General features: G+C 43.4%; 3 protein-coding genes and 1 long non-coding RNA gene across 9 annotated transcripts; 1 reads left to right on the top strand and 3 right to left on the bottom strand.

Moving 5' to 3' along the window:
• Nucleotides 1–13,807: 13,807 nt before the first annotated feature.
• On the bottom strand, nucleotides 13,808–27,624 carry Vstm1 (V-set and transmembrane domain containing 1). Its single transcript, NM_001447315.1, has 7 exons — nucleotides 27,467–27,624; nucleotides 23,345–23,380; nucleotides 21,571–21,855; nucleotides 16,142–16,270; nucleotides 15,774–15,801; nucleotides 15,497–15,558; nucleotides 13,808–14,723 (listed from the first exon to the last, which is right to left on the bottom strand). Exons 1-7 carry the CDS (start codon nucleotides 27,498–27,500, stop codon nucleotides 14,668–14,670), a joined length of 630 nt encoding a protein of 209 aa, NP_001434244.1. The 5' UTR covers nucleotides 27,501–27,624; the 3' UTR covers nucleotides 13,808–14,667.
• A 2,574-nt stretch (nucleotides 27,625–30,198) lies between these two features.
• Nucleotides 30,199–48,229, bottom strand: Tarm1 (T cell-interacting, activating receptor on myeloid cells 1). Of its 3 annotated transcripts, none has more exons than XM_087581250.1 (7): nucleotides 48,037–48,229; nucleotides 43,093–43,128; nucleotides 41,816–42,115; nucleotides 41,075–41,371; nucleotides 40,319–40,384; nucleotides 35,375–35,513; nucleotides 30,199–34,184 (listed from the first exon to the last, which is right to left on the bottom strand). In XM_087581250.1, the coding sequence occupies exons 1-7, from the start codon at nucleotides 48,068–48,070 to the stop codon at nucleotides 34,142–34,144; spliced, it is 915 nt and encodes a 304-aa protein (XP_087437376.1). In that variant the 5' UTR covers nucleotides 48,071–48,229; the 3' UTR covers nucleotides 30,199–34,141.
• Nucleotides 48,230–50,238: 2,009 nt separating this feature from the next.
• Nucleotides 50,239–62,750, top strand: LOC148007204 (uncharacterized). The gene is made up of 2 exons (XR_015649671.1): nucleotides 50,239–50,379; nucleotides 62,158–62,750. It is a non-coding gene; the product is annotated as an uncharacterized LOC148007204 (long non-coding RNA).
• Tarm1l1 (T cell-interacting, activating receptor on myeloid cells 1 like 1) lies at nucleotides 52,553–69,171 on the bottom strand. Of its 4 annotated transcripts, XM_087606406.1 has the most exons (10): nucleotides 68,969–69,118; nucleotides 65,722–65,757; nucleotides 65,467–65,586; nucleotides 65,266–65,364; nucleotides 63,411–63,707; nucleotides 58,603–58,638; nucleotides 58,196–58,486; nucleotides 57,130–57,426; nucleotides 54,548–54,686; nucleotides 52,553–53,003 (listed from the first exon to the last, which is right to left on the bottom strand). In XM_087606406.1, the coding sequence occupies exons 1-10, from the start codon at nucleotides 69,036–69,038 to the stop codon at nucleotides 52,976–52,978; spliced, it is 1,413 nt and encodes a 470-aa protein (XP_087462532.1). In that variant the 5' UTR covers nucleotides 69,039–69,118; the 3' UTR covers nucleotides 52,553–52,975. The 4 variants fall into 4 exon arrangements, with proteins under 4 accessions (XP_087462532.1, XP_087462538.1, XP_087462530.1 ...); XM_087606412.1 differs by lacking the exon at nucleotides 65,266–65,364 and having other exon boundaries at nucleotides 68,969–69,171; XM_087606404.1 differs by having other exon boundaries at nucleotides 65,266–65,586; nucleotides 68,969–69,137.
• Nucleotides 69,172–71,135: the final 1,964 nt, after the last annotated feature.

Below are 71,135 nucleotides of genomic sequence, written 5' to 3'. Positions count from 1 at the left end.
GGTCCAGGTGGGGAATAAAGAAATAGCTGAGTGTTCTAACGCTGCAGCTGCAGGAAACCTGCCAAAGCATTTCAATTACTGAGCTGACACTATTTTTTTCTCTCTCTCTTACGTCTGACTAATATAAAACAGTGACTGGGAGTCTTCATGACCTAAGATGCCTACAAAGGTCGTTAGCCAAACCGTCTATGTCGCACTAAGTCACAGGCAAAGATTTAGATCAAAGTTGCTGGGCATGGTGGTCCATGCTTTTAATCTCAGCATTTGGAAGGACAGACCTTTGTGAGTTTGAGGCCAGCCTGTTCTACATAGAGTTCCAGAACATCTAGAACTACACACAGCATCAAAAGCAACCAAACAAAAAGATTTGTACCTAAGGGAGTGGACCATGGGGAAATTAATAGAATGATTTCACCCATGTCTTTATTAACTTAAAAAGGTATGTAGTGTGTGTGCGTGCATGCGTGTGTGCGTGTGTGTGTGTGTGTGTGTGTGTGTGTGTGTGTGTGTGTGTGTGTCCACATGCATGCACCTGGGTGTATGAATATGCACAGAGGCCAGGAGAGGTGTCAGATCCCCTGAAACTGGAATTACAGGCCACTGTGAGCCTCTTAATGTTGGTGTTGGAAACCAAGCCCAGGTCTTCTGCAATGACAGGCTAGCAGTGTCAGACATGGGTACCGTCTCATGGAGTGGGCCTTAAATACAATTTTTTTTTTAAAAAGTGGTTGGTTACTCTCATAATACCTGTGTCATGATTGCACCAGTATGTCTTACGGGCAGGTAACAACTATAGGATGAAAGGTTTGTAGCTGCGAGATACTGATGTGAGAGACCTTGGAACGTTCAGGTCTAAATGGGATGTCTTCATCAAATCCCTCAAGGCTCAGGGACCTATTTGGAAGAAGGGGAGAAAGACTACAAAAGCCAAAGGTGCTGTTTAACTCTAACACAAGCCCAGACAGGGAAAAAAAAACCCAAACCCTGGCACACAAATGAATTCCCAGACCTTGACAACATACACAAGACCTGCTGCACAGCCTCAAGCCAGACAAAATCCCAGCACTGGAAGAGGAAAGTGGATGAGGAGCCATGTTTTATTTATTTATTTGTTTAGCTTCAAGACAGGGTCTTACTATGTAGCCCTGGCTGGCCTGGAGCTCCCAATGTAGACCAGGCTGTCCTCAAACTCACAGAGTCCCACCTACCTCTGCCTCCTGGGTACTGAAATTACGGGTGGCAGCACCCAGCCAGCCACTGGTGTTTGGCTGTGTTTATAGTACCAGACATGGATTCCCTCCTGTGAGGAGGGCCTCAGGTCCCATCAGAAAGCAATTACTTACCCAGTGCAGACTTGCCATTACCACGGCACATCATGCCTGGCTGTTCGGTAGTGTTCACACAGGGTCTCTGGCTGAATAATGCGCTGTTGAAGGCGATTCTCCCCACCATTCTGAAGAGCAAGCACTTTTTGGGAAAGACGAGGTCTAACCAGCAGGGAAGAAGCTTCTAGTCCAACCCCATCTTGTAAATAAGGTGTGCGGTATGGGATGGTATCCGTATGATTTCTTTTCCCTCCCTTCCTTCCTTCCTTCCTTCCTTCCTTCCTTTCTTTCTCTCTTTCTTTCTTTCTTTCTTTCTTTCTTTCTTTCTTTCTTTCTTTCTTTCTTTCTTCCTTTCTCTTTCTCTTCTTTTCTTAAAGATAGGGTCCATGCTGCCCCCCCCTTTTTTTGGCTGTGTAACCAAAGATGGCCTTGAACTTCTGGTCCTCTTGCCTCACCTCCTCAGTGCTTGGATTACAGGCGCACACCACTATATCCAGATGTGCTTGGGCCTGGAGCGTGGGTTTCATGAATGATGCCAGCTGTGCTACATACAGCCCAGCCCTCAGCTTGGCATCTTATTTGTGTATATCACTGTGGCTTGTTCACAGTCACCGTCTGCCGTGACTCTTTCTTGTCCTCCCCTCTTTTTTTTTTCTTTTCTTTTTCTTTTTTTTTTTTTTTTTTTTTTTTTTTTTTTTTTTTTTTGAGCTGGGGACCGAAACCAGGGCCTTGCGCTTGCTAGGCAAGCGCTCTACCACTGAGCTAAATCCCCAACCCCCCCTCCCCTCTTTTTAACTTCCATGTATGTGAATCTAGATTCTGCTCATGAGAGAAAGCACACAGTATCTTTCTTTCTGAGTCTGGTCGATCTCCAGCTCCAACCATTATTTTCCCGAAAGGGACATAATTTTTCTTTAAGTCTAAATGAAACTATCTTGCATGTTTATTAAATTTTGAGATAGTATTTTAAAGGGTTTTCTTTTTTTTTTTTTTCATCGTGTGCACAGGAGTATGTCAGATCCCCTGGAGCTGATGTTATGGGTGCTTGTGGACACACCCAACCTCCGTACAGGTTCTGACAACCTAACTCAGGTTCTCTGGAGGACTAGCAAATGTTCTTAAATGCTGAGCTATCCCTCAGCCCTTTAAAATAGTATTTTAATTAATTCCTTGAAAATTTCACAGAATGTATTTTGATCGTATTTACCACCTACCCTCAACTCCTCCCAGATCCACCGCCTTCCCTGCCTACTCGATTTCAATCTTTTTAAATTCATCGCTGCCTAAATACTCAGAGGTAGGACCATCCCTCGGATCGTGATCAACCCACCAGGGGCCACACCCCGGAGCAAAACTGGTTCTCTCCTCTCCCAGAAGCTATCAAGAGCTCTTCAGCCAGGGTGTGGCACTTTGAGCTTGCACAGGTCTTGTGCATCCTGCCATAACTTCTCTGAGTTTATATATGCAGCTAGCTGCCCTGCTGTGTCCACAGAACTGTCTCGTAACCATTCACCACCTCTGACCCCTCAATCTGCCTGCATTCTGTTTTCTTTTTTGAGATGCTATCTCTTTACATAGCCCTGGTTGTCTGTCCTGGAATTTACTGTGTAAACCAGTCTAGCCTTGACCTCATAGAGATCCACTAGCTTCTGCCTCCCAATTAATTACCAGGTTCAAAGGTGTGCACCACTATGCAGGCTCTGCCCTCTCTTTCTCTATTAGCTCCAAGCTCTGTGAGGATGGGATGGGATATAGATCTCCCTCTTAGGGCTAAGTACTACCAAGTCTCTTATTCTCATCTCCTGTGCATTTGTACCGTGTCTTCTTTATTCATTCCTTGGTTGATGAACACCGTTGGTTTCAAATCTTGGCTGTTGTGAACAGTATTGCAACAAGCATGTACCTGCTAGTGTCTCTGTGTTGTATTAACTTAGGGTCCTTTGCGTGTGCCCAGAATACATAGGCTAGTTCTGTCTCCTTTTTACTTTTTGAGGAACCTCTATCCCCGTTTCCATACTGGCTGCATCAGCTTACAGTCCTAGCAGCAATGAATAAAGGTCCATTTCGGCTCCTTTTCTCCAGCATTTTGTCTTTGATTTCCTGGATGACAGCCATGTTGAGTGGGGTGAAATGGAATCTCAATGTAGCCTTGATTTGCATTTCCCTGATGACTAAAGATGTGGAATGCTTTTCGTGTATTTCTTGGCTCTTCGCTTTTTTCTTCTCTTGAGAACTGCGTGTTCCTTCCATTGGCCCATTTACCGACTGGATGATGTATTGTTTGGCCTGCCTACATCTTGACAACCTCTGTGCTCACAGCTAGGGTGACCAACTCTTCTCAACATATGCAATGCATTATGAACAAATTCACCCCCATTAACGTGTGTGTGTGTGTGCATGTGTGTGTATGCATGTGTGTGTGCATGTGTGTGTGTGTGTGTGTGTGTGTGTGTGTGTGTGCAGGCAGCCACAACTGCTATGCGTCATGAGAAATCCTTCCCTACTCTTTTAAGAACACAGATGCCAACATATTGAGAGCCCCTCAGCCCTCACCCCCCATAGAACATTCTTGTGAAGTCAGGGACAGCTGGCCTCACCACTAACAGGAACCTCGTTGGAGATCACAATGAGAAAGGAAATTATCCATCTTCACTCAGCCCAACCTTTTATCCAAAACTGCAAACAAAAGAGTTTTAGTCCCATAATAATTCTCAGCTTCTTCTCCAGTATGTCCCTCGGGGATAGAGCAGATGATAAAACAAAACAGGACAAATTCATTTTTCTCACAGTCTGGAGGCTGAAAGTTGGGGATCAAATGTCACTAGTTCTCCAAGGAAGTTTTTGTTGTTGTTCAAGAGCAATGAAATTACAAAAGCTGCTGTCCTTGGCTGGCAGATGGCAGCCTTCCCACTGTGGCCTCATATGTCTTTCTTTCTTCTCTTAACATTATTTTTTTATATATGTAAGATAGATTTGTGTGTGTGTGTGTGTGTGTGTGTGTGCGTGTGCGTGCATGCCTATTGTATGCATGTGCATGCATACATTTGTGCATGTACTTGTGTGTGGGTGTGTATATATGTGTGTGCAGGTGAACTCACCTATGTGCATGTGCAGAGGTCAGAAGAGGGTATCAGGTGGCTTCCTTTGTCACTTTGGTCCCAATTAGTTTTAACTGTCACCTTAACACAGTCTAGAGCCATCTGAAAAGAATATCTCAATTGAGGGACTGCCTAGACCTTATCGGCCCTTGGGCATTTCCACAAGGACGTGTCTTGTGCTAATCAATGTAGGTTCACCTGGCCCACTCTAGGTGGCACCCTCTCTAGGCAAGATGAGCCTGTGCTGTATGAGAAAGCTGGCTAAGTGAAAACTGGTCGGCTGGTGAGCTGGCAAGAGGAACCATCCATGATTTTTGCTTTACTTCCTTGGCTGCAGAGTGAATTCCTTGATTGCATCAAATCAAACACGCCTGCCTTCAGGTTCCTGCCTTGAACTTTTGTCTTCACTTCCCTCAGTGATGGACTGTGATCCAGAAGTGTAAGCCAAGTTGCTTTTAGCCAGCACATTGTATTACAGCAGCAGAAAGGGAAGTAGACGGATGCTGGGGAGATGGCTCACAGTTAAGAGCACTGGTTGCTCTTAAAGAGGACCCCAGTTCAATTCCCAGCACCCACATGGCAGCTCACAACTGTTTTTAACTCCTGTTCCAGGGATCTGAGATACAGATCAAACACTATGTACATAAAATAAAAATAAATAAATTGTTATGGTTTGCATATGCTTGGCCTAGAGAGTAGCACTATTGGAAGGTGTGGCCTTGTTGGAGTAGGTGTGACACTGGGTGTGGGCTATAAGACCCCCATCCTAGCTGCCCAGAAGCTAGTGTTCTGCTAGCAGCTTTCAGATGAAGATGTAGAACTCTCAGCTCCAACTGCACCATGCCTGCTTAGATGCTGCCATGTTCCCACTTTGATGATAATGGACTGAACCTCTGCACCCGTAAGCAGCCCCAATTAAATGTTGTTCTTATAAGAGTTGTCTTGGTCACGGTGTCTGTTCACAGCAGTAAAACCCGAAGATGGAAGTTGGTGTTGGGATATTGTTGTAATAGGCCTGACCATGCTTTTGTTTGGAAGAAATAAGGATTTTTAGGATTTTGGATTTAGAAAGTAGTAGAATGCTTTAAGTGGGGCTTAATGGGCCATCTTAGTAGGAATAAGGCAGACTTTGTTTCTGGGGGTCATTTGAACTGTGAACTGTTCTAGAGGTTTCAGAGAAGAATAATTTTAGTATGTGGCCGAGAGACTATTCTCTGACAAAAGAAGCCTCAGAGACACCCATCGTAGACTTCGTTCTCTGGTTAAATCTCACGAAGAGCACTTTGAACAAGCATAGCAAGCCAGTAAGCAGCATCCTCCATGGCTTCTGCATCTTCTTCTGCCTCCAAGTTCCTACCATGTGTGAGTTCCTGTCCTGACTTCCTTTGGTGATGAACAGCAATGTGGAAGTGTAAGCTGAATAAACCCTTTCCTCCCCAACTTACTTCTTGATTATGATGTTTTGTGCAGGAATAAAAACCCTGACTAAGACATAAACTGTATATAAAAAAGGAAAGGGAAGTAGAACACCGCTAACTACTTTAAGGCAGGGTCTCCCCTTTACTGAAGGGCTTGCACTTTGTCAGCAAGCTAGAAGCCAGCATACGCCAGTGCCCTCCTTTTCTATCCCTAGTCATCCTCCCTCTAACTCTGTGTCCTCCTCTTACCTCCTGATTCCACATTTGAGAGAAAATAACTGAGACTTGGCTGTGAGAGTCTGTTTAATTTCACTTAACACGGTGATCCCCAGTTCATTTTCCTGAAAGATACAGAATTCTCTTTTGGGTATATACCAGATTTTCTTTATCCATTGTTCATCTAGATGGACAACTAGACTGATTCCATGCTTTGGCCGTTGTGGCTTGTATTACAGTAAACATGGATTTGCAAGGACCTTTCTTTCTCTTTTTGTTTCAGTCAAGAATATAGACTGGGGTGAGCAAGGCAGCTCAATCAGTAACACAAGGAGGGCCTGGCAATTTTTTTTAAGTCTTTATAATTTTTAAAAATACTTTATCGTATGTGTAAGAGTACCTTACCTACATATATGAATGTACACCACATGCACATGTATGCTTAGTGCCCAAGAAGGTCAGAAAGTGTATTGGGGATCCTGATACTGAGAGTACAGACAGTACTTGAACCAACATGTAGGTGCTAAGAATCAAACTGGAGTCTTCAGCAAGAATAACAGATACTCTTTATCACTGGGCCATATTTTCAGCTTCAGGACCTGATTTTTCCCCCAGAATGCAGGAGGAAAAACTAGACATGATGATAACATATCATGTAATACCAGTGTGGTGGTTTGAATATGCTTGGCCCAGGGTGTGGCACTATTTGGAGGTGTGGCCTTGTTGGAGGAAGTGTGTCACTGTGGTTGAGGGCTTTGAGAGCTTCCTCCTAGCTACCTAAGGATGCCAGTCTTCTCTTGGTTCTCTTCAGAACAAGATGTAGGACTTTCAGCTCCATCTCTAGTGCCATGCCTGCCTAGATGCTGCTATGCTCCTGCCTTGATGATAATGGACCTCTGAACCTGTAAGCCAGCCCCAATTAAATGCTGTCCTTATAAGAGTTGCCTTGGTCATGGTGTCTGTTCATTGCAGCAAAACCCTAACACACCCAGTGTTGCAGAAGTGCAGACAGGAAGATGCCTGAGGCTTATTGGTCAACAAGCCTTGCCTAAACAATAAGCTCCAGGCCAAGTGAGAGATGCTGTTTCAAAAAAACAAAGTTGATGACCCCTGAGGGACAACACCCAAGGTTGACTTCTCTACTTGCACAAGCACCCTCACCCACATGTGCACCTAAGCACACACATGCGTGCACACGCAGAGAGAGAGAGACAGAGACAGAGACAGAGACAGACAGAGAGAAACAGAGATATAGAGACAGCGATAAAGAGACAGAGATAAAGAGACAGAGAGATTAATAGACTGAGGGAGCTTCAGAGAACAGAGGGATGCTGAGTTTGGAAGCAATTAGAATCACGAAAACGAAGCTGAAGGCATCACCACTCACCCCCGGTTCCTGGATGTTTTGAATCATCTTTCTTATTTCTTGTTAAAGACCAGCTTCCTCCACATGGCGGGGACAGATGGTTCTGAGGGCTCCCAAGTTTTAAAGAGCATGACTGACTGTAAGGAGAGGACTACGGATGCTCTTCCCTCACCACCTGCTACCCTTGTGGAAACTTGGGCCCTCTGTCACAGGGAGGCTGGTAAGAAGAGAGGCCTGGATGGATGGAAGAGGTTCCTTTAAGAGCCATATTTCTGAAACTCATGCATGGGCCATGAGGGTACTGCATCCCAAATGTATGCGTTTTGTCAGCTTAATGCAGGTTGGAATCACCTGGGAAGGGAAAACTTCAGTAGAGGAATGAATTGTCTCCATCAGACTGGCCTGTGAGCATGTTTGTAGGGCATTTCCTTGACTGATAGTTGATGTGGGATGGTGCCACCCTGCACAGGTAGTCCTGAGGTCTATAAGAAAATATCAGTGTACTCACATGCATAAAGTAAATAAATCTTTAAAAAAAGGTGGTGGGGGGAGCTGGAGAAATGGCTCAGCGGTTAAGAGCACTGAATGCTCGTCCGGAGGTCCTGAGTTCAATTCCCAGCAACCACATGGTGGCTCACAACCATCTGTAGTGGGATCTGATGCCCTCTTCTGGTGTGTCTGAAGACAGCCACAGTGTACTCTCATGCATAAAGTAAATAAATCTTTTTTTAAAAATGAAAGAAAGAAACCGTGCTGAGCAAGAGAGTAAGTAGCATTCCTTAGTGGTCCTTGCATCAACTCCTGCCTCCAGGTTCCTGCTTGGAATCCTGACCTGATTTCCCCCAGTGATGGACTGTAACACAGAGGAATAAGACAAAACAAACCCTTCCCCCCGCGTTGTTTTTAGTCATGGTGTTTTATCACAGCAAATGTAATTCCCAGCATGAGATGGGACCCCTGGGAAGCAATGGGATCAGCACCCTTATCAGAGGCCCCAGAGTCTGGCTACCTCTTTCACATTGCAAGGACACAGGTGTGAAGCCAGGGGTGCTAGCTCGTCTCTGTAGTCTCAGCTTTGGGAAGCTGAGGCAAGAGGATTGTCATGAGTTCCAGATCTCATCTGTGTGTATGTGTGTGTGTGTGTGTGTGTGTGTGTGTGTGTGTGTGTGTGTATCAGCAGGTTCAGTGTCTGCTGCCAAGCCTGACAACCTGTGTTTAATTCCCAAGATCTACAAAGTAGGGAGAGCTGAACAGCTCTCCCTGAGGCTCTCCAGGGAGCTGACTGTTGCCCATAGACATTTTCTTCAATACTGTAGCCTCATAGCATGACTTTATTGGCTTGCCAGCTCCTAGATAATGACATGGATACTTTATTCATTATAAATGCTTAAGTCCTTTGTTTATGCTTGTTCCCAACTAGATCTTATACCTTAAATTGACCCATTTATATTAATCTATGTTCTGGGTACTGGCACCTACTTCTTCCTCTGAGTCTGGCTGATGAATCCTCCAGCACCTGACACTTTCCCAGAATCCTCTCTCTCCCCGAAAGTTCTGACTACCCTCTATTGGCTGTTTAGCTTTTTATTAAACCAATTAGAAGCTGTTGGAGGGAGTGTTTACAAGATGTGGTGCAGCCATATGAACAGTAAGAGTATCCAAGTCCGATCTGCATTCAAAACTCTGTTAGCACAGAAATCAGAAATCTTTGAATACAAAGACAACCTTTACATGGTGCACAATAATGTTATCCCACCATAGCCTCTGGTAAACTGTCCATTCTGTTGTAATTACCTCTCATCCACACTCCTGTAAGTAACCCTAATGACAGTGACTGATTCGTATGCTCTATCCCTTGAAGAAATAATTGAAATGTCCAAATGAATGCCATTTATACTAGCACTTAGAAATAAAAACATCTAAAGTTACTTAGAGATAAAATTGACAAAAAGAATGTACAAGACCTGTACACACACACACACACACACACACACACACACACACACAATTTTGGAAAGATAATTTTTTTTAAGACAGGGTTTCTCTGTGTAGCCTTGGCTGTTCTGGAACTCACTCTGTAGACCAAGCTGCCTTGAACTCAGTCAGAGATCTGCCTGCCTCTGCCTCCAGAGTGTTGGGATTAAAGGAGTGTGCCACCACTGCCCTGTGGACATAGAAATATTTTTGATTATGAATATTTTCTGTTTATGTTTCATGTGTGTGTGTTTGTGCGCGTGCACGCACGTGAGTGTAGGTATGCATGGAGGCCGGAATAGGACATCAGAACTGGAGCTTGAGTTACAGACAGTTATGAGCCCTCAGATGTGGGTGTTAGAAACCAAGTCCTGGTCTTCTGTCTGCAAGAGCAAGTGCTCTTAACCACTGAGCCGTCTCTTCAGTCTCACTGGTTCACTTATATTGTTTTAAAATGACATTTGTTTGCTTGTTTGTTTATTCGTGTGTGCGTGCACATGCATATGAGTGTGTGCCTGTAACTGCACATGTGAAGCTCAGAGGACAAGTTGCGGAAGTAAAAGTTTTCTTCTTTTAACCTGTACTTCCTGAGGATATAACTCATTAGGCTTGGCGGTAAGCACCTTTGACACCTTTTACATTATAAGGCGTCCCATGGGCCCTGCTCCACCCCCATTAAAAAAGTATCAGCACAAAGAAGCCATTTATGAAGCAACTGAGCCCTCAGCAGACAATGGATCTGTCAGACCTCCATTTTGGACTGCAGCCTCCAGAATATGAGCATCTGTTATTTATAAGTCTTGCAGTCTATAGTGCTGTGCTATAGCAATCCGGATGACATGAAATATTCTCTCCTTGTCTTTCATGCCCTAGACTGTAATCAGGTACAGGCATGGAGAGGGGGATGGTCTAGGGCTTACAGCCTAGGCATTCAGACTGAGCTAAAAATCATTACCTCTGATTTCAGAACCCTTGAGTTGGGGAATATAGGCAATAAGGGGTGTGTGTGTGTGTGTGTGTGTGTGTGTACATGTATGTCCTGTGCTTGTGTGACTGTAGTTTTGCTCTATGGTTCTGATATGCGAGTGGCTCTGTATAAGGCCGTAGGCTTGCCCGTGTTGACTGTGTGGAGCAGTTCCTGTGGGTCTGTGCATAGGACAGCACGTTCATTTGGCTTCCATCTCCGCATTTAAAGTGGCAATGACTCAGTCCGCAAAGGGGAAAGCATGAGCAAAACCAAGTTGCAGAGCTTGCTCAGTCTCTTTCCGAAGCATCGTGGGCTTTAGCCTTCTTACGGGACATACCACACCCACCATTAAATAGATGAGCCCCAGTTTATCAAATATGAGAAGGTCCTGAGAAGCCATCCCACCTTGAGGTTCACAAAAGAAGTCTTTCTTTCTTTTTTTTTTTTTTTTTTTTTTTTTGGTTCTTTTTTTTGGAGCTGGGGACCGAACCCAGGGCCTTGCGCTTCCTAGGCAAGCGCTCTACCACTGAGCTAAATCCCCAACCCCAAAAGAAGTCTTTCTTGATATCCTAGGACACATCATTCTGTCTCTCTAATTCTGGTAATCCTTTCAGACTCACACAGTGCATTTGCCTAGAATGAGAGCTGGCAAACTATGGCTCTCTACTCCTTTTGGTATATAAAGCTTTATTTGAATATAGTCACCCGTGCTTGTTTTTATATCCGTTATGGATGCTGAAATATTATAGCCACAAAGCTGAAATTACTCTTGCTTGCTCCTTTTCAGAAAAACGTCTGTCTTCTAAGGCTCTAGGACTTCACAAAGCTGGGATTTAGATCAGAGTCTTCATGATTTTGGAAAGATAATTTTTTTTTTTGAAGACAGGGTTTCTCTGTGTAGCCTTGGCTGTTCTGGAACTCACTCTGTAGACCAAGCTGCCTTGAACTCAGAGATCTGCCTGCCTCTGCCTCCAGAGTGTTGGGATTAAAGGAGTGTGCCACCACTGCCCTGTGGACATAGAAATATTTTTGATTATGAAAACTTTTGGGTCTTTCATTCATCACTGTGAAAGTGAGAATGATGACTACCTCATATTCCTTCCACTTTTCCTCTGGATCTTCCCAAGCCTCAAATCCCACGTTGATGTTTCGGAAAGGTAGACACTGAAACAGGGCATCTGTTATTATTCTTGATGATGTGGGCTTGCTCTAGTCAGAGGTAGGATTTGGACTATGTTCTTTAAAATTTTTTTTTTAATTTTTTTTTAAAGATTTATTTATTTATTATATGTAAGTACACTGTAGCTGTCTTCAGACACACCAGAAGAGGGCATCGGATCTCTTTACAGATGGTTGTGAGCCACCATGTGGTTGCTGGGAATTGAACTCATGACCTCTGGAAGAGCAGTCGGGGGCTCTTAACCACTGAGCCATCTCTCCAGCCCGTGGACTATGTTCTTAAGAATTCATTAATGTAATGTAATCAGATAACAGTTTTTCTTATAACTATTGTTTAGCACTGGTTATAAGCTAAAAAATAAAGCAGGCAATAAATGATTGGTTTTATGCTTTATTTAAAAAGTATTGTTCTGTGTATGCAGGTGTGTTTGTGTGTGCCCATCAGTTAAGTTGTCCAAAGAGACCGGAAGAGGGCATCCTAGCACCTGGAACCGGACCCTACCAATGTAAGTGCTGGGAGTCCAAGTTCTCTGCACTCTTAACTGCAGAGCTACATCTCCAGCCTCTCTCCTTTTGCAGTGCAATGCCATGTGCCCCATGTTGGCTTGGAACTCAGTAAGAAACCAGAGATGACCCTGAACTTGCGGATCCCCCTTTCCCCATGTCCTGAGTGCTGAGATGACAGCTTTGCACAACCACATTCAGTGTATGTGGTATTGGAGATGGAATCCAAGGCTTGGGTATGCTAGGCAAGCACTCTACCAGCTGAATCTCAATGTTTGATTTTTTTTTAAACTCCCATATTCAACACTTCAATGAGTTAGTTTTCTAGCCTCTTCTGAAGGGAGTCAATAATTTTTTTTCCCCTAACAGATCCAGGAAATAAGATCCCCCAACCCCTCCCCTTTCTCCTTGGCTAAAAGTCTGTGAGTCTGTAAGCCTGGAATTGTCATTATCAGTCATAGACTCACAGGAACAGCTGGTCTGAATAATAATAACACAAAAATAGAAATGGAGATGAGAGGCAAAGGAAGGGAAGCTGAAATGGTTTTCATTATGTGGATGTAGGCATCTGAGGATGTTTCTACAGCTCAGTTTTTACTTCAGTTTGCTTACATAACCTACCTTCCTTCCTTTTTTCCTTCCTTCCTTCCTTCAAGGTTTTTTACTTTGATGTTTCCTTTTGTCACTTCTATCCAAAAGGCTAAACTAAGCTAATTGTCAAGGAGGGTACACCTAAAATATAAGTTAACATATAGAAACATCAGAACTCCTACTCAGACCCAAACTCGAATCTACAGCTTAGATTAAAGCAATACCAAGGCTGACCTGGTGGCTACCACTTTAATCCCAGCACTCGGGAGGTAGAGGCAGGGGGATCTCTGAGTTTGAAGGCAGCCTGGTTTACAGAGAGAATTCTACAATAGTCAGACTTACACAGAGCAAACTTTATCTTGAAAACAACAACAGCAAAATCATTTCAGATGGAGCCAGGAAATGGCTCAGTGGATAAAAGTGCTTGCAGACAAGCCTGATTACTAAGTTTTGATCCTTGGAACCCACACGGTGGAAGGAGAGAGCACCAACTTCTACAAGTTATCCTCTGACCTCCACAGGTATGTACCCACTCACACACATGAAATAAGAGTAATAATAATAAATTTAAAAGCGCCTTAAAGTTTCGAATGTACCAAATACTGCAAAGGTTAAAAAAAGTGACTTTGTATGTATTTATGCATGTATTTAATAGCATAAATATTACCATACATTGACTATTTAATAAAATTATGCCTACTTAATAAAAGTATGGAAAAATACACAGGAATGAAGCCAGGCCTATAGTACTAGCACTTGGGAGACGGAGGCAGGAAGATCAGAAGTTCAAGGCTATCTTCAGGCTGGTTTTAGAGTAGCCTGGGCTGCTTGAGACTCTGTCTCAAACAGAAAAAGAAAACAAACAAATATGGGAGAGGTATAGACTGCCTTACACAGTGTTTGCCTATGGGTGCCTGGGAGAGTGAGGAGAAGGAAAATAAATTAAGGGTAGATGTGGAGGGGGGATATATTTCAGTGGGAGAGTGCTTGCCTAACATGTGAAGCCCTGAGTTCAAATCTCAATACTGCAAAAAAAGAAAAAATTTTAAAACTAAAAAGAGTAGAAGAAGGAGGAAGAGAAGGGGAAGAAGAAGGAGGAAAGAAGGAGGAGGAGGAGGAAGAGGAGGAAGAGGAAGAGGAGGAAGCAAAATATCACTGTTTAGACAATGTCAGGCTATGTATTTCAATTTTTATTATTTACTTTTTCATTATGATTGAATTATTTTGAAATTAAAGAATTAAAATAGGGTCAAGCAAAATAGTACATGCCTTTTTAAAAAAATCATAGTAGTTGGCAGGTAGATCTCTGAGAGTTCAAGGCCAGCCTAGTCTACTCGATCAACTCCAGGCCAGCTGGGGCTACATAGTGACACCCTATCTCAAGAAAGGAAAAGGCAACAAAGATAAAAAAAAAAAAAACCCAAACACCAAAAATCATACAAAGAGAAAATTATCCCAAATCTGATCATGAGCTAAGGATATTTATATAGATGATCCAAATGTTCACACTTTCATGCCTTCCTATATTCAAACAATGCCTTGCAAACCCGAGAGCGACAGAACTTTGGGAGCAAAGATTGTGTGTATGTACATGTGTCTCTATGTGTCTGTCTGGGTGTATCAGCATCTCTATGTCTCTCTCTCTTTCTCTCTGTGTGTGTGTGTGTATCAGTGTCTCTGTGTATGCGTCTCTGTGTGCGTATATCAATTATGTGTAAGTGTATGTGTGTGTTTCTGTATATGTCTGTGTATGTATCTGTGTCTCTATATGTCAGCTTGTATCTCGGTATGTATGTATCTATGTATATTATGTATGTGTGTCTCTGTTTCTCTGTGTAGGTGTATGTTTCTGTGTGTGTATACCCGTGACTCTGTCTATGTGTCTGTGTCTCTGTGTATATCTGTGTGTGTGTGTGTTTGTGGTGTGTGTGTGTGTGTGTGTGTTGGATATGCTCTCTTTATGCAGTTCAGGTTGACCTCAAATTCAAATTCAGTCTTCTGCTTCAGCCTGAGTGTTGGATTCCAGATGTCACTCACCACAGCTGGTTTCATGTTCGTGCTTACACGTGTGATCATTCAGTGTCACTGAAACAGAGAAGCCCAGAGAAACCTTACAATGATGCATTTAAACAATCAAATTGTGGCCTCTAGCTAACAGCATACACATAATAAACTCAGAGATAGCTTACCTATCTCATGCTGGCATTAGACAAAGCGACCCCCTCTCCCTCTACTACAGGATAGGAGGCCTATCATTAGAGGAGAAGGAAGGATGAGCGGGAGAGAAGTTTGAAGGAAGAGGAGGAGACTAGGACAGAGAAGAAGAGACAGGACAGAGGAGAGAGAAGCCATGGCAGGTGACGTTAAGATTCTGCTCTGTGTATTTACAGGTTGTTATCAATGTTCCTAAGGGATGGATGGTACTGGGCTTTGTATGTTTAGGTGGGCAATTATATCTTATCAATTGGGTCAAAGATTATTGTGTTGTATGTTCTTTTATGTGAGGGTTGAGTGTAGGAAAGTGCGTGGCTGGGATGTGTTTCTACCACGATATCTAGTAGATACCTTGGGACACTGCCGTGCCAGACCCAGCGAGGTAAAAGACCACAATACTTTTTATTTTTTATATTTTTACAACAACACTCTACCTGTGGGGCTGCAAAGGCTCCAAATATTCAGATTTCAGTGTGTGTGTGTGTGTGTGTGTGTGTAATATTATATATGTTTGTGTGTGTATGTGCCTGAGTGTGTGTATGTAGCAGTCTGTGGAAGCCAGAAGAAATCATCAGATCCCCTGGAACTGAAGTTACAGGCAGCCATCATATCATGTCATGATTCTCTGGTATCTTATCACTTACCTATAACTTCTTTCTCCTCCTCCTCCTCTCCGTCCTCCTCCTCCTCTTCCTCCTTCTCCTGCCTTGGTAAATTAGAATAGTTAGTTTTGAGAGAGGGATGAAGGGAAGGGGAGTGGGAGATAGAAGAAAGATATGAATGGAACATGGAATTATAGGTTAGAAAGGCTTGAGGGAGAGGGTAAAGACTCTGGGGGAAGGGAGGCAGAAACAGGCTATAGGGAGGTAGGGCTGAGGAAATGGGGGTGTGAGGCTTGCCAAGGACTGTGCATTCATCTACCTCTTGGGGGGCTCTTCATGTGATGAACCTATAAAACATACCAGGAAGAAGAATTAGAAGAATGTACATATATTTACATACATATTTATAGGTATACTCGTGTGTGTGTTTGTGTGTGTGTGTGTGTGTGTGTGTGTGTGTGTGTGTGAGAGAGAGAGAGAGAGAGAGAGAGAGAGAGAGAGTGTCACTATGTAGCCTTGGCTGACCAAGAACTTATTGTGTGAACCAGGCTTGCCTTAAACTCAGAGATCCACCTGCCTCTGCCTCCCCAGTGCTGAGATTAAAGGTGGGCACCACCACATCCATATCTTATTCGAATCTTTCTCTTGCCTCTCCCTCCAAGGCACGGATAACTCCTCTTAACTCACCTTGCTGAGTGCATCTGTAGATAAAGAAGATGCAGACAAAGAGAAGAGAGATGCAGAGGCAGCTGAAGGTGGTCAGGAAGATGAGTTTGCTGTCTGATGGTCTGGGGCATCCACCTCCTCCCAGTCCATCTGCATGGTGGAGACAGCAATGGTGGCTGCGTCAAGAGATGACCCTGAGAGCACATGTCAGAAGAGCTGGAAGGCTGAGCAGAGTCTCACACGTGGCAAGTTCCAAGGAAGCATCTCACACCCAGCCATAAACATGATCGTTTATTAAAAACCAGGTCACAGAATCTGTAGCTTCTCCCAAATGCACTGATACAGTTGAACAGAATGGCTAAGAGGCTCCATGTGCAGCGGCACATGTCCAGCATCCCAGCATTCCAGTCACAAGTGGGAGGATTTTGAGTTCACGCCCAGTCTCGCTATATAGTTCCAGGCTAGCCTCGAGTGTGTAGTGAAACCCTGCCTCTAAAAAGAAAAACAAAACAAAAGCCAAGAGCCAGAAAGCCCAGTTACCAAACGGGTGGCACTGCTTTGGAAGCGGTGGGATCTTTTGGACAAGGGGTTTGATCAGCTGAAGCAGGGTCAAGGGGTGGGGCAGTGAGAAAGTTATAATTCATTTGTACTTATGGCCCAACCTCTCCTCTTCTAGGCTTATCACTGAATGTTTTGGTATCAGGTTTTATATCGAGTTTATTTATTTATTTATTTTTTTTTGAGACAGAGTCTTACCATGTACCCCTAGCTGGCCTGAAACTTACAAAGATCCACCTGCCTCTGAATGTTGTGATTAAAGACAGCATCACCATGTTTTTGAGTATCCAATATTCTCCACCCCCTCCCATCCCCCTTCCCTCCCTCCATCTTCCTCATTGCCCTCTTCTTCTCCTTATTTATTATTTAATAAACTCACTCATTCAAGACAGAAAACACAACTATCAGAGATCACTCTCCAGAATGTACAGTACAGAAAGATGGGACATGTTCATTCATAATGCGATCAGTTTGTGGGAGTCTGATGCACAGTATGGGTGTTGAGGGATGCATTCCATTTGTAATAATCATTACACAGTGTGCATCTAGAGTACAATCTTTGTCAATTAAGTAGATTTTAAGTAAAAGAGAAAGCACTCCACTCTCTAAAACACAGTAACTAATATTGTCTTGTGTCCCCTCCAAATCTACTTGCCAAAATCCTGAACCCTTAAGACATATGTTGTAAGACCCCATAGTGGCCTTACCTCAGGAGCACAACCCACAGAGCACAGATTGACAAAGTGACCGCTGCAATAGCATGAGGATACAAGGTTTTTAATCCACATACATGGGGTTGCTCATCCATGAAGGGAGAGGCAACCCTGAACCCAAAAAGGACACAACTTTTATTCGTTGCAGAGGGCAAACTTCAGCAACAGAGTTAGCTGGCCTATTCTCATTGGTGGTACACAGGACAAAGGATCTGGTCAAGTATTGGCTGACTTGCTCAAGGGGCTGTTCTTGGCTCAGTTGGTCACTTTCCTCATCAAGTCCTACACCTGGCCTTGGTGAATCACTGGGAAAGGGCTAAGTTGGCATGTCCCTTAGAGGGAGGGGGTGAACTGGGTGGTCAGGCAGGGTCAGGATGACATCTTGCAGTTGTTCTTGGAATTTACCACAGGGAGGGGTAGGGGGGTCTTTCTGAGAACAGTTGTTTTTCTTTGTTTTGTCTTAATTAGCTTAGTCAGAATCTTGATCACCAAAACTTATTTCATATCACTGGACATCATGACATCAGATGTATCTCTCAGAAAGGTCAAAAGTTTGTCATAGGCATCCTGACCACCAGATGTATTTCTCAAAACCTTGTTTTTATAACTTTGTTTCTCATATCTATGAAACTATGAAACTTTATTTCTTCACATATAAACAAATCACTCCATTTTCATGTTCCAGTGCTACCAGTGGAGTCCTTTTCTGTTGGACAAAGTCCATAGTCAGTTTAAACACCTGTGATGATTAGTTTTAATTGGCATTTGACACCGTGTAGGATAACCTGGGAAGAGAGAAATGAAGGGCTGGCTAGAACAGCAGTTCTCAAACCGTGGGTCCAGACCACTTTGGCAAACATCTACCTTGAAACATATTTACAATACAATTCCTAACAGTAGCAAAATTATGGTTATGAAGTAGCGACAAAAATAATTTTATGGTTGGGAGGTCATCATAACATGAGGGACTGTTTTAAAGGGTCGGTGCACTAGGAAGGTTGAGAACCAATGCTCTAGGCCATGTTGGCCTGTGAGCACGGGGTGGGAGATAGACTTTTATGGTCACTGATATGGGAAGATCAAGCCAGCCTAAAGTGGGTGGTACCATTCCCTACATTTGGGTCCTGAATTGTATAAGAGTAGAGAAAATGAACTGAGCAGTAGCCTTGTGTGCGTTCATTCTCTCTCTGCTCTTGACTGTGGAATTGAGTTCTTGGCTGGGGCTGTGACTAGCTGTCTTAACTTCCTGCCTTGATTTCCTTTAAGGATGGGCTGTAATCTAAAGTTATAAGCCAAGTAAGCTCTTCCCTAAACTGTTGGGTTTTGTTGTTGTTTGCTTGTTTTGTTTTGTTTTGGTCAGGGATTATCACAGCAATAGGAATGAAACTAGGAAAGGGCCTAAGCTCTAGGTCATCTTCCAACATCTTCTATTCTACTCTTTCTCTTTCCTGTCCTCCTTTCTACATCATTTCTCTATTCCAGAACACTCTGTGATAAGTGGCCTTTCCTGTTCTCTCTCCCAAAGGCTCATCTTCAGATGTAATTTTGGTTGAATGTTTCTTGTTCCCCCCAAACTGTGATGGACAGACTCCAAGTAGCCTCAAGAGCCTCAGCTCCTTCTGGTAATCAGCTGTGTACACTCCGTCTTTGAGAGCAGATGGTCAGACCTTGCTTCTTACCAACAAGTACGAAAATACAGCAGAACATTGGAGTGTCATCCCAATGACAGTATGCTATTATTGAAGAACCGTCACCAAATAAGCACCAAAAAGAAGAGTCTATACCAATCCAGCTTCCACATGAAAACTCAGCCCTGAATGAAAACTGGATTGCAGCCTTGTACAACTCAAAGCTGAAATCTCAACTAGACTGCATTTGCCCTCTGGGCCCACACAAACTGTAAGACAAATAAATGGATGTCCATTGGGGCTAAGTATGTTGTTCAGTTGCTGATTAATTGCCTGCTGTGCACCAAGCCCTGGGTTTGATCCCCCAGCACCACTTATCTGGATGAGGTAGTCCATACCTGTGATCTCCGCTCTTGAGAGGTGGAGGCAGAAGGATTAGAAGATCAAGGTTATCCTTGATTATATTAGGAGTTTGAGGCCAGCCTGATCTACCTGAGATCCTGTCTAAAAAAACATAGATGTTTTGAGCTTCCAAATTTGTGATTATTTGCCACACTGCTATGGCCTGCTAATCGTGAACTTTCACCACCTATGATTTCCTTTTTGAGGTTTCACTTCTGACTGTCCTCTTCCTGAGTCCTGTAACCACTGGTGCTCCAATCACGTGCTCATCACCTAGAAATCAGTCACATGTTATAGCCATAATAGATTTTAACTCACGGCCATTAGAACTTCTAGTGTTTGTATTTAGCTCTAAAACTCCAGTGATAAGTTTCTGTTTCTTCTGTGTCCTCTGGCACATCATATATTCCTCTCCTGATCTACTGACCTTACTGTACATCAGATTTTCTAATTCACTTTGCTGAGACATTCATCTATGGTAACAGCATCAAGGCCTGTTTGGAATCATCAGACAGACCCTCATTCTCCACACTCAGCTCCCACTTCTCCAGTCCCTGCTGAGGGGACTTTGCACCTTTATTGCTTCCTGGAGTCTCCAGCCAAGTCCTATTACAGAATATGGAACGTGTCCACAAATGAAACTAAACTGACCATTTGGGAAGAGGGTGTATATTGGGGCAGAGGTAGTAAGGGGCCGATAAAGCCAAACAATTATATACTTGGAGGAAAATGTCATTAACCCTATCACTGTGTAGAAGAAATGTACAATAATAAAAATTTAATTAAAAGAGGGGACAAGGTATTGGGAACATCTATAATCCCAGCAGAAGGCAAAAACAAGAGCATCAGGAGTTCAAGGCCATTCTTGACTACATAGTGGGTTAAAAGACATCCTGGCTAACACCAACTTTGTCGTCGTCGTTGTCGTCTTCTTCTTCTTCTTCTTCTTCTTCTTCTTCTTCTTCTTCTTCTTCTTCTTCTTCTTCTTCTTCTTCTTTTTCAGTTATAAATATAATCAATTATATCTATTTATTAATTATAACAATTCTAATTATAAAACTAAGAATATGAAGATATAAATACGATTAGTTACAAATATATGTTTATATAATAATATAAACATAAAAACATAATTATATTTGTTATTATTATAAAATTCAAGAAGTAAGGCTGGGAGATGACTTAGTGGATAAAGGACTAAGTATTAAGAACCCGAGTTCCACAAAGACTCATCTCATTCAGCCAGAGGGCAGAAACTGCTGGATATCAGGATAAATTCAATCAGGAGGATGGCAGAAGACAGGAGCCTAGCATGGCTATCCCCTGAGAGGCCCTACCAGCACCTGACTGAAACAGATGCAGATTCTCACAGCCAACCATTAGACTGAGTACGGGGACCCCTATGGGAGAATTAGGGGAAGGACTGAAGGAACTAAAGGGGTTTGCAACCCCATAGGAAGACCAACAGTGTCAACTAACCTGGACCACTGGGCACTCCCAGAGACTGAACCACCAACCAAAGAGCATACAGGCGCTGGTCTGTGGCCCACAGCACATATGTAGCAGAGGATTGTGGGAGAGGATGTACCTAATCTTGTAGCAACTTGAAGCCCCAGGAAAGTGGGACGTGGGAGGAACTGGGAGAGGGTGGGGGGGGAGCACTCTCTCAGAGGCAAAAAGGGAGGGGTGAAGAACTCTTGGGGGGTGGCTAGAGAGGGAGTAACATTTGGAATATAAATAAATAAAACAACTAAAAATAAAAGAAATGAGTTTTGTAATCCCAGTACTCCTACTGTGAGGTGGGAGGCGGAGACTGATGAACCCCTGAAGGCTGTCAGTCAGCCTGGAGTACGAGGCAACAACACAAAAGGGAGACCCTGCCTCACACACGGCAGGTGGTGAGGACCAACATCAAAAAGATTTTTAAAACTTCAAGGCTCAATGGGTGAAGGTGTTTGCTGTTAAGTATAACAACCTGAGTTTGATCCCCAGACCCACACAGTGAAGGAGAGAACCAAGTACCACACATTTTCCTCTGACCTCTTCACACATGCTTGTGGCATGCATGTGTACGCACGTACACGCATGATAAGCAGATAACTGTAATTTTAAAACATACAAGGAGCAGGTTTGAGGGTGCTCTGCTCACCTGTGACCACCAACTGTAAGTGCTGACTCTGTCCTGACCACGTGTGGGAGGCTGCTGTTCTGTAAGTACAGAAATAGCCCCCGGCGTCTTCAGGCTGCAGGTTAGTGAGGTGGAACTCAGCTTCCTTTCCCGGTGACTTCTTCTGTTGCTGGTACTGAGAGTTGTGCAACCTCCCCAGAGTGACTGTAACATTCTGGAAATGAGTCCCGCATCGGAGAGTGACGTTACTCCTGCACTTGACCACAGAGCTGGGCCAGGCACTGATGGAAGGCCTGGGAAGTTCCTCTGAAAAGAATTCAGAGTTAATTGACTCTTCATCACAGTAAACCCCTTCTAGAATTGTGAGGGTTAAAAGTGTGATGGTTAATCTCAATTAGAGCTTTAATGAAATCTATAATCAACACGGAGACAGGCTTTTTGCCCGTGGGGGAATATCTTGACTAGTTTAATTGAGTTGGAAAGATCCATCCACTATGGGTGGAAACATTCTCTAGGCTGTGGCCTTCAATTGCATAAAATGAAGAGGGTTAGTAGGAGAGCTCAGCTGATAAAAGTGTTCACGGCGAAGCCTGATAATCTGAGTTTGATCCCCTAAACTCACATTTTGACAGGAGAAAACTGACTCAAAAATCCTCTGACCTCCATATACATGCTGTGACATGTTCACATCTCACAAACCCATGTACATTAATAAATGCAAGAATATTTTGAAGGAGAAAGAGATCTGATCACAAGGATTTATTGCTTTCTCATTCTTAAAATATCCTTAAGGCTGGAGAAATGGCTTTATAGCTAAGAATATTCCAGAGGACCCATGTCAAGTGTCTCTTAATCACCTATAACTCCAGCTCCAGGGCATCTGACACCTCTGGTTTACAAAAGCACCTGCATTTATGCACACAAACACACATGCATATACATGATTAAAATATTTAACTTATTTTGTTCTTCTTGTTGTTGTTGCTGTTGTTTAATATTAGGGATGGAGAGACGGATCAAGTTTGAGAGCATTGACTGCTCTTGGCGAGGACCAAAAATAGCAGTTCCCAACTGCCTGTAGTAACTTCAGTTCCAGGTGACCTAATGCCCTCTACTGGCTTCTTTTGGTACTGCACAAATGTGTACCAAAATACTCATATACATAAAATAAACATTTTAGTGTGTGTGTGTGTGGGGGGGGCGCGTTTGTATGACATGCATGCGTGCTACAATGTGTATATGGATGTCAGAGGACAACTTTTGAGAGTTGATTCTTTCTACTTTGTGGGTTCAAGGTTGTCGGTGAACCATCTCATCTGACCATTCTCTAATACTTGACTGTTGATGGAATGAGATGAGTTTCCTCAAGCTCCTGTGGCTGTGACTTCCCCACCAGGATGGGCTGCAATTTCAAACGGAAAGCCAAAACAAACCCTTTCTCCCTAAAGTTGCTTTGTCTCAGTTCGTCTCAAATTCAGGACTTGAAATCCCACCAATCCCCACCCTGGAAAACTCGGTCCCCCAAGAAACCCTGTATAAAGTCTATTCTACTCAGCTTTCTGATGCTCCTCACCTGAGCAGAGGCAGTCACCCTCTTGTGTCTGTCCCAATAAATCTCTAGTGTGAAGTTTGTTGTGCAGTGTGACCTTGTGGTGTTCCTTGGCTCCCGACTGCCCGGATACCTTTCCCTTCAGAGCAATAACATTTTACAGCTGCTACAGAAGTAGAAGGTCACGGACAGGACAGTGGCGAATGGGAACCGGAACACTTGAAGGTCACGTGGACGGAAACTCACCGTTCTCGTCCTCATCTCCATAACACAGGCACAGCCCTGGAAGAGAAACCTCAGTAAGACACTGCTCAGTACCTGTTTCCCCTGACTTGAAACCCTACCTCCTGGCTTAGAAGCAAGAGAGTATAAAACTGGAGGAGTGAATGGAACTCACAAGGCTCGGGGAGTAAACAAAACCGGCAAGGTTCCAGAAGTTTTCCCAGCTCAGGATATTCACAAGACACCTCCCCAATCCCCACACGGTGGTGGTGGTGGTGGTGGTGGTGGTGGTGGTGGTGGTGGTGGTGGTGGTGGTGGTGGTGGTGGTGATGGTGGTGGTGGTGGTGGTGGTGGTGGTGGTTAGAAAGGCAGTAACCGGGGCTGGAGGGATGGCTCAGTGGTTAAGAGCACTGACTGCTCTTCCAGAGGACCTGAGTTCAATTCCCAACAACCACATAGTGGCTCACAACCATCTGTAATGAGATCTGATGTCTTCTTGTGGCCTGCAGGCATACATGCAGGCAGAACACTGTATACATAAATACATATACATATACATATACATATATAAAAGAAAGGCAGTAACCACTGCTGTGAGAAGAAACTCTCCAGTCTGTAGAATTTGCAGACAGTTCACGAGATGCAGCTTTTTTTTTTCTTTTCTTTTTTTCTTTTTTTCTTTTTTTCTTTTTTTTTTTTTTTGGAGCTGGGGACCAAACCCAGGGCCTTGCGCTTGCTAGGCAAGCGCTCTACCACTGAGCTAAATCCCCAACCCCGAGATGCAGCTTTTAGGAGTTGTGCCTTATGCTGGAGTCATCTTTTTCATGATGTGGCTGACTCTGCTAGCCCAGTTCTTGTAAGTAATCTCTTATCCTCTCAGTAAAACTAACTGGTTTACCAAGATAGAGTTGGGTGGAATTCAGGTAGGAAATTGTAGAGACAGTTGAGCAGCCCAGGATGCCACTGGACTAGAGTAATGTGCACACGGTTTTCCATACAATAAATGTATCAACCTGGGACCTCTGCCATGTACAAACGTACACCTGGCTACAAAACAGCATTAGGTCATCGCCTAACAATTGCTTGGTAACTTTTCTTTTGTGGCCCAAAACATCCTAAAGCTTTTCTTGAAACTAAAGGAAATAGGTCAATCAGGCTGAAGAGGTTTGGGGTGCATATAAAGTAAGTCAAAACATGTCCTTCCCATAAGTGTTTAGGGGGAAATTCCTGTAACTTAGCAATATTAATTGCTAATTAACAATAATAGTAATATTATCCCAATGCATGACTAAAATCAGATGCATCATGGGTAAAGACATGCACAGCGAACAAAGGCTTACATATCCAAGATGATCAATCAGATCCAAAAAGCCATCTACCAGCTCCTCCTTCTAGACCCACAACAAAGGAAAAAGGTCCAGGAGGTGATCACGGGTTCTTGAGCCCTCTAGGTCAAGTAGCCTGCTGTGCTCTTGCAGTGTATCTGAGCTGTTTTCTCTTTACTTCTGAATAAAACCCCTCGCTACTTTACCTTTTGTTTATATGCCTCCAGTTATTTGAACAAAACATCCCAAACCTGGAAATACCTGGTCCAGACAGACCATCTGTAACAGAATCATTTCTTTGACCTCATATCAGTGTCCTATCTGGAATGATAGCTATTTGTTTAAGTTCTAATCTGTTCCAGTTTTGTTCTGTTTCTGTGGTCAAAAAGACTCCCATCAAAAGCAGTTTGGAAAAGAAAGGGTTTATTTAGCTTACAATCTGTCACTGAGGGAAAACAGGGCAGGAACTTAGAGGCAGAAACCATGGAGGGACTGCTTGCTGGCTCACTCACCCTGTGTCTTAGTTAGGGTTTTACTGCTGTGAACAGACACCATGACCAAGGCAAGTCTTATAAAGGGTAACATTTAATTGGGGCTGGCTTACAGGTTCAGAGGTTCAGTTCATTATCATCAAGGCAGGAGATTGGCAACATCTAGGCAGGCATGGTACAGGCAGAGCTGAGAGTTCTATATCTTCATCTGAAGGCTGCTAGTGAAAGTCTGACTTTCAGTCAGCTAGGGTGAGGGTCCTAAGCCCATACCCACAGTGACACACCTACTCCAACAAGGCCACACCTCCTAATAGTACCACTCTCAGGGCTGAGCATATACTGAGCATATGCAAACCATCACACCCAGGTTCATACTTAAGCTGGCTTTTTTATATATCCAAGGCCTACCTGACTAGGGATGGTGCCATCTACAGTGGACTAGGCCCTCCTGTATAAATTAATAATCAAGACAATCCCCCACAGACATGCCCAAGATGACCTAGGTAATTCCTTAGGGGAGCTTTCCTCTCAGGTGACTCTAGGCCATGTCATATTTGCAATTAACACCAATCAGGACAGACATTGATCCGGGACTGGGGTTCTAAGTCAGTTGGTAGAGTGTTCACCTGGCATGCACAAAACACTAGATTCACCCCAGTCTTCATATAGAGTGGGCATTAATTAGTGTTGTGATCTTTGCCCTTGGGAGGTACAGGGAAGAGGATGAACTGGAAAAAAAAAAACCATGCTAACTAAAAAGCAAGGAACCAAGGATTAGACATTGTGTCATTTTGTTTCATACCTTATACAGAATATGCAAATCCAGAGACAGAAAGCTTGTTAGTAGATGCCAGGAGCAGGAGGTGTGGGGAGCTTAATGAGCAAAGTGTTTCTGTGGGGGTGATGGCAATATCTTGGAACTAGAAATGAGGTGCTGGTTGCACAATACTGTGAATATACCAACTGTCCCTGCTGTGTAGACTTTCAAGTGGCTGGTTTAATGTTCTGAGACTCTCACCTCAGTAACTGTTTAAAAATCAATGTACCTTGGATATTTTTACCCTCTCTCGTGGGAAGTTTTGTGACGCCACAGCAGCGGTCAGCACAGGACCAAGCAAGTCTCCAGCCCTTATAAGCTAATTCTAATAAAATCCTTTTCTTTGTAAGAGTTGCCATGGTCATGATGTCTCTTCAGTGCAACAGAAGCCCTTACTAAGACACCCTGTCTTTAAAAATATAATTTAGAACTGTGAAACAGGGACTGGAGAGATGGCTCAGCGGTTAAGAACACTGACTGTTCTTCCAGAGGTCCTGAGTTCAGTTCCCAGCAACCACATGGTGGCTCACGACCATCTGTGATGGGATCCGATGCTCTCTTCTGGTGTGTCTGAGGAGAGCTACAATGTACTCACATACATAAAATAAATAAATCTTAAAAAAAAAAACCCAAAAAACTGTAAAACAATACAACAAGAAGCAATGCCCCCGAACACATTGCCAGTTGCCACCAGAAGCTACAAAAGCTACAACAAGAAAGGCACGGAGCAGGATCTCCCTCCCATCTATGCCTTGATCTCTGGAGCTTGTGTAACACAGAAAATCACTTTCCTTTATTTTGAACCAACAGAGTGTGTATCAGGATATTTCCTGGAGGAGCTGTTTACCCTGTGTCCTACGGCCGCCGGAGGTTTGGCGGTACTGTGGATGGAGACTCTCTCTGTAAGGTATAACAGAGAGGAGAGCGCTGGCCTGGGGGTGGTGGAGGGGAAGGCTGTGAGTAGAAAAAGAGGAAGGAACAGGGCAGATGCAGCATTTTGATTGTCACCTCACCCCACACACCTTATCCCTAACCTTACTCCAGGGAGGAACTAGAGGTCTCTTAAAGGGGAGCTGCTATGTAATATAACCAAGCCAAGGATTCCACCTTCCTCTTCAGGCACTGAGGCCAGGTCCACTAGGTTACGTTCAAACCTAGGGTGTTGAAATTGACTCAAGGACTCGGATGGCTGGGAGAATCTGCATCACACCATTAGCTCTGTGATTGGCAGGTCCTATGCCTCAACAGCTTTCTAATCTAGTGCGTGACTAAACAAGACTCTGGGGCCCAGAAAGGAGATGCAGAGACTCCATGGGGCTTGCACTTCTTGCGGTAAACAGGGTCTTTCAGGTGAGACGCTGGTCCTGATGTACTTGAGACGCCCCTGCCCTACCCCCACCTCACCCCTGCCTCTCACATCCATACAAACACTCATTTGTGCATTTCCATAGTCACCCCCCACTGGGACTTTTTCTCACATAGTCAAGCAACTGTCACAGCCTTGGAGACTCACCCAGGCAAAGCAGGTATATGAAATCTATGTCCATAGCTTCCCTTATCCCCAAGTCAAGATCCAGTCTTCTGCTCTTGGGAAGAAGAAGCAGGGCAGAAGGCTATCACAGTTCTCTCCTGGCCCCACTTTGTCCCTGGAGCTTGCAGGCTGAAGCTTTGCCCTGACATTTAGCTTGCCTGCATAGCTGTTTGCACAATTTCCTTCCTGAACTGACCCAGGACGCAAGAAACTGTGGACGATAACATCTTCTCCCTCAGGCCGAGGGCAGCCCTGTCCATCTTGGGACCTACCTTTCTTAACTGAAATTTCCCCCTGACATGTTTTACATTTTCATTTGTTCGTTTTGGACAATCTCGTGCTTGCATATGGTATCCTGTGGCCACATTCACCCCTACTTTCTACTCTACCAGCCCCCACTTTCCAAACTAGCCCCAGCTTCCTGTCTTCACAACTCTCCTATCCATCCCTCCTACCCTTCTTTCCTTGTTTTCCTTCTTTTTCTGGTGTTACATTTTTATTATCATTCTGGTTATTTAGTCTGCTTATTCTATAACAGTCATATCTTTTTTTTATTGGATTTTTTATTTACATTTCAAATGTTATCCCTTTCCTGGTTTCCTGTCCATAAGCCCCCTATCTCCTTCCCCCTTCCCCTGTTTCTATGAGGGTGTTCCCCCACCCATCCATCTACCCCTTCCACCTCCCCGCACTGACATTCCCCTACACTGGGGGTTCAACCTTGGCAGGACCAAGGGCTTCTCCTTCCTTTGGTGCCCAACAAGGCGATCCTCTGCTACATTTGCAGTTGGAGCCCTGGGTCTGTCCATGTGTAGTCTTTGGATGGTGTTTTAGTCCCTAGGAGCTCTGATTGGTTGGTATTGTTGTTCTTATGGGGTTGCAAGCCCCGTCAGCTTCTTCAATCCTCTCTCTAACTCCCTCATTGGGGACCCTGTTCTCAGTTCAATGGTCGGTTGCTAGCATTCGCTTCTGTACTTGTTATGCTCTGGCAGAGTCTCTCAGGCTCCTGTCAGCATGCACTTCTTGGCATCAACAATATTGTCTGGGTTTGGTGACTGTATGTATTATGGGCTGGATCACCAGGTGGGGCAGGCTATGAATGGCCATTCCTTCAGTCTATGTTCCAAACTTTGTCTCCGTATCTCCTCCTATGAATATTTTTGTTCCCCCTTTTAAGAAGGACTGAGGTGGGGTTGGGGATTTAGTTCAGTGGTAGAGCGCTTGCCTAGCAAGCACAAGGCCCTGGGTTCAGTCCCCAGCTCCGAAAAAAAACAAACAAACAAACAAAAAAAAAAAAACAAAGAAGGACTGAAGCATCCTCACTTTGGTCATCCTTCTTGAGTTTCATGTGGTCTGTGGATTATATCTTGGATAATTCAAGCTTTTAGTCTAATATCTACTTATCAGTGAGTGCATACCATGTGTGTTTTTTTGTGATTGGGTTGCCTTACACAGGGTGATATTTTCTAGTTCCATCCATTTGCCTATGAATTTCATGAAGTCATTGAATAGTACTCCATTGTGTAGATGTACCACATTTTCTGTATTCATTCCTCTGTTGAAGGGCATCTGGGTTCTTTCCAGCTTCTGGCTATTATAAATAAGGCTTCTATGAACATAGTAGAGCTTGTGTCCTTGTTATATGTTGGAGCATCTTTTGGGTGTATGCTCAGGAGTGGTGTATGTGGGTCCCCAGATAGTGCAATGTCCAATTTTCTGAGGAACCTCCAGACTGATTTCCAGAATGGTTGTACCAGTTTGCAATCCCACCAGCAATGGAGGAGTGTTCCTCTTTCTCCACATCCTCGCCAGCATCTGCTGTCCCCTGAGTTTTTGATCTTAGCCATTCTCACTGGTGTGAGGTAGAATCTCAGGTTGTTTTGATTTGCATTTCCCTTATGACTAAAGATGTTGAACATTTCTTTAGGTACTTCTCAGTCATTCAATATTCCTCAGCTGAGAATTCTTTGTTTAGCTCTGTACTCCATTTTTAATAAGGTTATTTGATTCTCTGGAGTCTAACTTCTTGAATTCTTTGTATATATTGGATATTAGCCCTCTGTCAGAGGTAGGATTGGTAAATATGTTTTCCCCAATCTGTTGGTTGCTATTTTGTCCTAATAACAGTGTCGTTTGCCTTATAGAAGCTTTGCAATTTTATGACTTTGTCGATTCTTGATCTTAGAGCATAGTCATTGGTGTTCTATTCAGGAAAATTTCCCCAGTGCCCATGTGTTCAAGGCTCTTCCCCACTTTTTCTTCTATTAGTTTGAGTGTATCTGGTTTGATGCGGAGGGCTTGATCCACTTGGACTTGAGCTTTGTACAGGGTGATAAGCATGGATTGATTGCGTCTTATCCTGAAATTTGTTTCCTGTGAAAATTTCATCAATGTATACAGTGTATCTTGATCATGTAGCTTCTCAACTCTCCCCAGTCTCTTCGTCTTCCTTTTAAGATTATTCATTTTAAGGGCTGGAGAGATGGCTCAGTGGTTAAGAGCACATCTCTCTTCCAAAAAACCTGAGTTCCAGTCCCAGCACCCAAGTCAGGTGGCTTACAACTGCCTGCAACTCCAGCTGCAGGGGACCCGACATCTCTGTTTTTGAGCACCTGCTCTTCCATGCACACACACACACACACACACACACACACACACACACACACACTTATATAAATAATTAATTACATACATATAATTAAACAACAAAAATAAAATATTAAAATGATTTTTAAAATTTATTTTTGGTTTTTCAAGACCGGGTTCCTTCATGTAGCCTCGGCTGCCTAAAACTCCCTCTGTAGACCAGGCTGCCCTCAAAATGACAGAGATCCACCTTGCTCTGCCTCCTGGGTGCTGGGCGTAAAGGTGTGCTCCAACCGCTCACTGCCTGGCATTATTTATTTATTTTAAGTTAATGTACAAAGTGATGAATTTTATGGACATTTTCACACATATATACCCAGGCGCTTTTGTTCTTATTCATCCCAATTCTTCATCTCAGTTCTCTCCCAGCTTCTCCAGTCCTCTTCCCCCACCCAATAGTCCCTCTTTCTGCTTTCATCAGAAACAACCCAATTACGGTTTCATTGCTGTGAAGAGACACCATGACCAAGGCAACTCCTTTAAAAGAAAATATGATTTGGAGCTGGCTAACAGTTTCAGAGGCTCAGTCCATTATCATCCTGGCAGGAAGCACGGCAGCATGCAGGCAGACATGGTGCTATAGGAGTTGAGAGTTCTACATCTTGTTCTGAAGACAGCCAGAAGGAAAACGGAATTCCACACTGAGCAGAGCTTGAGCCTAGAAGACCTCGAAGCCCACCCCACAGTGACACACCCCCTCCAACAAGGCCACACCTCCTAATACTACCACTTTCCATGGGCCAAGCATATTCAAACCACCAAAAATAGACCCAGCCACGTCCAGAGAAATGGCAAGCCCACAGAGACAGTGTCACATTCCTTCTTTCATACATGGGATCAAGGAAGAAAAATGGCACGAAAGAGGGACAATTAGCGATATCATATTCCTTATCTTCATGATCTCTGTGACAAAATATCTGGCAGAGACAACTCGAGGGAGGAAATTTATACTTGTGTTCATAGTTTCAGTCCATCACGGCACGGTGGAGGTTGTAGTGGTGGGAGGCTTTTCACATCAAGCAGGGAGCTTGGGATGGAACAAGAAGCAGACTGTCTAAAGTTTCATTCTCCATAAGGGTATGATAGAACACTTCAGCAAATACTAGCCCTAGTGGCTGGCAAGATGGCTCCGTGCCTAAGAGCATTGGCTGCTCTTGCAGAGGTTCAGAGTTCAATTTCCAGCCACCACATGGTGGCTTACAGTCATCTGTAATGGAATCTGCTGTTTTCTTCTGTCCAATTCTCTCTTCTGTCATACACGAATACATGTAACTAGAGTGCTCATATATGTAAAATATGTAATTAAATAAATCTTAAAAGAAAAAAAAAGGACCAGGCCTAGTGGTGCACATCTTTAACCCCAGCAAACCTGAGGTAGATCTCTGTGAGTTTAAGACCATCTTGGTTTATATGGTGAGTTCCAGAACAGTCAGGGTGATCAGTGATAGGCCATTTCACAATAAAAACAGCCCAATACAATTTGACTCACAACTCCAGATTAAAGTCTAGCATCGAGGGGATTTTAAAACACTAGGACCTTGATGCAGTTGTCATATTACATCCATGGTCAAGAAAAAAAAGTACTACATCAATGCATGCAGCTCTCAGGAAATTTGGGTGACCTAGGAAAGTGGTGCCATCCAAACCCAGAGTAGGTCTTCCCACCTTAATTAACCCAGTTAAGAGAACCCTATAGACATGACCACAGACCAACCTAATGTAGAGGGTCCCTAATTAAGATGTGCCAAGTCATTCCAGATGTGTCAGGTTGACAATCAAAACTAACCATCACACAAATATAATCCTCAAGGTTAGACTGGTCCCCTTATACCAGCCATGCTGCCTGTACCAAAGGTTCCAGGGGACCAGTCACAAAAGCCTGTGGGGTACATTTTGCCTTTACCATTAAAGATGTAGAAGGGAAATAGAGAAAGATGGGGGTGAGAAAGAGCCATAGCGAGGTGAATATGATCTGAGTTCATTATATGCCTATATTGAACAGTCTTACTATAAACTACTATTTTACATTGATAATGTAAAAAGGAGTGGACGAAGTATTCACTAAGAATATATCTGGGGAGGGGCTGGAGCAATGGTTCAACAGCTCAGAGCACTTACTGCTCTTGCAGAGAAACTTCTTCCAATTCCCGGCACTCATACATTGGCTTATAAATGTCAGGACACTCACACATGAAAATTAATAAATCTTAAAGAAGAATATAAGCATATATGTAAGAAACACACAATACATTGTATACAGAGGTAAATATATAATTTACATATTCTAGATAGCCAACAGTCCCAAAGAGGATGTTCAACATGTATATTGTTGTTCTGTTTTCAAGACAGGATTTCTCTGCATAGTCCTGGCTGTCCTGGAATTTGTTTCCATAGATCAGGTTGGCCTCGAACTCAGAGATTCGCTTAATTCTGTCTCCCAAGTACTAGGATTAAAGGTGTTCACCACCACTGCCCAGCAACATGTATATTCTTAAGAAAATGCAAATTGGGTTTGGGGGTGGCGACACACACCTTTATTCCCAGCACTGGAATGAAGAGGCAGTTGGATCTCTGTGAGTTCAAGGCCAGTCCGGTATACGTAGGGAGTTCTACAACCACCAGGACTATATAATAGAGAGATCTGTCTCCAAAACACTAAAGGGGGAAAATGTACTTAAAAAAAAAAAAAAAAGAAGAAGAAGAGAGAGAGAGAGAGAGAGTGTGTGTGTGTGTGTGTGCACGCAGACATGTATGTCCAGGCCTCTGTTCTATGTGAAGAGTCAGGATGAGGCAGCCTGTCCCTGGATGATTCCCCAAACCCTGCATCAAGGTTGCACGTAAATTAATAGAGATAATTTGATGCAAGGATCCATTTTTCTCCCGGGGCACTGTGGGACGGAAGGACAGAACTGAATTGAGAGGAAGGCAATTTCTAGATTGGAGGGATTCTCATTCACCCCCTTTTCCCTTCCTTCCTATCTGGAGATGTTTGAAAGACATAATCTTTCCTAAATGCTCCGTTTTGGGTTCAGACAACGTTTTAGAGAACCTAACCTAAGTAAGGTTGAGCTCAAGTAAACAAACAGGCCGGTACCTAGCACCAGTTTCCAGGTTACTCCCCAACAAATCTGCACCTCCAGGTTACAAGCCTGCCCCTGACACTTCACTTCTTCCTAACAACCACCAATCAGGAGGAAAGCAGAAGTTAAGTTTATGGTTTGGCTCCCAGCAGCAGTCAATTATGTTAAAGTCCATAATGGTCCCCTAATCAGAGGTATACTAGGCTAGATACCACCTCCTTGCCTCTATAACTGCTTGCCTGAAACTAGGCTCAGGGCTCCCCCTTCCTGCTGTGTCAAGGTTGGCGGGGAGACCAAGCCCCAGCTTGAATAAAGAGACCCTAATGCGACTGCATTGGACTTGGGTCCTTGGTAGTCTTTTGGAGTTCACAACCTCTCCTCTAACCCACCAACCAACAGAGGTAGCAGAAGAGAAAAGTTATTAGGACATGGGGGAAGTGGACCTATTCGGCAATAGTTCTTTGTGGGTGAGCTCGATCTTTCTCAACAGGTCAGTCCTGTAGCAAACACCAAAAAGACCCAGCAGCTGCAGACCAGTCTAGGCAGGCAGACATGAGGCACGAGCCAGCAGCTGTAGTTCAATCCTGAGGAATCCACTAGGCTCACCAACAAGCCTAAGGTGAGGCCACAGAAGTGGCAAGATGCCACCAGAACTCCACAAGCAGTTCTTGGGCGAGCATCTCACAATGGCAGCATTATAAGTTGAGCTCAACAGTGCTATGTAAGGCGAACCGATGTGTGTGTGTGTGTGTGTGTGTGTGTGTGTGTGTTTAGTGAAAAACAGCAAGGCAGGGCAAACCAAACCAAGGCTCAGTGCATCTCTCCCACTCTCTGTGGGGGTCACGTTTAAACTCCTTCATCAAGCGTCCTTTCACGAGTTCCCTATATCGAAACGTCCTTTCTCCTGTGTCTGCTTCAGGAAAACAGTCTTTCACGTGTTTGCTTTAGGAAGACATCCTTTCCCCTGTGTGTCCCTGGAAAACAACATTTGACATAACTTTCCGGAAAACAACATTTGACATAACTCTCCAAAGAAACCAGAAGTTTCCTCTTCACAGAACCTGGAGTAAGAGGCAGTTGTTGCCACGATGTGGGTGCTGGGAACCAAGTGCCACTCCTCTGTAAAAGCAACGTGTGTTCTTAATCACTGGATCATCTTTCCAGCTCCTGTTTCTTACCACTACTCTACAGTGAAAAGAATCTTCCTGTGTGCCTATGTGGAGACACCTGCAACACCACTGGGTAGGACCTGGTTTTTTTTTTAGATGAGCCCATATTGATTTAGGATACAGCATTACCCTATAAGTAGCAAGGCTAAATTGAACAATTGAAATTTGCCACAAAAATAGCTCTGTATGGGTAGGTAGGCTTGATAGCTGCTTTGTGGCAGCCATTTCCTGACTGATGAAATTTCTTATTCAATAGATTACTTATTTTTTCCTAGGGCAATTGAACTATAACCGACACATAAAAATCCAATAATGTTGGGGCTGGAGAGATGACTCAGTGGTTAAAAGCACTGTATACTCTTGTAGAGGACCCTGGTTCAATTTCTCAGAACCCACATGGTGGTTCACACTCACCTGTGAATCTAACACCCTCTTGTGCCCTCTAAGGGATCAAGCATGCACACTGGTACAGACATACATTCAGGCAAAACACACATACACATTGAATTTTAAATTAACTATGTCAAGATCTTACTTTGTTCATAGTAAATACATTCAATAATTTGTCAATTATACCTCTGTCGATAGAAGAAAATAGTCATAATTACACAATGGCCCATTTAAAAAAGGAGTGTTAGCCGGGAGTGGTGGTGCACACTTTTAATACCACCACTCTGGAGAGAGAGGCAAGCAGCTCTCTGTGAGTTCAAGGCCAGCCTGGTCTACAAAGCCAGACTAAGACAGCTGGAACTGGTCACACTAAGAAACCCTGTCTTGAACAAAACAAAAACAGGGCTGGAGAGGTGGCTCAGTAGTTAAGAGCCCTGACTGCTCTTCCAGAGGTCCTGAGTTCAATTCCCAGCAACCACATGGTGGCTCACAACCATCTGTAATGGGATCCCATGCCTTCTAGTGTGCTACAGTGTACTCACATACATAAGATAAATAAATCTTAAACAAAACAAAAAATGAAAAAAGAAAAAAAGTTATTTTACCACTGTCTATTTGGAGATAGCCGCTCACTATGCCAGGCTTCGACCAGAAAGCCTCCTACTATCAGTATGATTACAGCAGCCACACCGATCCGGATGAGGTTACCCATGGTATAGTCTTCTGTCATGGTATCGAGGGGCTCTGAAAGGGGGGAGATGATCATCACTGGCCACAGCGGGCAACCCTCCTTCACAGAGAGATGTACAGAATCTAAGTCCCATATGTTGACTTGCGTCCTGGCCTGTGTTCTCTAAACATTTAACTGTGAGTTGAAATGGGTATTCCTTTACCTTCTTTTCTTTTCTTTTTTCTCTCTCTCTCTCTCTCTTTTTTTTTTTCCCCGGAGCTGGGACCGAACCCAGGGCCTTGCGCTTGCTAGGCAAGTGCTCTACCACTGAGCTAAATCCCCAACACACCTTCTTTTCTTTGTGTTCAACTCTGCCTCTGTTCTTTTCCATTTCTGTCTCCCTTGATGTAGTAGGAGTTGATCTTAGGCAAATACATAGATCAAAGGAGATAGACCTACACATAGATCTACAGAACACAGAAATCAGTGCCAGGTCAGCATGTGTCCTCAGACCACAACATGCACTGCTGGCAGTGAGCTTCAGAGAATTTGAACTGAGCAGAGGAAAGTCTGGTTCACTGTGTATCTCCCCTTCACTCAAAAGGCGATATTGAACTATGGCAAGGGACAAGGGAAATAGCTAAATGGGTAAAGTGCATGAACCCCAGAGCACACATAAAGCTGAAGACAGTAGTGTGCATCTACAACCCATATGCACTTCAGTGAGATAGGAGATTCCAAAGTAGCTTGTGGATCAACTAGCCTGGCATCTGACCCCATGAACTACAAGGGCCCCTAGATTCAAACAAGACAGAAAGCAAGGACTAATACTAATTAAGGTTGTCTTCTGACCTCCACACATGAATCTTGGCATATGAGTGCCTGCACTTATACACATGAACACAGACACACCCCAAAAGCAGAAGGAGGAGGAGGAGGGGAAAAGAAGGCAGGAGGAAGAAGGAGGGGAGGAGGAAGAGGTGCTGATATAATACTTGGCTCTGTCTTAAAAGAGCCTGCACATGAATCGCCTCATCTCAAAGATGTGTTCGTAACTAAACACATGAACAGCAAGGTTACCTGTGAGCAAGACCCACAGGGAAAGGTAGATAACATTGTCACTACATAGGAAAATCACATTCTTCAACTCTTGTTACTGACCACACAGACCTTCTTTTTTTTTTTTTTTTTTTTTCTTTTTTCTTTTTTTCGGAGCTGGGGACCAAACCCAGGGCCTTGCGCATGCTAGGCAAGTGCTCTACCACTGAGCTAAACCCCCAACCCCCAGACCTTCTTATCTAACAGTGACCACACTGTTGAAAATCCCAAGGGGAAAGGGGGAATTCACAAGCAAAGTGTGTAGCATTTAAAGGGGCAACATTCTAGCAGGAAACTCTGGATAGTATTGGAGACTTAAAACAGTAAAAGAACTATATCAGGGAGAAAACCCACTTATAGTTGTTTACATATGTACGTGTGTGTGTGTGTGTGTGTGTGTGTGTGTGTGTGTGTGTGTGTGTGTGTGTGTTGCATTAAATAATAGAAAAGGATGCACCATCCCATGCTAGCAATGGCTACTGTCTGGCCCCAGCGGTCTCTCTGCCTCCATGGCTAGGCCCATGCAGCTACCACCCATCTTGAGGTTAGCTGTCACAAATTGCTATAACCTGGTATAATCAAAAGTCTAGAGGCTTGTAACTTATCAGTCAGATTTATATCCATAAATTCTCAACCTATAAAATGCCCAAAGAACTCAGAGCCAATTGATATTGATATAAGCTGCCGATTTAGATTGGACAAATTGTGCTGTAATAGTCCATCCCTGATATGATATTCATGGCTACCTGTGGCTATTTAAAGCAACTTGAATCTAGGTCATCCTCCTCTTCCTCCATCTTCCTCCCTTCTCCCTTCCCTCCTATCTCTTCGGCCTCTCAAAAACTCTTAGCCCGCCCTCCTTTTCTACTGTCCAATCACAGGCTCTAGCCTTGTCTTTCACCTACCCTCACCTGCTTACAAACAGCAGTGTAGAAGATCAAAGACCTCCACAGAGAAAACTTTAAGACGCCAAAGACAGAAGAAGACACGAGAAGATGAAAAGAACTCCCCTGCTCATGAACGGGCAGGATTCATATTGTTGAAATGGTTAGATTACCAAAAGCAATCCACAGAGTTGATGCAATCTTTATCAAAATCTTAATGACATTCTTCACTGTAGTAGAAGAAACAATGCTAAAAACTCATATGAAAGCAAACAAGACCTAGAATAGCAAAACCAATCCTTAGCAGAAGAAGCCATGTTGGAAGCATCATGATACCCAGTCTCAAATTGTAGTCATAGCAACAGCAACAAACCCACAAAAAGCAGAATGGCCCTAGTGTAAAAAGAGACAAGTAGACCAGTCCTAGTCGAACAGAATAGAAATCAGCCCATGTGGTGTGATTCACCTAATTCTTACAAAGTGGCCAAAAACACACATTGCAGCCAGGCATGGTGGTGCACACCTTTAATCCCAGTGCTCTGGGGGGCAGAGGCAGGCAGATGTCTGTGGGTTCTAAGCCAGCCTGGGCTACAGAGTGTAACCTTGTCTCAAAAACAAACAAACAAAAATTACAGAAAAGACACCCTCTTTAGCATAGCATGCTGGGAGCACTGAATCTGCTTATTGAAGATGAAAGTAGATCCACCTCTCTCATCTTGCACAAAAATCAATTCTAAATACAGCAAAGACCTTAGACCAGACGCTTTGACACTGCTAGACAGAAAACACTTCAGGACGATAGACACAGGCAAGGACTCACTGAAAAACTCTTTGATAGCACATTAAATGACCCAAAAACTAACAAGCAGGATTTCATAAAACTAAAAGGCTTTTTCTATATGACAAAGGAAACAAAATGCTCTACGACATGAAGAGACATCATGTAGAATGAAGAATAATCTTGTGTGATTATACAACAGAGGATTAATATATAGAATACATAAAGAACTCTGAAAATTAAACAACAAATATCATCCAAACAATATACTAGCTAACAAACTGAACAGGTAGTTCTCAGAGCCAGAAACACAAAAGGCCATTAAAATAGAAGAAAAGGTGTTCAAAGAAATGCTAATTAAAACTGCTATGAGACTGGGCATTGTAGGTTGATGTCATTATGCAGGTAAAGGCAGGTACAGGCTAGAACAAGGCCTGTCACTGGACGAGAAGGAAGGACAGGCAGAAACAAAGTTTTAGTAACAAGAGAGAGGGGATGGTGGAGGGGAGGAGCTGGGAGAACATGGCGGCAGATGTTAAGATTCTTCTCTGTGCATAGATACAGGCTGTTATGACTATTTTTAAGGGATGGGTGTGTATAGGACTTTGTGTTCTCTAAATGGGCAAATTATATCTTGTCAACTGGATCAGAGGTTATTATGTGGTGTGTTCTTTTATGTGACAACTTAGTTGAGTCCATAGTAAGAGAGCCGAGAGATAGGCGGTCTCTGTATGGTGTGGTAGCGACCTGCCTTGGGAACTAGATGGGTAGAGAGATTGCTGCCAGGCTCAGAGAGTAGCCATCCACAATGTGAGGTGGAATAGGGCTTAGCGGGTGAGATGCTTTGTTGACTAAGATGAAAATATCCCGAAGGTCCCATGTGGCCATACAGTGCCAGCATTACCACAGGATAAAAGAAACCGTTTTTTATTTTTACTGCAACAGGGCAAGGTGGTACATGCCTTTAATCCCAGCATTCGTCAGGTAGAAGCAGGCAGATCTCTGTGAATTTGAAGCCAGCCTGGTCTACAAAGTGAGTTCCGAGACAGCCAGGACTGTTTACAACAAAGAAACCCTGTCTTGTAAACCAAACACCAGGCTCTGAGGTTGAGAGCACTGGCTGCTCTTCCAGGGGTCCTGAATTCAATTCCCAGCAACAACACGGTGGTTCTCAACCATCTATAATGAGATCTGATACCCTCTTCTATCTGATGCCTCTTCTGTCATGTAAGCACACATGCAAATAAGGCACCATATACCTAAAATACATAAATACAATTTAAATATACAATATTTAAAAATTTTAAAAAAGAGATTCTGTGAGATTCTATCTTATCATAATGGCTGAAAAAGTATGCTGGTGATGATGTGGGGAGAAAGACATCCTTAAACATTGGCTGGTGGGAATGTAATCTTGTACAGCCACTATAGAAATCAATATGGAGGTTTCTCAAAAAAAATGACAATAAGACCACCATAAACCCAGCTATATCACTCCTTGGTATATACCCGGAGGACTCTTAGGTCAGTATGTCAATGGCATGCCTGCTCATCCATATCTACTGCTCCCTTATTCACAATGGCCAGGAAACTAAACCAGCCTAGATGTCCATCACAAGTGACGTGTGTATGCATAATAGAATTTTATGCAGGCACAAAGAAAATCAAAATCATGGTGCCTGCTCGAGGTCATTGTGTTAAATAAAATAAACTAGATTCAGAAAGATAAATATCATGTTTTCTTTCAAATGTAGAGCCTAGATTTAAAATTTAAAATTATATGTATGCGTGCCTGTGTGTGAGGGTGTGTGTGTGTGTGTGTGTGTGTGTGTATTTATATATGGGGGTCACTAAACTCTGTAGGGGATCATGAGAAGTGGGTATGAGAATTAGGAGGGGATAAAAGTGCATAATGGAATAATGAAGTAGACATTGGGACTAAAATGGGGAGATGGGAGGAAGCAGAGGGGCAGTGGAGGATGACAAAGCAGTGTGGGCAGGAAGGAGAATAAATGCCTTGTAGAGTCACACTGATGAAACCCATTGCCTTGTGTGCTAACTGTACTCCTGATCAAATGCCTAACTAAAGCAACCAAAGGAAGGGTTTGTTTTGACTCACTGTATGAGGTTTCCTTTGGTTGTGGTGGGAAAGTTGATGCAGCAGAATCTTGAGGTAGATGGTTGTCTTACATCCACAGTCAGGAAGGAGAGAACGAGATAAATACTGGGGCTCAGTTCACTTTAGTCTTTTTATCTAGTCTGGGATCCCAGCCCTTAGATGGTATCACCTATGCTTGGAATGAGTCTTCTAACCTCATAACCTAATCTAGATAACCCCCCATGAACAAGCCCAGAGGTTGGTTTTCTTGTTGATTCTAAATCCCATTAAGATTAACTTTTTTATTAACCTGAAAGCTTAATTAAAATAATAAGCCAGAGCAGTAGTACACTTCTTCAGACCTAGCATTCTGAGGCAATGGCAGGTAGATCTCTGTGAATTAGAGGCTAGCCTGGTCTACATAGTGACTTTCAAGGCCAGGCCAGGACTACATAGTCTACCTTGTCTCAAAGTAATAATGACAAGGGCTGGAGAGAAGGCTCAGCTGTTAAGAGCACTGACTGCTCTTCCAGAGGTCCTGAGTTCAATTGCTAGCAACCACATGGTGGCTCACAACTGTCTGTAATGGGAGCTGATGCCCTGTTCTGATGTGTCTGAAGACAGCTACAGTGTACTCATAAATAAAACAAATAAATCTTTAAAAAAATTAATAAAAGTATAAATACTGCGTAGGTAAATAAAACATGTCTGCTAACTACGACAACCCCGCACCCAACATACACACACAGGTGGTCACAAAATTACACAAAACCTTACCTATCACAGAGATCTCAAGGAGATTGCTGGGATCTGAGGCCCGATAGGGAGCCTTTGCCTGATAGTAAACACAGCTGTATTTCCCGGCGTCTCTGGCTGTTACATTCTGAAGAGAGAAGTCTAATACCATTCCTGCTGAGCCCCTCGTCTGCACAGGAGTTGAGTGTCCCACCTTCAGCAATGCAAACCATATGGGTCCGAGTACACTGCCTGCTTTCTGGCATTGCAAAGTCACCGTGCTTCCTGCAGTCACTGTGCCCCTGTGGTGGGCTTGGAAGGAGGGCTTAGGCAAGTACCCTGGAAGAGAAAGAGGCTCTGAGCTAAAGAGAGGAAGCTGTGGGCCCTATGTTTATTCCTGTTCTCTTAATTATTTTTTCCAAGAACAGGGTTTCTCTGTGTAGCCCTGGTTGTCCCGGAACTTGCTCTGTAGACAAGGCTGGCCTCGAACTCAGAGGTCCTTCTGTCTCTGCCTCCTGAGTGCTGGGATTAAAGGCATGTGCCACCACTTCGGGGCAAGGCTTTTTTGTTTTGTTTTTCCATTCTTGTTCTGGTGGCAGCGATCTCATGAATCTCATCCCTCTCACCATCTACTGTGACACTAGAACAGAGATATTTCCCCTCCTACAAGCTCTGGGTGGAACCACATTCCTGCTCCTCTAACTCTTGCTCTGGAGATACTGCCCTTTTACTTCCTCCCTTCTAGTTCCTCCCTCAGTCCCTGTCCATCTCTCTGAGGTAGACCGTTCTCATCTGTGACCAACAGGAAAAGAGCATCACTGGGCTGTGACAGTGTGTTGTGGGACCATTTGCTGTAGTATTCACAGGTATAGTGTCCGCCATCACTCTGTCGTAGCTCAGTGAAATGAAAGTTAGCCATCTCCTCAGTCAAATTGTACGGCTTTACAGTATCCAAAACAAAACCTTCCTTTTTGAGGATGAAGTGTTTACTTGGGGTAGGGCTCTTACATCGCAGTATCACGTTGCTCTTAGTGGGAAGCACTGTGCTGGGCCAGGCACTGAGGCTGGGCTTGGAAGGAGGCCCTGGAAGGAAACAGACTGGAGCTTTGTCTGGATAGCTCAATTAGAAACATGCTTGTTATATAGTCTCAAATACCTAAGTTGAACTCCTGGAAATAGAAAAAAAATTAGGGTGTGGTCGTCCATGCTTGTAATCCCATTGCTAAGGAAGTGGAGAGAGATGGATCCCTGGACTTCCAGGTCAGCTAGTCTAGCCTTGAGAGACCCCAGCTTAGCAGCAGTAATGCCATTCTGCAAGGCTGTACTTAGATGACTGGTTCAGGGAAGGGTCAGAACACTGAGAACACGGAGGCTGCCAAACAGGATGTTTGTAGTTGAGCACCTGACAACAAAAGGGAGAAATGAAAAGCCCCGGGAGAGGTCCCACACCCTAGTGGAGGGCTGAGTCAGTCGTTATGTTCCAGGAAGGCAGCCAGGGAACTTGCCCCCCGGGCTGAACCCTCGCCTCATTAGAATCCACCAATTATGTCCCTGTAACCATGCATCTGCTTCTGTATGCTTGCTTCTGCTCCCCAGAACCCTATAAAAAACCTGTCCCTGGTTCCACGGGGCGCGCCAGTCCCCCGAGTTGACTGAAGCACCCACAGGTGCCTATGTAACCTGATAATAAACCCTCTTGCTGATTGCATCCAGTGGTCTCGGTCTGGTCGATGGGCTTGAGGGTCTCCTTCCCGAGGGAAGGCTCTCTCTGAGAACCTTTCAGCCTGATTGGCAGGCCCTGGATCCAATGAAAGACTTTGTCTCAAAAAAAAAATTACAGCACCACCACCATCCCAAAGTAAAATAAAATAAAATAAAAAGGATAAAGGACTCCCAAGAAATAACAGCAGCATTGTTGACTTATGACTTCTACATGCATGTACATACACATGTGTTCTCATACATATGCATGTGGACATACATACAAATGATATAAAAGGGGGAAGAAAAACAGGGTTTTGGGGGGAAGGATGAAGGAGTTTGTCTAAAGAACCACTTACCATTTTCAGGAATGCCTATTTGCCCAACACACAGCCCTGGGGGAAGAAAATCACTCATGAGGCACAAGTTCCTGCCTGGAGTCACTTAGTCATCCTCCCAGGTCCTGAGAGGCACCCGGAAAACACTATAATGTTATCACTTGGGGTCTCCCTTTCAAGAACTTCATGTTCCCTACTCTGGGCTGTAGCTTCTTCGGCTTGTGTCTGGGATTGACCACATCATCATGTTGATCTTACTCCAAGGGTCCCATCATAGTCCTACAAACTCCCAGAAACCTTTCCAATGTTCATCCCTATCCCCAAGCTTCATAAGTCACCATGACTGCTGGATCATGGGTCACATGGTCTGGGTCATTACTTCTCCTCCAGGGAAGGGGCACAAGCCTTGTAGGACACTGAGGAGAAGAGAAGTTAATCTACTTCTGTGGTATCAAGATCCCATGGGGGAAAATGGGCATGGTGGTGCATGCCTTTAGAGTCAGTCACAAGAGGTCCTTTATGAGTTTGAGGCCAGCCTGGTCTACATAGTGAGTTCAAGAACAGCCTGGACTGGGTATAGAGACCCTGTCTTAAAACAAACAGACTAAAAAGACTCTGTGGGGGGGGGGGGGGCTGGAGAGGCTTTTCAGTCAGTAAATCTCTGTTATAAGCAAGTTTGATTGCCAACGCCCAGGTAAAATAGATCACTGTGTGGCATGTGCTTGTAGCCCCAGTTGCTGGGGAGGTGGAGACAGGAGGATCTCCTTAACTCAGTGACCAGCCAGCCTAGACCACTGGTGAGTCTCAGCCCAAAAAGAGACCTTGTCTCAATCAGCAATATGAGTAGTCCCTGAGGAGTGACACCTGAGGTTGACCTCCTGCCTTCCACACATCCATGAGAGTCTGCATACACACCTGCACCCATGTGAACACACACACACACACACACACACACACACACTACACAATTTATTTACTATGTACACAAATAAATAAATGTAATAAAAATAAGTCTATAATAAAACTCCCCATGCCATGTCTAGGGTCAACCTAGATGAAGACCTACATACAGATGGCAAATGGTTGCTGAAAGGAGCATCAGTCTCTTCCAGGGATGAGCTCCCGCAATAGGTTGTCCAATGCCAAGTGGTCATACATATCCATGCGAGTAAAGCCACATGGACTCAGTAGGTTTTATATATATATACATATATGTGTGTGTGTCTGTGTGTACACCTATATGTGGATAAATGTGCTCATACACATACAAACATATATATATAATTAAAGAAGAGATCGTGAATTGGGGAGTCAGACATGTAAAGAGTTGGAAGGAGATGAGGGCAGGAGTGATATAGAGGCAGTGTTCATGTATGATCTTATCAGAAAGAAAACATTAAACTAAAAAAAAAAAACCTTCATATATATTGTCTGTGAAATTCACTCCAAGTTCATGTAACTAAGCATCCAGAAACCACTGGCCCCAGTTGTCTTTGAGGCTGTAGATTGTCCGAGTACCTAACTTTATATCCTGAGAAAGCTTCTCTCAAAAAGAAAAAAAAAATTGCAGTAGGTAGTGACACATGCCTTTAATCCTCAGCACCCAGAGGGCAGAGGAAGGCAGGCAGATCTCTAACATGGTCTACAGAACAAGTTCCAGGACAGCCCAGCCTACACAGAAAAACCCTGCCTCAAAAAAATGAGAGAAAGAGATGGGGGAGGGGGGCTTCTGCCCTTGTGCTTCTTATCACATGCGCAAACAGCACTTAAGCAGGTGTTGTTCTCCTTGATAGGAGACAAACCTTCTGCCCAAATTGGGCTCAGCCTTCACGAGAAGCAGTTAGCTCATGACGGCAACTCTTTAGGACCAGGATTTGCCTAAAGCAGGAAATTCTGAGGCTGGCAGAATATTCCAATGATGGGAAAGAAGCTTGTTATCTCAAAGTGACCTAAGACAGGCTGCTGCTTGAAATTATTATAGGGGGACTTGCTTAATAAAAATAAAATAAAATAAGGGGACTTGTCAGAGCCTCCTGGGTTCCCTGCGATGTTTCACCCACCCTTGTCAGACCCTTCTGGGTCTCTTGCAGGGTTTGACTCCTGCTAAGCCCGGCTGATGCATGTGGAAGCCTTTTGTTCCTAACAAAGGAGCAGTCTGGCCTGGTACCAACACACCTGGGCCACACCTGGGCCACACCTGGGCCACACCTGGGCCACACCTGGGCCACACCTGGGCCACACCTGGGCCACACCTGGGTGGTGGTCAATTCGTTCCTGCTTTTTGTCTTCTCGGCCTTTGTCCTTGAGATTTAGGCTGGTCTTCCCAGATTTCTCCCTAGTTAACTCAGGTCACGTAGTCGGTCTTTTGTTACCGAAGTCATGAGCCAGGGTTTCCCACTGTGCTTCCCAGATATTTTCTATCTGGTGAACTTGGGTATATAAGTGGTGAATAAAGCTACAGGAGTCTCTTCCTCTTCTGGCTTGACACGAATAACCTGTGTGTGTGTGTGTGTGTGTGTGTGTGTGTGTGTGTGTGTGTGTGTGTGTGTTTCTTTAATCCCGCAGGCTTTCGCCCGATTCTCGGTACCGTGTCGGTGCGGGCCTGGGGCACCGACACTCAAGAAGCTTCCACTTTCTTCTCCATTTCATTTTTATATACCTCATCAAAGCCAACCCTGCTTTCATTACACTTTCTCTTTCTTCCTTCCTTCCTTCCTTTCTTTCTTCCTTCCTTCCTTCCTTCCTTCCTTTCTTTCTTTCTTTCTTTCTTTCTTTCTTTCTTTCTTTCTTTCTTTCTTTCTTTCTTTCTTTGTGAGACAGGGCTTCTCTGTGTAGCCCTGGCTACTATCATAGAACTTACTCTGTAGACCAGACTGTATTGAACTGAAAGGTCCACCTGCCTCTACTTCCTGAGTGCTGGGATGAAAGATGTGTATCACCACTCCCTAACTTTAATTTCAGTTTTTATTGCTGCAGTTAAAACACCATGCTCAAAAGCAACTTGGGGAGGAAAGAGTTTGCTTCAGCTTACAACCCTCAGATCATGCTGCATCGCTGAAGGAAGTCAGAAAACGAACCTGGAGGCAGGAGCTAATGCAGAGACTATGGAGAAGAACTGCATCCTGGCTTGCTCCCCAAGGTTGTTTGCTCAGCCTGCTTTCTTATCTACCCCAGGATCACCTGCCCAGGGGTGGCACCACCTACAATGGTCTGAGCCATCCAACATCAGCCATTAATCAAGAAGATGCATTGTGTACACTACACTAAAGTTGAAATGATGCAAAGATTGGTGTAGTCTCTGTAAATGACATGCAAATTTGTGAAGTATACCCTAAGAAAAGAAAATGCCCCTACGGATTTACCCACAAGCAATCTGATGGAGGCATTTTCTCAAGTAAAGCTCCTCTTCCCAGATAACCCAACATGTGTCAAGTTAACAACAACGAAATCAAGACAAACCCCAAGTCTCATCAAACATCCCCAAGATGGTCCCACAGGGAACCCTGTAAGCTCAGCCCTGTTCATTGAACATCAGGGCAACATGGAACTAGTAATACTGTTTGGGTTAGACAAAGCTGGGTTGAAATTTGGCTTCCTTAAAAATCTCTGAAATCTGTAAGAAATCACTTCAGTTTGCAAATTCAGATCAAATTTCTAACCTGAAAGTAAACTTAATCTCCTTCAGAAGGCTTTTGGGGTTGGTTGGTTGGGTTTTTTTTTTTTTTTTTTTAACTAGGGAATAGGTCAGAATGGTCTCACTGTATATCCCTGGCTGGCCTGGAACTTGCTGTGTAGACCAGGCTGGCCTCAGACTCACAGAAATCCACTTGTCTCTGCCTCCTCAGAACTGGGTTAAAGATGTTCTATAGTACATGACTTATTTTATTTTTTAATTTTGATTTATACAGGGTCTCATGTAACCCAGCTGGGCTCAAATTCACAATGCAATCGGATGTCTTTGAAGTTCTGATCCTCCTGCTCCTCTAGAACTGGGATTACAGGTGTGAGCCATCACACCCCACTAATAAAAGTTATTTAATACCATTTGTCACCTATTCTAGTTATTATTATTATTAAAAAATAGCTGGACATGGTGGCACATACCTGTAATCTCAGCATTTGAGAATATAGGTAGGATCTTTGTAAGCTCAAGGCCAGCCTGGTCTACATAGTGAGGTCAACGAAGGCTGCATAGTAAAAGCCTGTCTCAACAAATTTTAGAAATAAGAAACAATCGCTTCTCGGCCTTTTGGCTAAGATCAAGTATAAAAATAAGAAACAAGAAGGTCTTTCTGAGGTTGGTCTCTGTCCTATCTCAATCATAACAAGTTGGCTTCATAGAAAATAGCCGCCTGCTGACTCAACCTTGGCTAGCAACAGCACATAGAACTCCCAGTTTAGATTCCTTTACATTATATCATCTAGGTTCCATCTGCTGTGTGTGTGTGTGTGTGTGTGTGTGTGTGTGTGTGTGTGTGTGTGTGTGAGAGAGAGAGAGAGAGACAGAGAGACAGAGACAGAGACAGAGACAGAGACAGAGAGACAGAGAGAGAGAGAGGAGAGGGGGTATTCAAGTAGTCCAGGCATCCCTTGAACTCTCTACTTAGCTGAAGATGATCTTCAAATTTTATCTGCCTCTCTCCATCTCCCATGTACTGGGACTACAGGTTCCATGTTGCTGTGCTTGATTTATAGAACTGGAGATGGTACCGGGGCTTCACATATGTTGGATAAGCACTGCCAACATACTTTTAGCCCCAGCCCCTCTCTTTTCCCCATCTCTGTCTATTACATGTTAGGCATTGGTTTTGGCCTAACATCTACAGTGTACTCACTGAGATTTCTGGTTTGTCCTATGCACTCAGCACACTAATCTGATGTGAGTTCTGGCTTCAATCCCCACCCAAGTATCTCACCAGCTTTATGTTTTCCTGGAGATTGAGTGGCCAACCCTGAACAACTTACGCAGGCAGAGAAGGGAAAGGAGCCTACAGATCATGGTGGCTCAGAGGCTGGTTCAAGGGTCTTCCGCTGGTCTACTATCGGCAGAAGAGTGTGGCCAGGGCATCAGTCTCTCCAACCTCAGGGAGTAGGCAGGATTGGTTTTGAAGTGGCTTCTTGGTTCCTTCCTCCTACATTCACTCTCAGGAAATGTGCTGATGCTATCTGTTGCAACATATTCCTATAAACCCCTTCAGAGACTTGACTCACTTGGTCCTCTTCTGTCTCAGTCAAGTTTCAGACCGTACACAAGTAATTTCCAAAGGGCCTAATACTATGCTTGCTGGATTCATACTGAGACGATGCAAGCATGTCAATGCTGAGATTTATGTAAATTGAGAATCAGATATCATGTCACTAGATATTGGCCAATACTCCTTTCCCAATAGAGGTGATCTGCCTCTCCTTATTGAGGAAGAGTGACAGAGCCCAGAAAGTTTCTCTTTTTTTACCTTCATTTCTTTTGCTGGATCTCATGTAGCCCAGGGTAGCCTCAAAATCACCATGTAACTGAAGATGGCCTTGAACTTCAGGTCCTCCTGCTTCCATCTCCTGATAGGATTATGGGCATCTGACGCTACATATGCTTTAGGTAGTTCCGGGAATTGAACCTCTGGGTTTTGTGTTTGCTAGGCAAGCACTCTACCAACAAAGCCACAGCCACGGGCCCCCAAATGCATTTCAAGTTCGAACTAATGAGTGAGCATTAGTCATGATGGCATTTGCCCTTGATTTTGGTTTTGGTGTGAGAGTTTAGTTTAGTGTTTGTTTGTTTTGTTTTGAGACTAGGTCTCAATATGCTGGCCTCAAATTTACCATTAGGGAGGATGGTCTTGAACCTCTTATCCTCATGCTTCAATCTCCTGGGTACTGGGGATAGAATTTTTCAGTCAGGGAAGCTGCTGAGCACAAAGATGCTCATGACAAGACCAGGCCCATGGCTCAGGAGCAGAGCGCTTGTGTGCAATGCATGAGTCACTACGCTTAAACCCCAGTGCCATTACCAAAAACAACCCCCAAAGGGAATGATATTGACAGCATTAGCCATAAAAAGATCAGATTAGAAGGAGCCCAATGAGAATGATAAATAAATCATGATACAATCATAAAAGAGAACGATCTCAAGCTTCTGCAAGAATAAATACATGTAAGATCATGAAATCTCAGAAGCAAGAGGAGTGTGAAAGAACCTGGACACAAAGAATGCATGTGGGCAACTCTAGATATGCAGGTCAACTGCAGGCAGAACTTGGTCACAGAAAAGTCCAGAATGGATTCTTTAAGAGGAAGCAGGAAAAAAAAAAAGGTAAAAGAAGGGGTTGGGGATTTGGCTCAGTGGTAGAGTGCTTGCCTAGCAAGCACAAGGCCCTGGGTTGGGTCCCCAGCTCCAAAAAAAAAAAAAAAAAAAAAAAAAAAAGAGGAAGCAGAAACTGACTGGAGAGAGGAGGGCCAAGAGAACTTTGAGGAGTGCTAAAGAGTCTAATTTTTATCTACATAACATGTACACCAGGGTGGGAGAAAAAGATCTGATAAATAATAGGTATGGTAGAGGATAGGTAATAGATGGATGAAAGATAGATAGAAGTAGATAGATAGATGATGGATTTTGTTTATTGCCTTGTTTGACCATTTTGTTTATGCTCATTTTTCCTTAACTACTTTGTTTATTCCTTAGGACTGGCTGTATCTTTTGTATGCACCTAGAATGATATAAAAGAGGACTGGAAAGAAAATAAACCTGCTTCAGCTTCAGAACTGCCTGGGGCCGTGTTATAGTGGTGTCTAATTGTCTTCTTCTTTTCAATCCTTGCTCCCTCCCTGGAGAACCCATTGACTGAGCCAGCTTGGTCAAGACAGAATTGCAAAAAACTGGTTTGAGGTAGTGGATACTTCGGTGAAAGGGCCATGACCCTCCCCACATCTCCTTCTATGGGGAAGAGCCAACAGTCACCAAACACAGCTGTGACAAGTTTTTCTTGACCTCACAAAAATAGTGTCTGTTGAGCCTGTAGGACAGTCCTGTACAACACACATTATTAAATAAATTTTTTTTACAAGACAGAAATGTTTTCATCGGAAATTTCAAGAAAGGGAACCCCAGTGTGGCCTCTGGCCCACCCCTGTTTCCTCATCTGATGTCTTTCCTCAGGCTTTAGTTCTTCCTGTACTTGAACTGAGCACACACGAGTATCGTGAGACTGCCTGGTCTGACTGTAAGGGATCTCACTCACAGCTCAGACACCCAGCTGAGCATGTCACTCCATGGGCTTCTTCAGCTCTTGAGCCCTAGTGTTCTTCCTCTTGAAGGTAAGCGAATAGGAATATCAAGTCCAGAGAGGAGTATTTGACTGTGAGTATTCTAGATGCATGACGATACCAAAGTTGGAGATCAAGGGGTTAGGAGCACTGGCTGTTCTTCCAGAGGTTCTGAGTTCAATTCCCTGCAACTACATGGTGTCTCAGAACCATTTATACTTGGATCTAATACCCTCTTTCAGCATGCAAGTATACATGGAGACAGAGCACTAATTTATATAAAATTATTAACTAAACACACACACACACACACACACACAAAGATGTGACACATACAAAAAGATGGGGCACAGGCAAATCAAGGAGGAGAGGGTAAAGAAGATGTTAACGCCTGTGGATAGAAGGAGGGCTGTCAAATGCTGCCTTCTGGGTGAGGCACGGCCTGTTACCTATGCACGTCAACTCATAGCAACTGTGGCTACCTGCACAAGACCAAGGCATTTACAATTTCTGGCATGAATAGGAAGTGTTTGCCTACACAGATGTCTGTATATCATGTGTATGCTTGGTACCTGTGGAAATCAAAAGAGGTTGTTAGATCTCCTAGAACTGGAGTTATAGATGGTTCTGAGCCAGCATGTGGTTACTGGAAACACCTCTGAAAGAGCAACAAGTAATCTAGCAAGTGAACCATCTCTCAGGCCCCAACGTGTGCTTTTTTGCTAGGTGAGACTGACAGCCCTCATGTTTAAGGCAACAATTTCAACTGACAGCATACAAAAGTTGTTTTTTCTTATTATACATTTTTTTAGTTAGTGCAAGTCCATGCACACATGTAAGAGATGTGCTGAGGGGAAAGACCAACTTGCAAGAGTCAATTATCTCTTTCCAGGCACTGGGCTTGGTGGTAAGTGCCTTTACTTGATTGGAGATGTCACCAGCTCCCAAAAGTGCTTGACTTTAAAGAAAAGGCATCTTTGATTGTTGGTATTTACTGAAGCTCAAACTGCTTAGCATTAAAAAGACATCACAAAGAAGACAATCTTTATATTCTTACATCTCAAAGCAAATATAGTAAATAAAATAGCTAGAACGGGTCAGGGAGAGCCAGAAAAATGGGTGCTGTACAAGCATGAGAGACCGAGTTCTTTGCTTTATTATTATTATTTCATTCTTTTTTTATATAGAATATATCTTGAAGACAAGGTCCCCTTCCTTTACTCCTCCCAGTTCTCTCCTGCCTCTCTTTTCTCCCAGATCCACACCTGCCCTCCCCCCACCCCGCCCCCAGAATAAAGCAGTTCTCTCAGGGATGTCAGCTGACCCAGCACAACAAGGTACTATAAAAGCAGGCACAGACCCTCGCATCAAGGCTGGGAGAGGAAACCCAATAGGAGGAAAAGGATCCCAGTAGCAGGCAAAAGAGATGGAGACACCTCCTCTCCCACTGCCAGGAGTCTGCCCAAAATACCAAGCCAAAATAACGATACCACATACACAGAGGATCTAGCACAGATTCATGTAGGCTCCAAGATCGCTGCTTCAGTCTCTGTGAGCCCCTATGAATCCTTCTTAGTTGATCCCACAGTTCTCCTGGTGTCCTTGACCCCTCTGGCTCCCACCATCTTTCCTCCACCTCTTCCACTGTGTTCCCAGAGCTTCAATGGAGACCTCCAAGAACTCTTTCTCCACATAATGTCTGACTGTGGAGAGGGCCTGAGTTCTTATCCCCAGTATCCACATAAGGAGTCAGATGTTCCAACTGGCCTTGTGATCTCCTGATGGGCAGAGGAAGACAGGAGGAAGTCTAGTGCCTCTTGTCTAGCCAGTTTAGGCAAATCAGTGGTTCCAGGTTCACTGAGAGACCCTGCCTCAAAAAACAGATTGGAGGGAGGGGGAGGGGGACAGAGAGAGAGGGGGAGGGAGGAAGAGAGAGCGAGCCTAGTGGTTAAGAGCACTTGCTGTTCTTCCAGAGGACCTAGGTTCAGTTCCCAGCATTCATTATCAGGTGGTTCACAACTGTCTGTAACTCCAACTCCAGGTGATCTGGCTGCAGTAGGCACCTGCACACCTCTCTCTCTCTCTCTCTCTCTCTCTCTCTCTCTCTCTCTCTCTCTCACACACACACACACACACACACACACACACACACTCAGAGAGAGAGAGAGAGAGAGAGAGAGAGAGAGAATGGACAAAGCATCAACCTAATAATTTATCAAAACCATTACAATTAATTGTATATTAGATACATGTAATATACACTGCAAAAGGTACCTAATTTGCATACTACATACATAGTGCCAATGATATCCAGGAGGGTACACAAAATACATTCTAAAGAAATATAAAATAAAGCCTTATAGATCATACTAACATAATTATGAACACAGAAACAGATCCATAGTACCAAGGCTTTGGTTTATGCTCTAGGCAGCATGCCCTATCTGTAGGGGAAAATAGGAGTAGTTTTCAGTGTAGTTATTGTAAAACAGTGAAGTCCGGTGAACATCTATGGCCAGTTCTGTCCTCTGTGCCGTGTAAGGAATGAAGAGATGGATGTCATCCCATCCCAGGATAGCTTTCAAAGAGCGGGCGGTACAGGCTTCATAGAAAACTGAAGAGCAACTTGTCTGCTTTGACCAATGATTCATGGTGGCCCTGGGGTGCTGTAGGGCCTGTGGGTAAAGAAGATTAGATCTGAATTTGGTTGAGAAGTATTAACTCTTTTGTTATGTTTTACTTATTTTAAGTGCATATGCCCATGTACGCGTGTGGCCATATGTGGGTGCTACATTATATGTGTGGAGGTCAGGGAGTAATGTGTGGGAATCAGTTCTCTCTTTCTATGCATGGATCCTGGGGATCAAACTCAGACTGTCAGGTCCAGCAACAAATGCTTTTACCCACTAAGCCATGTCCACTACTCGAAAAATATTAATTTTACAGGGTCTCCAAACATAGGCTCTACTTTAGGGGAGGAGAGAGTCCCTACTCCCACTTCTCATCCCCTCCAACTTGAGATATTTGAAAGCTACAGTAGGTATAAGGTGTTTTAAAAACAGGCATTTTAGCTGTTTAGTGGTAGTATATGCCTTTAATCCCAGCACTCGAGGGGCGGAGGAAGGCAGGTCTTGGTGAGTTCCAGGCCAGCCTGGTCTGCAAAGTAAGTTCCAGGACAGCTAGGACTACACAAAGAAACCCTGTATGTGGGGGCATACATACAGGGGGGTAGATATGTGCACATTGGGGTGGGGGTGCTGCAACGGCCAAAAGAGAACATTAGATCCCCTGGGGCTAGAGTTACAGGTGACCACAGGTTGTGAGCAACCTTTTGTGTATTCTTTTTAAAATTAATTTATTTTTATTTTATGTGCATTGGTGTTTTGCCTACATGTATGTCTGTGTGAGGGTGTCAGGTATTGCTTGGAGTTGTAGACAGTTGTGATATGGATGCTGGGAATTGAACCTAGGACCTCTGGAAGAGCAGTCAGTGCTCTTAACCCCTGAACCATCTCCCCAGCCCCATTGGTTATTTCTTATTTCACACATTTGAGACCTCAGGTGACATTTAATGGGAAAGGACATTGTACTGCTTAGTAATCTAGATATGTTAAACATATCTATGCCTAAAACAAACAGGATCACCCAACATGGTAAATAAAATCTACTCTACATAAAATGACATGGGTGCCCATGTGGAAAGCCATGAGCAGTCTCCCTGGTAAAGCCAGATGTTTTAGTAACTCCCCATAATGATCAAAAGTACAGCACTGTGACAGTAATGAATAATGGAAATTTTCTATAAAAATAAATCTTTACAAGTAGGTTCATTAGCTGCTTCGTGGTGATCATTTAATTATTAGTGTAACTACTTTATATATAATGAATCACTTAATTCTTTTACCCATGTCAATTAATGTATAATTAACAAAATTTAAATATATCATAACAGGATGTGTTATTTATTTTCTATTGTTTTTATTTTCTGTTTTGTTTTGTTTTGGCAAGGCCCTACAATGTACCTTTAAATGTTCTGGAACTCACTCTGTACATTGGGCTAGCCTGGGACTCATAGAAATTCATCTGCCTCTGTCTCCTGAGTGCAACACCACACCTGACCATTTTTTATTTTTCAATTATAGCTCCATTAATTTGGTGGTCAAAAACTCCTTATAACTACCCAACAGTCAGTGACATAAGGAAAAATCTGTTATTTTACCTGTGTCTGCTTAGTGACGCCCTCTGACTGTACCAGGCTTCGGCCAGGAAAACTGCCATAAACACCACAAACATGGCGGATATTCCCAGCCGTATGTGATTGCTCTTGGTATAACATTCTGATACGGCACTTGGGGTTACTGAAAGAGAGAAGATGAGCTACATTCTTTGTAGGGAGCATCTTTCCTTACCACAAGGACTTTCTTCCACCCACTTGGGCATTGGCCAGTGGGCAGCTGTCCATTCTTTGCAGTTTTAATCCTTGAACACAAAATGTAAGGTTTTATGAGAGTTGAAATGAATGGAGATTTTTATTTTAAACCTATTTTCTGTACACTCTGTCTATTCTACTTTCTTTTCTGTTGCCATGATAAAAAAACATTCTGACCAAAAGCAGTCTTGGGGAGGAAAGGGTTTATCTCATCATGCAAGTTAAAACCTATCATCAAGGGAAGTCAGGGCAGGAACTCAAAGTAGAAACCATGGAGAAGGACTGGAGAGATAGCTTAGTGGTTCAGAGCATTGGCTGCTGTTCCAGAGGACTTGGGTTTGAGTCCCAGCACCCACACGTAACTCACAACCATCCATAATTCCAGTTACAGGAGCTTCAGCACCCTCTTCTCACCTTCTTGGGTACCTAGCATGAATGCAATACACACACATATATACAAAGAAAATACTCATACACATAAAATAAATCTTTAAAAAGAAAAAAGAAACACTAAATTCCAGCTCGCCCTTTGGCTTACCCTGCCTCATGCTTAGCTGCTTTTTTTGTACAGCTCCAGACCACCTGCCTGAGGAGTAATGTCATCCAAAGTGAGCTGAGCCTTCCAACATCAATTAGTAATTAGGACAGTCCCTCATAGACTTGCCTCACAGAAATTCCTCAATTGAGACCTCTTATTTCTGATGACTCTAGGCTAAGTCAGGTTGGCAATCCAGGCTAACTAGGACACTGCCCATCTTGTCTAGGGTGTCTATTATTGTATAAGACACCATGACCAAGGCAACTCACAAAAGAAAGTATTTAATTTGGGGTTCACAGTATGGGAAAGTTAGGGTTCATGATCGTCATAGTGGGGAACATGGCAACATGGAGTCCAAGTGGTAACTGAGAACTCACATCTTGACCCAAAAGCATGAGGCAGAGAGAGCTGACAGGGAATGGCTTGGGATTTTGAAACCTCAAAGTCCATCTTCTATGACATACCTTCTCCAACAAAGCCACACCTCCTGATCCTTCCCAAACACTTCCACAAACTGGAGATCAAGCATTCCAATGCATGAGCCTATGGGGGCCTTTCTCATTGAATGACCATACTGCCTTAGCTCGTTTCCTTTATTTATTTTATTACTTTATTTTATTATTTCCTTTATTTATTTTATCTCATTTCTATACCGTCACTGATTTCCTTTCCCTCATCTCCTTTGATACTTTAGGAATTAGTTTTATGAGCAAAATGTAGACCAAAAGATATTCACAGAACACCAAAATACATGGCAGATCAGCATCTTTCCTCAGACGACAAAATGCCACTCTGAGCCTAGCAGAACTTCACCTGGCATCTGAATCCCTGGAACATTGTGTCCCTGCTTCACTCAAGAAAGCTATTACAATATGGCAATAGAACAAAACAGACACAAAGAACAGTGGAACACAACAGACAACCCAGACATAAACTCACACAGCTACAGCCCCCCTTTATTTTGACAAAGATGCCAAAAATTCACATTGAAGAAGATACCCTCTTCAACAAGTACTGGGAAACCTGGACTCCCACGTATAGAATGAAACCGGATCCCTATATCTCATCCTGCTCAAAATCAACTCCAAGTAAATCAAAGACCTTAATGTAAGAACTGAAACTGAAAATATTAGGGGAAAACATTTAAATATATAGGCCTGGGGGAAAACATTTAAATATATAGGCCTTGGCAAAGATCTTATTTCAGTCCCCAGCACCTAAATCAGGTTACTCAGAGCTGGCTGTAACTCCAGCTCCAGGGAAACCAATGACCTATCCTCATTCATGTACATATACCCACACACAGACATACAAATAATTTTCAAAATTAAATAGATCTTTTTTAAAAGGGGAAAAAAGGTACAGTGATAAAGCAATAAAATTATGGAATAACTACAATTATAATAATATATTATCTATAACATAAATTATATAATATTGTATTTAGTATATATAAGTATACATATACATAATTATATAATATATAAATATATAATTATATATTTTATATATAATATGATTATACATATTGTATATGCAGCTATATTTGCATTATAATATAATTGGTGTATAATGTATAAATATAATTTATACATTTGCATTACATATAATTTATATCATGTATAATAAATTATGTGTTGTTTATATTATAATATATAATCTATAATGTGTATTATACAATATATAATATAAAATAATATTTAACATATAATATTATATGTTATATGTAACATGTAACTGCTATATAATTATATAATATATATTACATAAACATATAATAAAAATATAATTTAAATTATTAGGAAAAATCCTCTTGCCATGATGAAATCCTTACTTGCCACTGAGATAACAAGATGGTCGCTTGGATATGAGGTTCTGAAAGGAGCTTCTGTCTGAAGGTACACACAGCTGTACCTTCCTGTATCATTGACTGTCACATCCTGAAGGGTGAAATCCACTGTGTCACTTTCTGAGTTCTGAAATTGTACGGGTGATGACATTCCCTCCTTTAGCAGAGCGAACATTTTATAGTTTGTCAAATTGTGTGGCTTCTGACACTGTAAGTTCACCTTTCCTCCTGTGGTCATCAGGCCCGAGTGGTTGACTCGGAGGGAAGGCTTATACAAGTATCCTGTAAGAGAAACACAGTCCACGGGCAAGGGGTGAAGCCTGGCATCTTATATTCATTCTTCTCATTCTGCAAGGGTCCTGCTGATGCTCAATCTTTCTGAAGGTCTATCTTGACTCTCAACAGTCATATTTTTATTAATTAAATTTGTTTTTAGACAGTTTTGCACATGTACACATTACAGACTGATCATTTTCACCACCCCCAACACCTTCCTTATCTCCATAAATCTGTCTTGGGTTTGAGGGCCCACTGAGACTAACCAAAGCCCCTCTCTTCCAGAGTCTACCCATAGCCAATAGTTTAGTCATAAAGAGTATGACCCTGTAAGCCCTTTCCTTCCCTTGACTTTATTGTTAATAGAATCATTTTTGTGTGAGACCAGTGAAGAACAGAGGGTTTTGTTTTGTTTTGTTTTACTCCTACTGATCTCAGGAAAACTGGAGTATTCAATTTTGTCCTTGTAATTTCATGTCCTCCCCAACTCCCCAACTCTTTGGATGATACCTCTTTTAAAATTATGAGTTTATTTACTTATTGGGAAGGTGACGTACCAGAGCATGAATAAGAAAGTCTCAGGACAATTTGTGTCTCTCCTTTCACCGTGTGGGTCACAACTTGGGTTGACAGATGTGACAGCCAAAGCTTCTACCAGCCGAGCCCTCTCACCAGCCCTAAACCACACTCCTTTCCCTACCTGCATTCCCTTGGTTCCCCGCTCACCATTCTTCTGAAAATTGCTGTATGTCATTCTGAGGCAGCCTCTCCTCACCTGTGACCAATAGTAAGAGCCCATCACTGGAAGGTGAGATTCTATCGGGGGACGTTTTTAGATAGTATTCACAGGTGTAATATCCAGCATCAGCCTGCCGCAGATTCGTCAGACGAAACTCAGCTGTCGCCTGTGTCAAATGATGTGGAAGCCTGGAATCCAAAATAACGCCTCCCTTTCTGAGAACAAGCTGTATGTCTGGGGTGGGACTCACGCAGTGCAGGGTCACGTTGCCATTCTCTGATGCTACTGAGTTGGGCCAAGCACTGAGGCAGGGTTTGGGAAGGGTATCTGGAGGGAAGCAAAAATCAGTCTAGATCTGACACATCCACCTGCTCCCAGGAAGCCCAGGAAGGAAACAGAACATTTGGGATGAAAACTCAGAGTGGGCGTGTTGAGTCACTTACCGTCTCTCTTCGTGTCTGTTTGGCCAACATTTGGATCTGTAAAACAGTCATGAATGAGGTACAGGTGCCTGATGAGAGGCATCTCGTTGCTATTGTTGGTTCTGAGGAACACCCTAGAGGTTCTGGCTGAGCTCAGACCCCGAGTTCATAGGTTCAGGGTTTGCATGCTTAGGCCAACTTAGCACCTCCTTGTTGCCTGAGACTCTCCTCTGCCACCTCTCTGTTTTCACTTCTAATACTTCAGTGCTACTCAAGTCTCCAAATATTCCACAAATCCTTCCAATCTCACACTCATTCTATCCCCAAATTTTACTTATTCTCACTACTTCTGTTAGAGCAGGGTATGCATTCCAACCTCCACTCCAGGAATAAGCAGAAGCTATGCAGGACACTGGGGAATTCCCATGGATTTGGATATAAGACTGGCTTCTTCCTGATGATGAAAATGCCTTTCATTTGCTGGGGGTTCCTTGAAAATTTCTTAGAACAGGGTAATTCTCATAGTAATGGCTGGCTGGTGCTTCAGATGACATGACTTAGGACATTTATTCCCAAAGCATGGATAAGTGATTGAGTGAGTGATACTGGAAATAAAGAGTCAGATATCAATGAATCACCTCTATCCCAAAATGAAAAAAAGGAAGAGAGGGCTGAAGAAATTGCTCAGTAGTTAAGAGCACTGACTGCTCTTCCAGACGTCCTGAGTTCAATTCCCAGCAACCACACAGTGGCTCACAACCATCTGTAAAGAGATCTGATGCCCTCTTCTGGTGTATCTGAAGATAGCTACAGTGTATATAATAAATAAATAAATCTTTAGAAAAAAAGGGAAAAGAGGAAGAGCACTAAAAATCATGCAGGTCCCCCAACAACAGGAGTGGGAGCTGTCCCTGAGAGTTGCCTGCCTATGGATTCCAGTCCCTTAACTGGGCTGCCTTATCCCTCAGTAGGAGACAGTATGCCTAGTACTACCATGATTTGATGTGCCAGAGTGGGTTGGTATCCAGGGCTCCCCCACCTTCTTAGAAGAGAAGGGAAGAGGAATAAGGGGGGAGCTGTGTGAGGACCAGGAGGAGGAGACACTACAATTGAGCTATAAAGTGAAGAGAGAGAGGGAGAGGGAGAGGGAGAGGGAGAGGGAGAGGGAGAGGGAGAGGGAGAGGGAGAGGGAGAGGGAGAGGGAGAGAGAGAGAGAGAGAGAGAGAGAGGGGAAGAAGAAGGAGGAGGAGGAGGAGAGGGGAGGAGAGGGGAGGAGAGGGGAGGAGAGAAATCATAAAAGATGGGCTGGAGAGATGGCTCAGAAGTTAAGAGCACCAGCTGCTCTTCCAGAGGACCCAGGCTAACAACCACCTGTAACTCCAGTTTCAGGGGATATATATATGCAGACAAACACACACACACACACACACACACACACACACACACACACAAAGTTTGCCAAGATGAAGGCTCTTGTTTCTGACCTCAAGGTCATATTTATACAGAACCACCCAAAAGTGGCATCCTGCCATAAATAGTTGTATAGCAGATTACATCACTTGCTTAGTTTTGGGTCTTCTGGACATTCAGTGTCAACCTTTTTTTGTTTTGGTTGTTGACTCATGCTCCCTGAATGTCCCAGTGTTAGCTATCTTGGTCCATGCCAGATGTCCACATTGTCTAAGTATAAACTATCCCCACAGCCCTCTTCCCTACCCCTTCTCCATACCTTACAGTATCATACCCAGGCACTATTTTGAAAGGGAGCTTACTGTTAAAGACTCGGATACTCTAGAGATTCAGGAAACAGAATAATTACAATCTGGGAAGCCTACACCTTGCTATAATTTCTGTGTGGAAAACAGCTGTAGTGAGGGGGCATCCAAGTGTAGACATATTGAAAAGTTGAGGCAGCAGGAAGCTTGGACTTTGAAGGATACAGGATACCCTATGGTGAGGAGCAAACCCCACCACCTCAGGATAAATGGAAAGAATAATAACACACACACACACACACACACACACACACACACACACACACACACACACACGTATAACTGAGATCAGCAGAGAGATAGAGAGCATCAGAATCTGTGGAACAGGAGAAGCAGTCAAGATAAAACAAAATACACAGACCACCCATTCCATGGGATGGTAGTAAAATCTTTTTTTGAATCTTGGAAAAAAAATGAATATCCAAACACCAGGCTATAAATAGATATACAAGAAAAGAGCCTGTCCATGACAAGTCCTAAGACAGCAGAGCAAAGAAATAATATTAAAATTTGAAAGAGGGGACTGGAGAGATGGCTCAGTGCTTAAGAGCACTGACTGCTCTTCCAGAGGTCCTGAGTTCAATTCCCAGCAACCACATGGTGGCTCACAACCATCTGTAGTGGGATCTGCTGCCCTCTTCTGGTGTGTCTTAAGACAGTTCATATATATATATATATATATATATATATATATATATATATATATATATATATAATTTAAAAGCCATAAATATAATGGTCTTTCCTTTCCTTTCAAAAGACAAACTTCAATTTGATAGGATTTTAAGAACAAGATTCAACTGTGCCCTCTCTGTGAGAAATACACCTTCCTTTGTGAAAACACACACACACACACACACACACACACACACACACACACACACACACACACACTGAAAGTGGAAGGATGGAGAATTATATACCAAGTAAATAACAGCCCCCAAACCAGCAGAATAGCTATATCTCACAAAGTAGACGTCAAGTCAAAATTAGTTACAGGGTACAGGCATGGTGGAGCATGCCTTTAATTCAAGCACTTGGGAGGCAGAGGCAGTCACTCTGTGAGTTCAAAGCCAACCTGAACTGTAGAGTGAGTTCCAGGCCATGCAGAGCTACATAGTGAGAGCCTGTCTCAAAAAAAATTAGTGAAGGGATACAAAGATAATAATATAATAACAAAGGGAACGACCCACCAAGAGAATGTAAAGATTAGTTCTGCCTGTGAGATATCTCAAGTAAAAGCACTTGCCACCAAGATTTAATGATGACCTGGTGAGTTCAATGGAATCCCCACATAGATGAAGTAGACAACTGACTCTGTCATAGTGCCCTTTGAACTCCACATGCATGGTATGGCATGGGCATGGGCACACGCATATGTGCTTGTATGTCACAATAAATAAATGTAAAAAGAAAAGAAAAAGGTTTAATGATTGAGTTGGGCATAGTGACTCATGGCTTCACTTAGCACTTGGAAGGCAGACACAGGGAGGCTGTGGGTTCAAGGCCAGCCTAGACTAGGTAGAAAATTCCAGGTAAGCATAACCTACATAGCAAGATGCTGTCTCAAAAATAAACAAACAAACAAAACAGACAGATGTGCCCATTTCCATAAAAGTAATACTAATGGATATAAAGAGGAAGGAAGGTCCAGATACAAGAATAATAGGTAACTCCAGTATACCACTGTCATCAATAGATACACCATCCAGACAAAATATCAAAAAGGAAACCTCAGAACTGACCTGCACCACAAATAAAGTAAATCTAACAGACGTTTAAATGATATTCTATCCAACAGGACTGAAATATACATTCTTCACAACTTTTACGAAAATAGACCATGTTTAGGCCATTGTTGTGAGGCAGTTTCATCCAAAGTGAAACATTCAGTCAGAAAGGAGGAGGAAGCTCATAGGAGATGGAAGATTCTCAAAGAAGTCATATAAAAAAGAAGAGTCATCAGGCTAGAGAGATGGCTCAGCAGTGAAGAGCACTGACTGCTCTTCTGGAGGTCCTGAGTTCAATCCCGGCAGCCACGTGGTGGCTCCCAACCATCTATAATGGATCTGATGTCCTCTTCTGGCATGCTGGCATACATGCAAATTGAATGTTCATATGCATAAATAAAAACCTTCAAGAAGAACATTTTTAAAAATGACCAAACTAACCACAGAGAAAAGGGAATTCTTGGACTGTCCGACTGCCTATAAGCTGTGCAGAGAGTTCCAGTGTTGGAGCTTCCATGAGTCAGTCGTCCATCAGTCAGCCCTGTTGGAGTGGACTTTCTGCTGACACAGCTGTGCTTTTTCATCATCCCAACTCCGTGTAAGAAGTCCCTCACCCAGACTCCTGTTAAAACTCCAATAATAACTCATTGCTCTATCAATTGGACATTTGGTGCGATTGTTTCTTTGGTTTGTCATGAGTTCCCTTTCTGGGGTGAGTAAGTGTGTGCTCCATAAGTGTGCAGTGTGGCGTGTGTGTGTGTGTGTGTGTGTGTGTGTGTGTACCTGTATATGTGTGTATGGGTGTGTTCATGAATACTAGTATCCTCAGAGGCCAGAATTGAGTGTCAGATTCCATGGAGAGCTGGAGTTATAGGTGGTTGTAAGCTGCCTGGTTTGAATCCCAAAAACTGAACTCTGATTCTCTGCAAGAACAGTAAGTGTACTTAACTCCAGCCCCTTATACAATTTCTTTTATCTCTATAGTAACTATAAAATATTTATTTATATATTTTTAATTTTTTAAATTATATCCCAATTTCTGTAACCCATCTCAGTTCTCCCACACACAAAGTTCCTCCCCACCCCCTGTCCCCTTCTCTAATATCCACCTCACCATTGTGCATCAAATCTCCTCAGGGTTAGGTGCTTCCTCTTCTACTGAGGCCAGACAAAGCAGTCCCGTTGGGGAATCGATTTCACAGACAGTCAACCGCTTTAGGGATAGCAAATGCCCCCTCCCCACTCCAGTTGTTGGGGGACCTGCATGGAGACTGAGCCTCATATCTGCTACATATGTGCCTGGAGGAGAATATTTAAAACTTACCTGACACAAAGATCTGAATGTGATCACTGGGGTGTGAGGCCCAGAAAGGGGCTTCTTTCTTGTGATAGACACAACTGTAATTTCCTGTGTCATATGGTATCATATTATGAAGTAAGAAGTCAGCTCTGTTGCTTTCTGAACTCTGAACCTGTACAGGTGATGAGGTGCCTTCTTTCAATAGCATGAACATTTTGTATTCAGTCACATTATCTGGCTTCTGACAATGCAGGGTCACATTCTCTTTTGCTGTCACATTGCTCCGTTGGTGAGCTTGGAGGGAAGGCTTAGGTAAATGTCCTGAGAGAGAAGAACCCTGTGGTCACGGAGAGGAAGGCCCGGGTTATACTCCCACCCTTGTTCTTGTGACGTCTGATCTCTTCTACTATGTGTCTGGCCTCACTGTCTATCTCTGGCCCTCCCGGAACTCACTGTGTAGACCAAGATGGCCTGGAGCTCACACAGAGATCCTCTGTCTCTGCCTCCTGAGTGCTGGGGTCATAGGTGTGAGTCACAGCATCCAGGTAAAAATGGAGACTCTTCCCCTTTCCTTTAAGTTTCAGATAAAACTAAGGTATCAAGGCTGGGGAGATGGCTCAGCAGTTAGAATACTTGCTGTGGAGAAAGAATTCCCCCCGCTGGGGGTTGGGGATTTAGCTCAGTAGTAGAGCGCTTGCCTAGCAAGTGCAAGGCCCTGGGTTCGGTCCCCAGCTCCAGAAAAAAGAGAAAAGGAAAAAAAAAGACCCCCCCCCACCGCAAACAAAGAAACCATCCAAGGCCCTAAGATAAGCTCAAGAGTCCAGAAGGTCAGCTATTTTGGAGTTGCAGAAGGAAAGCAGCTGATCCCTCTAACCCAGACACTAGGTGGTTGTAAAAATAATGCAGTAAGCTCTGTGGTCTCAAAACCAGCCTAAGGAAGCAGCTAACCTCTTATGTGTGCACCCATACTGAGTCTGGACATGGATGTAGTCAGAATCCTCCTCAGTCGCTCTGCTCCCTTATTCAACAAGGCAGGGTGTTGCGATCACATCATAGCTCTTGGATGTGACTACTCTCACCAGCTGGCTTGCCCTGAGAGTACCCTGCCTCTGTCTTCTGAAGCTGGACTTACAGGTGGATTACCACACTCACTCACCAATTCCAGGGCTGCCCTATGGAACCTGTCTTTCCCCTTCACTCCCCCTAGCTACTAAAACCTCAGCTGAAAGCATGGGAATCTATGTCCTTTTAAACTCTGGTCATTGAGTGACTGGGTCCTGTGCCCTGATCATGGCATGGTCAGAACTAAAGACTACACTCCTCTGGCATTAAATAAAGTGTGGACCAGCTATTCGAGGTCATGTAAATCCTCATCTTTTATTTCTTCCTATAAATTTGATTACTTCTGATCCTCAAACTACCCAGGCATGAGGACTAGAGTTTGGATCCCCATAAACTACTTAATTTCTAGGTGAGTGGCTGACCTGTAACTCCACCCTCAGAAGCCCGAGAGAGAGGATTCCCTCAGAGCTATCTGGCTAACAAAAGTAACCATACCCAGGAGCTATGGTTTGGTTGTGAGATCCCACCGTGGTGAATAAGGTGGAAGAACAACCAATCACTTTCAAGCTCCACATGCATGCACACATATATGCACGCATACTCCCCCCAGCCAAAGGTGTCCACACACATGCAGACATGCATATACACACACATGCATAACACACACACACACACACATAACACACACATACAAAAATGAAAACAATAACTAAAAGTACTCAATTCTATCCCTTCCGCTCTGAAGACGATCACTCTCTTTTCCCCTTTCTCCCTTTGCTAGATTGACAAGTGTCATTCTAAGGAAGCCCCTCCTCACCTGTGACCAATAATAGGATTTCAACACTGAGCATGTCATCGGGGTTCTCATTCTCATAGCATTCACAGGTGTAGCATCCGGCATCACTCTGTTCTAACCCTGTGAGATACAACTCAACTGTTCTCGGCCAATTCTTAGGGAGATGTAATTTAGATGTCCTGTCTGTCACACCAATTGGTGTCTCGAGATTCAAATTAGTACCTTCTTTTTTAATAACACAGTTTGCATCTTCTTTATAAGTTGTACATTGCAGGGTCACATTGCCCCTGGCGGGAACCACAGAGCTAGGCCAGACATTGAAGATGGGATTGAAAAAGGATCCTGAAAGAAAGTAAAACTTAAGAGTTGTATATGACATATTGTCCTGCTCCCTGGGAACCAATTAAATAAAGGGATGGATCCATTTAAACACTTGGGATGAAGGGTCAAGGGGGGCTTGGTTAAAGAGATACTTACCGAACACACTTATGTCTGTTTGCCCAGTCCATATCCCTGCAAGAGAATGACTTATGAAACACAGTCCCTGCCTGAGCTCCCTCACCACCCTCCCTGATCCCAGGATTCCATTGCTGAGCTCAGACTGTGGCTCCACTTAACCAGGAGTTGCTGGGTTCCCCGCATTGGACTCTGGCATGTTTCTTGCTCACCACCAGCTCATCTCCTTCATGAGAACACAGTTGTCATCAATATCTACTTGCATGTCCATTTCCTAGGGACACTGTAACAAAATAATATATGCCTCACGTGTATAATGCTGTAAGTTCACTTTCTTACTATCTATCGTGTAAGTCAGTTCTCGTGCCTACAGTGCCCATGGTGGCCAGAAGAGGGGAATTACATGGATCGTAGAGGCTGAAGTCAAGATGTCTAGCCTGGATGTTCTTTTCTAGACTCTCAAGGACAAGATCTATTTTATTACTTAGAAGATCCTAAAGATTCCACCAGAAGAATTCTTCTATCTGCTAACGTACAGCAGGGCCAGAGAGACGGCACATTGAATAAAGGCACCTGCTGTCAAGTCTGATGATCTGAGTTCAGTTCTTGGAACATGGTAGAAAGAGAGAGCCTATTCCTGAAAGCTGTCCCCTGACCTCCACAGGTGTATTGTGTACGTGTGTGTGTGTGTGTGTGTGCGTTACATCTGGCAACCACAGTTATATCCTTGGAACACAAATACACACACACACACACACACACACACACAGATTTTTATATGAATATATTTATAGAGCCTTGTGGTGATGGCGCACAGCTTTAGTCTCAGCACTTGAGGGGCAGAGGTAGGTGGATCTCTGAGTTTGAGGTGTCTACAGGACAAGTTCCAGGATAGCCAGGGCTTCACCAAGAAATCCTGTCTTGAAAAACCAATATTCGGGGCTAGAGAGATGGCTCAGTGGTTGAGAGCACTGATTGCTCTTCGAGAGGTTCTGAGTTCAAATCCCAGCAACCACATGGTGGCTCACAGCCATCTGTAATGGGATCTTATGTCTTCTTCTGGTGTGTCTGAAGACAGCTACAGTGTACTTATAATAAATAAATAAATAAATAAATAATATTATAAATATATACAATATTTATAGAAATTATCAGACATATGTGACATATATTAGACACACATATATATTATATGTATGTATATGGTTAATATTGTCAATTTGAAAGGATCTAGTATGACCTAAGTGAAAAGCCTTTGATCATGCTCATGAGGGGTTACCTAGATTAGATTAGCCTCTGAGAATGCCCATGAAGGATTGTCTAGATTGGGTTAGTTGAGTTGGGAAAACCCACCTTAACCGTGGGCAGTGTCTTCCGATAGTCTGGGGTCCTGAGCACCAGCATTTACCATTCTGGCTATGTATGCAGTGTGGCCAGCTGCCGTGAGCACAGCAATATGACCTCCCCCATCGTGTGAGCCCAAATCCCTGCTTTCCTTGAAGTTACGTGTGTGTGTGTGTGTGTGTGTGTGTGTGTGTGTGTGTGTATTGGAGACCATAACAGGAGAGAAATGAGAAGGTGGGTGAGGAGGGGCAGGGGAAAAAATGACAAAAGATCACACACTTTCTCTCATATTCAAAATAATGGTTCAAGTCTATATGGATGTGACATCAAAGCAGAGTGGGGACATTTTGCGGAGGGCTAAGAAAGATCAAAAAGAGGTAGGGAGGAAAGACAAGGAAAGGTGACTGGGAGAGAAAATTCGAGCAAGGTATAATGATCTGTACGTGTGAAAATGTCACAATCAAGTGGACGATCTTGCATACTGATGACGGATGCATAAATAGCCTGAGTGACTAAAGGATGTTTCCCTCCCATTATTCACACTAATTTTGCAGGGTAGGAGAAGATCATGGAGTTTCATCATCGTGTCTCTTTAATACATTTATTGACTAGGGATTCAGATGTGTGCCGTGGTGCACATGTGGAGGTCAGAGGACACCTTTGGACAGTTCTCACCTTCTACCACGTGGGTTCTAAAGGGTCATCAGGCACAGCAGCAAACACCTTTGCCCGCTGAGCCATCATAATGCCCTCCTCATTCATTTGTGTTATTGTTCTAGTTCTCAACTCTTCCTTTCTGTCAATGCTCTCCCCTGTTCCCTCAGCGCCACCTCCAGCTCGCTCCTGTTCTTCTCTGCCAGTCATCCTTTCTGTTTTCCTTTTACATGAATGTCATTGCTCTCTTTTATCCACCTCCATAGCGATCTTTTCTTTTCCTCTCATGACCTGTTTTGCAACTGCATACACACACACACACACACACACACACACACACACACACACACACACAAACACACACACAATTTGTCTTTCTTTTTTGTTTTTTTTTTTTTTCGGAGCTGGGGGCCAAACCCAGGGCCTTGCGCTTGCTAGGCAAGCGCTCTACCACTGAGCTAAATCCCCAACCCCCACAATTTGTCTTTCTGAGCCTGGCTTATTTTCCTTAACACAATGATCAACAGTTGCATTTATTTTCCTGCAACTTCATTTTCTAAAGGAAAAGAGGTTACATAAAATTCTATTGGCATATGTATCTCATTTTCTTTATCCATTCATCTCTTTTGGGTATCTGGGCTGCTTTTATTAAAATTTTTGGCAGTAGCCACATATGGGGGAGAGAATGACATTTTCTTCACTGATGTAGCTAGCCACTGGCTTAGTGGGTAAGAATGAGTCCTGTGAAAGCAAGAGGCTCTGAGTTCTCCAGTACCTACACAAAGAATAGGACAAGGCTGTGAAAACATATAACCCTGACACTGGGGACAGAGAAAGGCAGATCCAGGAAGCTTATTAGCCATCCAGCCTGACTGAAACAGGAAGTTTTAACTTCAATGAGAACCCTCAAAAAATGGAGGGGCGAACAGAGAAAGATACCTTGTATCCTCCTTGGCCAAGAGGAGGATACATGTGCACACACACACACACACACACACACACCATGCATATAACAAATACAAAAGAAAGAGTCTCATTCATTTGGCCGAAAACCATTGAGACGTTCAGAATCTACTGATCTGGAGGACACAGGGAAAGAATTTACCACACAGTAAAGTATCCGATATGTTCCTCACACGTTCACAAAGTGAAATATATTCACTTATCCTTTTGGACTCACTAGCTACCTCAGTGTCTTTACCAATTCCATTCGCCTCCACAACCAATCCACCCACCCACCACAAACCGCCCTGCTCCCCCTCAGACTTACCGAGACAGAACAAGAGCAAGAACTGGGAATTCATGGTACCCCACGTTAACATACTTTCCCCGGACTGCATCTTCAGGTTGCCATTCCTGTTAAAGTTTAATTCCCACACCAGCAGTAAGGCCTTTCCTTCAGCTCGTAATCTTCAGAGCTAGCCCTCAGCTTCTGTTTCATGGTGATAATCGGGATGTGATCTCTATCGATATGTCACGCCACTTCCTACTGGCTTGGTTTACTGAGGCCTCTTACCACACAGAAAGAATTCAGACCACCTACCTCTAAGCTTACTTATGAATTCTCACCAAGCTTCTGAGACGATGCTAATCATAGACTAATTGGTGTTGTCCCCTGCCCTTTTGTTCTTTGGTTTGTTTCAATATTAATTTTATTTGTTTTTTGACAGTTCCATACATCATATCTATCCCCATCTCTAAACTCCCACTTCTGTCAGACACCTCCAACGTATCCTTCTCCTGACTGCTTGTTCTCCTCACTGCTTGTTCTCTCCCAACTTTTTCGTAAACCATTGTGCTGACTAGTTTTATGTCAACTTGGCACAAGCTAGAGTCATCTGGGAGGAGGGAACCTCAGTTGAGAAAATGCCTCCCTAAGACTGGACTGTGGGCCAGCCTGTGGAACATTTTCTTTTCTTTTCTTTTGTTTCCTTTAAGGATTTATTTATTTATTTCTTGTATGTGACTACACTGTTGCCATCCTCAGACACACCAGAGAGGGCATCAGATCTCATTACAGATGGTTGTGAGCTACCATGTGGTTGCTGGGAATTGAACTCAGGACCTCTGGAAGAGCAGTCAGTGCTCTTAACCTCTGAGCCATATCTTTCAACCCTGGAACATTTTCTTAATTAGTGATTGATGGAGGAGGATTCAGTCCATTCTGGGTGTAAGGTCCATGATTCACTAAAGAATGATACCCCAGACTCAAATGGTTTATAAAAGCAAAGAGCTTAAGTGATCCCAAAAGTTCCACCAGTGAACTACTAAAGCTGATAAACAACTTCAGCAAAGTGGCTGGGCATAAAATTAACTCAAATAAATCAGTAGCCCTCCTCTACACAAAAGAGAAACAAACCGAGAAAGAAATTAGGGAAACGACACCCTTCATAATAGACCCAAATAATATAAAGTACCTCGGTGTGACTTTAACCAAGCAAGTAAAAGATCTGTACAATAAGAACTTCAAGACACTGAGGAAAGAAATTGAAGAAGACCTCAGAAGATGGAAAGATCTCCCATGCTCATGGATTGGCAGGATTAATATAGTAAAAATGGCCATTTTACCAAAAGCAATCTACAGATTCAATGCAATCCCCATCAAAATACCAATCCATTTCTTCAAAGAGTTAGACAGAACAATTTGCAAATTCATCTGGAATAACAAAAAACCCAGGATAGCTAAAGCTATCCTCAACAATAAAAGGACTTCAGGGGGAATCACTATCCCTGAACTCAAGCAGTATTACAGAGCAATAGTGATAAAAACTGCATGGTATTGGTACAGAGACAGACAGATAGACCAATGGAATAGAATTGAAGACCCAGAAATGAACCCACACACCTATGGTCACTTGATTTTTGACAAAGGAGCCAAAACCATCCAATGGAAAAAAGATAGCATTTTCAGCAAATGGTGCTGGTTCAACTGGAGGGCAACATGTAGAAGAATGCAGATCGATCCATGCTTATCACCCTGTACAAAGCTTAAGTCCAAGTGGATCAAGGACCTCCACATCAAACCAGACACACTCAAACTAATAGAAGAAAAACTAGGGAAGCATCTGGAACACATGGGCACTGGAAAAAATTTCCTGAACAAAACACCAATGGCTTATGCTCTAAGATCAAGAATCGACAAATGGGATCTCATAAAACTGCAAAGCTTCTGTAAGGCAAAGGACACTGTGGTTAGGACAAAACGGCAACCAACAGATTGGGAAAAGATCTTTACCAATCCTACAACAGATAGAGGCCTTATATCCAAAATATACAAAGAACTCAAGAAGTTAGACCGCAGGGAAACAAATAACCCTATTAAAAAATGGGGTTCAGAGCTAAACAAAGAATTCACAGCTGAGGAATGCCGAATGGCTGAGAAACACCTAAAGAAATGTTCAACATCTTTAGTCATAAGGGAAATGCAAATCAAAACA

This window comes from Rattus norvegicus, chromosome 1, assembly GCF_021556685.1.
Source record: "Rattus norvegicus strain SHRSP/BbbUtx chromosome 1, alternate assembly SHRSP_T2T, whole genome shotgun sequence".
NCBI lineage: Eukaryota > Metazoa > Chordata > Mammalia > Rodentia > Muridae > Rattus > Rattus norvegicus.
This window is presented reverse-complemented; position numbering and strand designations above follow the sequence as displayed.

Coding starts and splice junctions, on each gene's coding strand:
- Vstm1 (NM_001447315.1), bottom strand. CDS start 27,500: ATGGACATAGATTTCATATACCTGCTTTGCCTGG. Junction 23,381..27,466: donor CATATACCTGCTTTGCCTGG/GTGAGTCTCCAA, acceptor TTTCTCTTCCAG/GGCTGTGCCTGTGTTATGGA. Junction 15,802..16,141: donor CTACAGATGCACTCAGCAAG/GTGAGTTAAGAG, acceptor TATGTTTTATAG/GTTCATCACATGAAGAGCCC.
- Tarm1 (XM_087581250.1), bottom strand. CDS start 48,070: ATGATCTGTAGGCTCCTTTCCCTTCTCTGCCTGC. Junction 42,116..43,092: donor AATAGGCATTCCTGAAAATG/GTAAGTGGTTCT, acceptor GTTTCCTTCCAG/GGCCTCCTTCCAAGCCCAGC. Junction 41,372..41,815: donor GTTGGTCACAGATGAGAACG/GTCTACCTCAGA, acceptor TTTCTCTTCCAG/GGTACTTGCCTAAGCCCTCC.
- Tarm1l1 (XM_087606404.1), bottom strand. CDS start 69,038: ATGCAGTCCGGGGAAAGTATGTTAACGTGGGGTACCATGAATTCCCAG. Junction 63,708..65,265: donor AATCCTATTATTGGTCACAG/GTGAGGAGGGGC, acceptor CTTCTCTCTCAG/GACATTTACCTAAGCCTTCC. Junction 58,639..63,410: donor CATTCAGATCTTTGTGTCAG/GTAAGTTTTAAA, acceptor ACTGTTTTACAG/ATCCAAATGTTGGCCAAACA.